This window comes from Tachyglossus aculeatus, chromosome 6 (genome assembly GCF_015852505.1).
Source record: "Tachyglossus aculeatus isolate mTacAcu1 chromosome 6, mTacAcu1.pri, whole genome shotgun sequence".
Taxonomy (NCBI): domain Eukaryota; kingdom Metazoa; phylum Chordata; class Mammalia; order Monotremata; family Tachyglossidae; genus Tachyglossus; species Tachyglossus aculeatus.
In genome coordinates, this window is record NC_052071.1 from 60449015 (window position 1) to 60521103 (window position 72089).

General features: G+C 47.0%; 1 protein-coding gene across 1 annotated transcript; it reads left to right on the forward strand.

Moving 5' to 3' along the window:
* Positions 1-18519: 18519 nt before the first annotated feature.
* Positions 18520-49228, forward strand: ITM2A (integral membrane protein 2A). Its single transcript, XM_038748287.1, has 6 exons — positions 18520-18696; positions 42105-42236; positions 42925-43128; positions 45269-45379; positions 46329-46479; positions 48251-49228. The coding sequence occupies exons 1-6, from the start codon at positions 18616-18618 to the stop codon at positions 48337-48339; spliced, it is 768 nt and encodes a 255-aa protein (XP_038604215.1). The 5' UTR covers positions 18520-18615; the 3' UTR covers positions 48340-49228.
* Positions 49229-72089: the final 22861 nt, after the last annotated feature.

Below are 72089 nucleotides of genomic sequence, written 5' to 3' on the forward strand. Positions count from 1 at the left end.
TCTCCCCCAGCACTTAACACAGGGCTTGGCATATACTAAGGGTTTAATACACACTGTTCTTCTTCTTCTTTGTATTATATTAGACTGTGAGCCCACTGTTGGGTAGGGACTGTCTCTATATGTTGCCAACTTGTACTTCCCAAGTGCTTAGTACAGTGCTCTGCACACAGTAAGCGCTCAATAAATATGATTGATTGATTGATTGATTATATTATTGCCATCAGAATTGAATTGTATCTCCCCCAGTCCTTAGTGCAGTGCTTGGCACATAGGAAGTACTTAACTAATACCATTATCACTATTAGTAATAATATGTGTATATAGCTATAATTCTATTTATTCTGATTCATTCATTCAATCATATTTATTGATTGAATAAATATGAATAAAATTGAATATTGATTCAATAAATATAATTGAATGAATGAATGAATGAATTCTGATGGTATTGACACCTGTCTACTTGTTTTGTTTCGTTGTCTGTCTCCCCCCTCTAGACTGTGAGCCTGTTGTTGGGTAGGGACCATCTCTATATGTTGCCAATTTGTACTTCCCAAGCGCTTAGTACAGCACTCTGCACACAGTAAGCGCTTGATAAATACAGTTGGATGAATGAATGAATGTTAGTAGTACTAGGAGGAGGAGGAGGAAGAGTATCAAAAACAGCCACAGCAGAAGAAATGAAGAAATGACTTTGGTCGTTCACTGTCACTGTCACAGTAGCTCACTGTCTAGAGGGGGAGACAGGCATTAATATAAATAAATAAATTATGGATATGTACATAAATGCTCTGAGGTTGAGGGAGGGGTAAAAAAGGGAGCAAGTCAGAGTGGTGCAGAAGGGAGTGAGAAAAGAGGACGCGAGGAAGGCCTCTTGGAGAAGATGGGCCTTCAACACAGCTTTGAAGGGGGGGAGTATTTGTCTGTCTGATATGAGGAGGGAGGCCAGAGGCAGGATGTGGGTGAGAGGTCGGCAGTGAGATAGACGAGATGGAGGTATAGTGAGAAGGTTAGCACTAGATGGGTGAAGTGTGTGGGCTGGGTTGTAATAGGAGAGTAGCAAGGCGAGATAGGCGGGGACAAGGTGATTGACTGCTTTAAAGCTGCTGGTAAGGAATTTCTGTTTGATGTTAAAGTGAACAGGCAACCCCTGGAGGTTCTTGAGGAGTGGGGAAACATGGACTGAACGTTTTTGTAAAAAAACAAATGATCCAGGCAGCAGAGGGAAGTGTGGTTGGGAGTCAGGAGAGACAGAAGGCAGGGAAGTCAACAAGGAGGCTGATACATTAATCAAGATGGGATAAGGATAAGTGCTTTGATTAACATGATAGCCGTTTGGATGGAGAGGAAAGGATGGATTTTAGCAGTGTCGTGAAGGTTGAATGAACAGGATTTAGTGATAGATTTAATATTTGGATTGAATGAGAGAGAAGAGTCAAGGATAACTCTGGAGTCAAGGGCTCCATCCTCCTCCGGATCCAACAGAACCTCCTTACTTTTACCTCCTTCAAGAAGCCTTCCCTGACTAAACCCCCCTTTCCTCCTCTCCCACTCCCTTCTGCATTGCCCTGATTCACTCCCTTTATTCATCTCCCCTCCCAGCCCCACAGCACTTTTGTACATATATATAATTCATTTATTTGTATTAATGACTGTATCCCCCTCCAGACTGTATGGTCTCTGTGGGCAGGGAATGTGTCTATTATACTGTTATACTGTACTGTCCCAAGTGTTTAGCATGGTGCACAATAAGAGCTCAATAAATACGACTGACTGACTGACTGACTTGAAAACATTCAATCAGCTCTTCCCCGTCTACCTCGCCTCTCTGATTTCCTACTCCAGCCCGGCCCGCACGCTTCTCTCTTCTAGCACCAGTTTGCTCACTGCCCCACTGCTGACCCCTTGCCCACATCCTCTCTCTGGCCTAAAACCCCCTTCATAGGCCGCAGACCATGACACTCCTCACCTTCCAACTCTCAATAAAATCACATCTCTTCACAGAGGCCTTCCCTGAATGAGCCCTCATTTCCCCCTCTCCCTCTCCCTTCTGCTTCGCCTATGCACTTGGATCTGTTTCCTGAAAACACTTGATAATCACTCCACCCTCAGCCCCTCAGAACTATGTACATATCTGTAATTTATTTTCATGTCTGTCTCCCCATCTAGATTTTAAGTGCCTTGAGAGAAGGGAATGTGTCTACCAACGCTGTTGTATTGTACTCTGATTCGCTACCTTTATTCCTCTCCCCTCCCAGAACTTAGAATCAGCACTTAGATCAATCAATCAATCAATCGTATTTATTGAGCACTTACTGTGAGCAGAGCACTGTACTAAGCGCTTGGGAAGTACAAGTTGGTAACATATAGAGACAGTCCCTACCCAACAGTGGGCTCGCAGTCTAAAAGGGGGAGACAGAGAACAAAACCGAACATACTAACAAAATAAAATAAATAGAATAGATATGTACAAGTAAAATAAATAAATAAATAAATAAATAGAGTAATATTAATAGTATTATATAATTATACTATTATATAATATATATAATAATATAACATTTTATATAGTATTATATATGCTATATATATTGTATAGTATATAGTATTATATATACTATATATATAGTATAGTATATAGTATTATAATACAATAGTAATAGTAATAGAACAATGCTTTGCACATAGTAAGCACTTAATAAATGCCATCATTATTATTATTGCTCTCCCAAGCACTTAATACAGTGCTCTGCACAGCGGAGATGCTCAATACCTTTGAATGATTGATCCTAAATGATCAGTACAGTGTTCTTCACACAGTAGACTGTGAGCTCCTTGAGGGCAGGGATCATGTCTACTAATATGATCTCTAACATACTCTCAAGTGTTCAGGACGGTGTTCTGCACAAACTAGACCGAAGGTTCTTTAATAATAATAATAATAACAATAATAATAATAATAATACCAACAACAAAGTGGAAGCAGTATGGCATAGTGGGTAGAGCATGGGCTTGAGAGTCAAAAGGTCATGAGGTCTAATCCTGACTTTGCCACTTGTCTGCTGTGTGACCTTGGGCAAGTCACTTCACTTCTCTGTGCCTCAGTGACCTCATCTGTAAAATGGGGATTGAGACTGTGAGCCCCAAGAAGAACAGGGGACTGTGTCCAACAGGATTTGCTTGTATCCACCCCAGCACTTAGTATAGTGCCTGGCAGATAGTAAGCGCTTAACAAATGCCATCATTATTATTATTATGTGGGAAGCAGTGTGGCGTAGTGGAAGACCATGGACTTGGGAGTCAGAGGACACGGATTCCAATTCCAGCTCCGCCACTTGTCTGTTGTATGACCTTGGGCAAGCCGCTTAACTTCTCTGTACCTCAGTTACCTCATCTGTAAAATGGGGATTAAAACTGTGAACCCCCCGTGGGACAACCTGATTACCTTGTATCTACCCCAACACTTAAAACAGTGCCTGGCACATAGTAAGTGCTTAATAAATACAATAATAATAATAATAATAATTAACTGTGGTGTTGGTTAAGTGCTTACTATGTGCCAAGTGTGCCAGGTCAGTCAGTCAGTTGGTGTCCGGCCTGCGGGGGATCGTGCGGCCATGGGAGCAGAGCAATGCCCAAATCAAAGGAACTTGTTTCTTCATGCTCATCTGGAAGTGATTCAGATAGTGAAGTTGACAAAAAGGCAAAGAGGGAAAAGCCTACTCCAGAAAAACCAGTAAAGAAACAAAAGACTGGAGAAAGTTCTAAAAGGGCAGCATCTTCCAGCACATCCGCCAAGCTAGCTCTCTTCCTCCCTTCAAAGCCCTACTGAGAGCTCACCTCTTCCAGGAGGGCTTCCCAGATTGAGCCCCCTCCTTCCTTTTCCCCTCCTCCCTCTCCCCATTCCCCCCCGCCTTACCTCCTGCCCCTCCCCACAGCACCTGTATATATGTTTGTACATATTTATTACTCTATTTTATTTGTACATATTTATTCTATTTATTTTATTTTGTTAATATGCTTTGTTTTGTTGTCTGTCTCCTGCTTCTAGACTGTGAGCCCGCTCTTGGGTAGGGACCGTCTCTATATGTTGCCAACTTGTACTTCCCAAGCGCTTAATACAGTGTTCTGCACACAGTAAGCGCTCAATAAATACGATTGAATGAATGAATGAATGAGGTGCCGTCCTAAGCACTGAGATAGATGCAACATAATCAGGTTGGACACAGTCTCTGTCCCACGTGAGGCTCCTTCCTAAATAGGAAGGGAAACAGGTATTGAATCCTCATTTTACAGATGAGGCAACTGAGGCCCAGAGAAATGAAGTGACTTGTTTAAGGTCACACAACAGTCAAGTGGTGGAGTCGGCATTAGAACCCAATCTTCTGACCCCCAGACGCAGCCTCTTTCCATTAGTCTGTGGTACTTCTGTGCCGTCTTGAGCAGAGATTTGTCTATTTACTCCAGTGTCACTCAGTACAGTGCTCAGCCCAAAGCAGACTACAAGCTCCTTGAGGGCAGGGATTGGGCCTACTTACTCCAGGGTCATCATCATCATCATCAATCATATTTATTGAGCGCTTACTATGTGCAGAGCACTGTACTAAGCGCTTGGGAAGTACAAATTGGCAACATATAGAGACAGTCCCTATCCAACAGTGGGCTCACAGTCTGAAATACATGTCTGGGTCCTCTCTCAGACATTCAGAACAAGATTGTGCACAGGTAGGTGCTCAAGAAATATGATTGAATGATTGAGTGAGGCAGCTGGGAGCCCTCTAACTCAGCACTTGAGGGTGTCCTCCAATTAACCAAGGCTGCTTTTTGGACTTTCTCTCGCTGGGTGGACAGAGGCCCAAAAAGGCTGAGTCACCCACTACTTCCTAAATCACTTGTGTCTTGGGATTTCCCAGCACCATAGCCAGACTTCAACCCCTCTTAACCCCGGAGAGAGAGAGAATTGGGACTCTCCCACGGCCTTGGGGGCTCATGGCTGCTACCAGCCCACTACCCTAGCCCTCTCTCCGCAGGACACTGAGAGAACAAAGCGCTCACAGCAAAACAGCGGCTGGGGAGTTGGAGGGGTGGGACGGGGAGGGGAAAGGGAATCCTGTACAACTAGGTCTGTTGTCAGTCTCCCCATCTCGTTAGAATGGAAGCTCCTAATGGTCGGGAAATGTGTCACTTGCTTGCACTGTACTTTCCCAGGTGCTCAGAGCAGTGCATTGCACCCAGTGGGCGTTCAGTAAATAGTAATTCTGCTACTGCTATCATGTCTGCGGGAGAGAAAGTGGAGCCCAAGAGGCGGTCGTGGGGTGGGCGGAATCTGGGGAAGGTAGGGCCAGGGTTGAGGGGGAGTGGAACCGGACGGGGGGAATTTTGTTGACTCAAGATCAAAGCAGGAACTGAAAATCTGGAATTTCTGAAGGAACCTAAAGGAGATCCCCGGAGGAGATCCCATCAAGCCCAGGCTTTTGGGAAAGAAGTCTTGTTCTGAGGGTGGGTGGGGGAGGTGGAGAAGGGGAGACAGCCAGTACTCAGGTCCAAATGAAGGATCACCCTCTCCATGATGGGCAGTGCAGCCGGGCACTGTGGACTGACACTGTGGGCCGGAGAAGCAGCAGGGGTCAGTTCTGGGAGTCAGAAGGACCTGGGTTTTAATCCCAGCTCTACCATTTGTATGCTGTGTGACCTTGGGCAAGTCACCTCACTTCTCTGGGCCTCAGGTACCTCATCTGTACAATGGGGATTAAGACTGTGAGCCCCAGATGGGACAGGGACTGCATCTAACCTGACTAGCTTGTATCTACCGAGCGCTGGCACACAGTAAGTGCTTAAGAAATACCATCATCATTATTATTATTTTAACTGAGAATGGTGTCTTGGAAGTGCTGATGACAAATCAATCCATCCATCAGCAGCATTTAATGGCCATCTACTGGGTAGAGGGCATCATACCAGTAGCTAGCTGTGTTCAGGGCACTGTACTGGCCACTGATTACTACTAATAATAATAATTGTGGAATTTGTTAAGGGCTTACTATTTGTTAAGCACGGTACTAAGCGCTGGGGTAGATACAAGATAATTAGGTCCCACACGGCGCTCATAGTCTAAGTAGGAGGGAGAATGGGTATTGAATCCCCATTTCGCAGACTGAGGCACAGAGAAATGAAGGGACTTGCCCAAAGTCACACAGCAGACAAGTAGCAGAGCCAGAATTAGAATCCAAGTCCTCTGACTCCCAGGCATGTATTCTTTCCATTAGGCCAGGATAATAATAATAATGATAATAATAACACTGAGAATTGTATTATTCGTTAAGCACTTACTGTGTGCCAAGCATCCTTCCTGTCTCACAAGCCCATAGCCTTGGTGTTATTCATGACTCCTCTCTCCCATTCAACCCACATATTCAAGGCGTAAACAAATCTTGTCGGTCCCACCTTCACGACAAGGCTAAAATCTGCCCTTTCCTCTCCACCCAAACTGCTACCACATTAATTCAATCACCCATCCTACCCCGCCTTGATTACTGAATCAACCTCCTTGCTGACCTCCCAGTATCCTGCCTTTCCCAACTCTAGTCCATACTTCACTGTCCGGATCATCTTTCTACAGAAACATTCAGGACATATCACCCCCATATCCTCAAAAATCTCCAGCGGTTGCCTGTCCACCTCTGCATCAAACAAAAACTCCTCACCGTTGGCTTTAAAGCACTCCATCACCTTGCCCCCTCCTACCTCACCTCCCTTCTCTCTTTTACAACCCAGCCTGCACTCTTTACTCCTCTGGTGCTCTCACTGTGCCTCGATCACTCCTGTCTCCCTGCCACCCCCCTGGCCCGCGTCCTGCCTCTGGACTGTATTGCCCTTCCTCCTCAAATCCACCAGACAATTACTCTCCTCCCCTTCAAAGCCTTATTGAAGGCACATCTCTTCCAAGAGGCCTTCCCAGACTAAGCTTCGCTTTTCCTCATCTCCCACTCCCTTCTGTGTTGACCACACTTGCTCCCTTTGCTCTTCCCCGCTCTCCCAGCCCCACAGGACTTATGTATATATCTGTAATTTTATTTATTTTTATTGATATCTGTTTATTTGTATCTATACCTGTCTCCCCACCTCTAGACTCTGAGCTCACCGTGGACAGGGATTGTCGCTCTTTATTGCTGTATTAGTACAGTGCTCTTCACATAGTAACCACTTAATAAATCGACTGAATGAATGAAGAGCTGAGGTAGATAAAAATTAATCAAGTTGGACACAGTCTCTGTTCCACATGGGCCTCACAGTCTAAGGGGTGGGAGCAAAATAGATATTTAATCCCTGTTTTACAGATAAGGTAAGTGAGGGACATAGAAGTTGAAAGATTTGTCCAAAGTCACCAGGCAGGCAAGTGGCACAGCTGGAATTAGAACCCAGGTCCTATGACTCCCAGCCTCTGGCTCTTTCCACTAGGCCACTCTGCTTCTGTTGGAGAAGTGAAGTGACTAGCCCAAGGTCACATAGCAGACAAGTGGAACAGCGGGGATTAGAACTCAGGTCCTCTGCCCTGGACTGTGCTCTCTCCGCTAGGCCGTGCTGCCTGGCATGGGCTCTGTTTAATTCTATTTGTTCTGATGATTTTGACACCTGTCCAGATGTTTTGTTTTGTTGTCCGTCTCCCACTTCTAGACTGTGAGCCCGTTGTTGGGTAGGGATCGTCTCTATATGTTGCCGACTTGAACTTCCCAAGAGCTTAGTCCAGTGCTCTGCACACAGTAAGTGCTCAATAAATACGATTGAATGAATGAATGAATGTTTCACTTCACAAAGAGCCGCTGCTTGGGGAGCCTGCTATTGCCCTCGCCTCTCCCGTGTTCCGTCCATCACCCTCAATCTGGATATCAATCAATCAATCAATCATATTTATTGAGCACTTACTGTTTGCAGAGCACTGTACTAAGCGCTTGGGAAGTACAAGTTGGCAACATATAGAGACAGTCCCTACCCAACAGTGGGCTCACAGTCTAGAAGGGGGAGACAGAGAACAAAACCAAACATATTAACAAAATAGAATAGATATGTACAAGTAAAATAAATAGAGTAATAAATATGTATAAACATATATACATATATACAGGTGCTGTGGGGAAGGGAAGGAGGTAAGACGGGGGGATGGAGAGGGGGACGAGGGGGAGAGGAAGGAGGGGGCTCAGTCTAGGAAGGCCTCCTGGAGGAGGTGAGCTCTCAGTAGGGCCTTGAAGGGAGGAAGAGAGCTAGCTTGGCGGATGGGCAGAGGGAGGGCATTCCAGACCAGGGGGATGATGTGGGCTGGGGGTTGACGGCTGGACAGGCGAGAACAAGGGACGGTGAGGAGATTAGCAGCAGAGGAGCTGAGGGTGCAGGCTGGGCTGGAGAAGGAGAGAAGGGAGGTGAGGTAGGAGGGGGAGAGGGGATGAGGATATGAGGGTCCTGCTGCCAAACTCGACCACATCATTCCCCATTCCCTCCCCTCTCTCCCCCCCCACCCCCCACCTTGTCTCTCGCACTACCAATCCCAATCTGGGTCTCTCCATGGACCCTGTCCAGCGCTCCTGCCCAGGTGGCTGCAGAGCACAACTCCCCAAGATCCAAAAATTGGGCTGACCTCTGCCATGTCAAGTCCCCCGGCCTGCCCAGTCTCAGCCCTGTCATCCCTCAGCTCCAGCCCTCTTCCCCCTTCACTGACTCCCTCACTTGAAGTCCCAACCGTCCCTTCCAGACCAGACACCCTTCAAAAACCCCTATCGCCACCTCCTATCCCTCTCCAATCATTCATTCATTCAATCATGTTTATTTGGTGCTTTCTGTGTGCAGAGCACTGTACTAAGTACCTGGAAAGTACAATTCAGCAACAGAGACAATCCCTAACTAACAACAGGCTTACAGTCTAGAAGGGGGAGACAGACAACAAAAAAAAACAAGTAGACGGGCATCAATAGCATCAAAAATAGATAAATAGAATTACAGATTTATACACATCATTAATAAAATAAATAGAGTAATAAATATGTACAAATATACACAAGTTCTGTGGGGCAGGGAAAGAGGTAATAATAATAATGATGGTATTTATTAAGCGCTTAATATGTGCAAAGCACTGAGCAGAGGGAGAGAGTAGGGGCGGTGGGGAGGGGAGGAGAAGCAGAGGAAAAGGGGGGACTCAGTCTGGGAAGGCCTCCTGGAAGAGGTGAGCTTTCAGTAGGGCTTTGAAGAGGGGAAGAGAGCTAGTTTGGCAGATGTGAGGAGGGAGGGCATTCCAGGCCAGAGGTAGGACATGGGCCAGGGGTCGACGGCGGGACATGTAAGAATGAGGCCTATTGAGGAGGTTAGCAGCGAAGGAGTGGGATGTGCGGGCTGGGCTGTAGGAGGAGAGAAGGGAGGTGAGGTAGGAGGGGGCGAAGGGATGGACAGCTTTGAAGCCAATAGTGAGGAGTTTTTGCTTCTTGCGAAGGTTGATAGGCAACCACTGGAGATTTTTGAGGAGGGGGGTGACATGCCCAGAGCGTTTCTTTAGAATCCCTAATCCCTGAGGGTCTCACTAATGATTCTGGGGGAAAACAAAAACAACTAAATGTGACCTTCTTCAAGATTCCCATTCCACATTCTCTTCTTTCCCAGCTCTTCCCCCTCCTCACTCCATGACCACTTCCTGACAGAATCAAGGATGGAGAGGGGAAGGTCAAGGGTGTCGGTCAAGGCCCTGCTGAGAGCTCAAGGCCCTGCTGAGAGCTCATCTCCTCCAGGAGGCCTTCCCAGACTGAGCCCCTTCCTTCCTCTCCCCCTCGTCCCCCTTTCCATCCCCCCCATCTTACCTCCTTCCCTTCCCCACAGCACCTGTATATATGTATTTATGTTTGTACATATTTTTTACCTCTATTTATTTATTTATTTATTTTATTTGTACATATCTATTCTATTTATTTTATTTTGTTAGTATGTTTGGTTTTGTTCTCTGTCTCCCCCTTTTAGACTGTGAGCCCACTGTTGGGTAGGGACTGTCTCTGTATGTTGCCAATTTGTACTTCCCAGGCGCTTAGTACAGTGCTCTGCACATAGTAAGCGCTCAATAAATACGATCGATGATGATGATGATGATGTCGGCTGGCCCATGCTGGGTCCCAGGGGGAGAGTCAGGGGTGTTGGATGGTCCATGTTGGGTCGCTGGGGGAGAGTTAGTGGTGTCAGATGGTCCATGCCTGGGTTATTTGGGGAGAGTCAAGGGTGTCGCATGGTTCATTTTGGATCCCTGGGCAAGAGTCAGGGGTGTCTGATGGTCCATACTGGGTCACTGGGGGAGAGTTAGGGATGGAGAGTTAGTGTCAGATGGTACATGTTGGGTCACTGGAGGAGAGTCAGGGGTGTCAGATGGTCCATGATGGATTACTGGCAGGTGGTGGGGAGAGTCAGAGTTGGAGAGAGAGATTCAAGGGTGCTGGTTGCTCCATCCCTAACTTGAGGAGCATGTTCAGAAGAATGACTGGCCCATGGTTCTCCCAGCATGGCGGGGCTAATTGTGTCATGGGAATGTTCCTGAACACAGCAGTTGTTCTGCAGTAGTATAGGGTGGGAATCTCCACCTTAGGAAGCTCATGAGAAAGAGGAAGCCCGGGCATCCCGAGCCCCAGCCAACTCGCCTCCAGCTCCGTGGGCCCTGCCCAGTTTTCACAATCTGCTCCACGCCACCTCCTCCCTGCACGTTTCCCCATTGATCCCAACTGGTTCCAGGAATCCAGTCAGCCCTTTGGCCCGCCGGACGGCCCCCATGCTCGCCCCCTCTCTAAACCAACACCCAATTCTTGCTGCAAGATGCAGACTTCATTCATGCATTCATTCACTCATTTGTTCAGTCATATTTACGGAGCTCTTACTGTGTTCGGAGCACTGTACTAAGTACTTGGGAGAGTATACTACAACAATAGACACATTCCCTGTCCACAATGAGCTTACAGTCTAGAGGAGAAGACAGATATTAATACAAATAAATAAAGTACTGCCCCCTCTAGATTGTAAGCTCATTGTGGACAGGGAATGTGTCTGTACATAAGTGTAGTAGGGCTGGGAGGGGTCGAGTCTGTTTTTTTTAATTGCATTTATTAAGCGCTTACTATGTGCAAAGCACTGTTCTAAGCACTGCAGAGGTTACAAGGTGATCAGGTTGTCCCATGGGGGGGCTCACAGTCTTAATCCCCATTTTACAGATGAGGGAACTGAGGCCCAGAGAAGTTAAGTTATTATTATAATGGCATTTATTAAGTGCTTACTATGTGCAAAACACTGTTCTAAGTGCTGGGGAGGTTACAAGGTGATCAGATTGTCCCTCATGGGGCTCACAGATTTAATCCCCATTTTCCAGATGAGGTAACCGAGGCACAGAGAAGTTAAGTGACTTGCCCAAAGTCACACAGCTGACAATTGGCGGAGTCGGAATTTGAACCCATGACCTCTGACTCCAAAGCCCGGGCTCTTTCCTACTGAGCCACGCTGTTTCTCTGCCCTTGCCCTAAGTCACACAGCTGACAATTGTATTGCTAGGCACACACACACACCCTGCACCATACATCTAGCCCCTGCCTGGCATTGGTGGTGGGTGAAAATAAACAGAATTAGAGGAATGCCCAAGAAGCAGCGTGGCCTAGTGGATAGAACACAGACCAGGGAATCAGAAGGGCCGGGGGTTCTAATCCTGGCACCGCCATTTGTCTGCTGTGTCACCTCGGGTAAGTCAATAAATGCAACTGACAGATTGATCGATTGAAGTCACTTCACTTCTCTAGGCTTCACTTACCCCATCTGTAAAATGGGGATTAAGACTGTAAGGCCCATGTGGGACAGGGACTCTGTCCAGTCTGATTACCTAGCATCTACCCAGCACTTAATACAGTTCCAGGCTCTTCTGCTTTGCAACAATGCCTCCCTTCCTTCGTTGACTCCCATGCCTATTGGCTTCACCGTATCATCATCATCATCATCAATCGTATTTATTGAGTGCTTACTATGTGCAGAGCACTGGACTAAGCGCTTGGGAAGTACAAATTGGCAACATATAGAGACAGTCCCTACCCAACAGTGGGCTCACAGTCTAAAAGGGGGAGACAGAGAACATATGTTCTAGACTTAAATCCTGCCTTAAACCCACAGTGCACCCAACTCCCTTCTTGTCCTGGATGGAGGCAACTGTCAGTGCTTAATACTGTACTCTGCACTTCAATCAATCAATCAATCAATCAATCAATCGTATTTATTGAGCACTTACTGTGTGCAGAGCACTGTACCAAGCGCTTGGGAAGTACAAGTTGGCAACATATAGAGACATTCCCTACCCAACAGTGGGCTCACAGTCTAAAAGGGGCTCACAGTCTACACTTCAGATGTATTTAATCAATACTAACACTCCTATCACAGAATCCAGTGATGTGGGAGCCACTGAATTGGCCCTGTCCCCATATCTTCCTCACCCAATACCCATCCACCCTCATCCTTGTGTATATATCCATAATTCTATTGATCTATTTTCATGCTATTGATGCCTGCTTACTTGTTCTGTTTTGTTTTGTTCTCTGTCTCCCCCTTCTAGACTGTGAGCCCGTTGTCGGGTAGGGATTGTCTCTATCTGTTGCCAAATTGTACTTTTCAAGAGCTTGGTACAGTGCTCCGGACAAAGTAAGCGCTCAATAAATACGACTGACAGAATGAATAATAAGCGCTTAACAAATGCCACAAAAAAACAAACAAAAAAAAGGGGCTAGGCCATCACTGGAAAAGGTGAAGCAACGTGGCTCAGTGGAAAGAGCCCGGGCTTTGGAATCAGAGGTCATGGGTTCGAATCCCAACTCCGCCACATGTCTGCTGTGTGACCTTGGGCAAGTCATGTAACTTCTCTGAGCCTCAGTTATCTCATCTGTAAAATGGGGATTAAGACTGTGAGCCCCATGTGGGACAACTTGACCACCTTGTATCCCCCCCAGTGCTTAGAACAGTGCCTAGCACGTAGTAAGTGCTTGATAAATGCCATCATTACTATTATTATTATTAACTTCTCTGAGCCATCTGTAAAATGGGGATTAAGACTGTGAGCCCCATGTGGGACAACTTGATCACCTTGTATCCCCCCAGCGCTTAGAACAGTGCCTAACACATAGTAAGTGCTGAACAAATGCCATCATTACTATTATTATTATTATTATTATTAATAAAGGTTTTTGACTGGAGAGCCACCCAGGGTGTTCCGGGGGATCATCATCATCATCAGTCGTATTTATTGAGTGCTTACCGTGTGCAGAGCACTGTACTAAGCGCTTGGGAAGTACAAAATGGCAACATATAGAGACAGTCCCTACCCAACAGTGGGCTCACCATCTAAAAGGGGGAGACAGAGAACAAAACCAAACATACTAACAAAATAAAATCAATAGAATAGATATGTACAAGTAAAATAAATAAATAAATAATTAGAGTAATAAATATGTACAAACATATATACATATATACAGGTGCTGTGAGGAAGGGAAGGAGGTAAGATGGGGGGATGGAGAGGGGGACGAGGGGGAGAGGAAGGAAGGGGCTCAGTCTGGGAAGGCCTCCTGGAGGAGGTGAGCTCTCAGTAGGGCCTTGAAGGGAGGAAGAGAGCTAGCTTGGCAGATGGGCAGAGGGAGGGCATTCCAGGCCCGGGGGATGACGTGGGCCGGGGGTCGATGGCGGGACAGGCGAGAGCGAGGTACGGTGAGGAGATCAGCGGTGGAGGAGCGGAGGGTGCGGGCTGGGCTGGAGAAGGAGAGAAGGGAGGTGAGGTAGGAGGGGGCGAGGTGATGGACAGCCTTGAAGCCCAGGGTGAGGAGTTTCTGCCTGATGTGCAGATTGATTGGTAGCCACTGGAGATTACTGAGGAGGGGAGTAATATGCCCTGAGCGCTTCTGGCCAAAGATAATCCGGGCAGCAGCATGAAGTATGGATTGAAGTGGAGAGAGACACGAGGATGGGGGATGGACAGGCCCAGCAGGAATCCTCAAAAACAGGAGGCGAATGTAGGTGGCGAAGACCTCAGCTGCTACTGAGGCCAACGCTAGCCGGATCACGGCTGTCGTCACTATGCTGCCGTCACTTTAGCCATCAATGGGTCCCGCTCATGAAAACCTCCACGGGCACCTGGTGGTGTGTTGCTCCCCAGCCCACCTTGCTTGTTGCACTCGGCATCCCAGGGGAGCCACGGGCGGCAGGGATGAGCGGGCACAAGTGGGGCTGCACCAGTCCCTGGCAGTAGAATCAACTTCCCGCACCCTCCGCTCCTCTGCCGCCACTAACTTCCTCACTGGGCCTCGTTCTCGCCTGTCCCGCCGTCGACCCCCGGCCCACGTCAATCAATCAATCAATCAATCGTATTTATTGAGCGCTTACTGTGTGCAGAGCACTGTACTAAGCGCTTGGGAAGTACAAGTTGGCAACATATAGAGACAGTACCTACCCAACAGTGGGCTCACAGTCTAAAAGGGGGAGACAGAGAACAGAACCTAAACATACTAACAAAATAAAATAAATAGAATAGATATGTACAAGTAAAATAAATAAATAAATAAATAAATAAATAAATAGAATAATAAATATGTACAAACATATATACATATATACAGGTGCTCCTGGCCCAGAATGCCCTCCCTCTGCACATCCGCCAAGCTAGCTCTCTTCCTCCCTTCAAAGCCCTACTGAAAGCTCACCTCCTCCAGGAGGCCTTCCCAGACTGAGCCCCCTTTTCCTCTCCTCCTCCCCACCCCACTCCTGCCCTACCTCCTTCCCTTCCCCACAGCACTTGTATATATTTGTCCAGATTTATTACCCTATCTTACTTGTACATATTTACTATTCTATTTATTTTGTTAATGATGTGCATATAGCTATAATTCTATTTGTTCTAACGATTTTGACACATATCTACATGCTTTGTTTTGTTGTCTGTCTCCCCCTTCTAGACTGTGAGCCTGTTGTTGGGTAGGGACCATCTCTATATGTTGCCGACTTGTCCTTCCCAAGCGCTTAGTACAGTGCTCTGCACACAGTAAGTGCTCAATAAATACGATTGAATGAATGAGTGAATGGGTGGGGTCTCTGCCCTAAAATCTTTGTGACTAGCAAAGCAGCATGGCCTAGTGGATTGAGCACAGGCCTGGGAATCAGATGACCTGGGTTCTAACCTTGGCTCCACCACTTGTCTGCTGTTTGACTTTGGGCAAGTCATTTCACTTCTCTGAGCCTCAGTTACCTCTTCTGTAAAATGGGGATTAAGACTGTGAGCCTCATGTGGCACCCTGTCCTTCCCCTGACTTTCCCGCAGCGTGGCTCAGTGCAAAGAGCACGGGCTTTGGAGTCAGAGGTCATGGGTTCAAATCCCGGCTCCGCCACATGTCTGCTGTGTGACCTTGGGCAGGTCAGTTAACTTCTCTGAGCCTCAGTTACCTCATCTGTAAAATGGGGATTAAGACTGTGAACCCCACATGGGACAACCTGATCACTTTGTATCCCCCCAGCGCTTAGAACAGTGCTTTGCACATAGTAAGCGCTTAACAAATGCCAACATTATTTATTATTATATATGTTTGTACAGATTTATTACTCTATTTTACTTGTACATATTTACCATTCTATTTATTTTATTTTGTTAATATGTTTGGTTGTCCGTCTCCCCGTTCTAGACTGCGAGCCCGTAGTTGGGTAGGTACTGTCTCTATATGTTGCCAACTTGTACTTCCAAAGCGCTTAGTACAGTGCTCTGCACACAGTAAGCGCTCAATAACTACGATTGAATGAATGTAGATGGCATTACCATCCTTCCTGTCTCCCAAGCCCGTAACTCTGGCATTATCCTTGACTCCTCTCTCTCACGCAACCACATATTCAATTTGACCTTCACAACATAGTTAAAACCTGCCCTTTCCTCTCCAGCCAAACTGCTATCACATTAGTCCAAGCATTTATCTTATTCCACCTTGCTCACTCTACCAACCTCTTCCAGCCTCCTGTCTCTCTCCACTCCAGTCCACACTCCCCTGTGCTGCCCGGATAATTTCTCTACAAAACATTCAGGCCATGTTTCTCCACTCCTCAAGAACTTCCAGTGGTTGGCCGTCCACCTCCACATCAAGCAAAAAAACTCCTTATAATTGGTTTTAAAACACTCAATCACCTTGCCCCCTCCTACTTTACCTCACTGCTCTATTACAACCCAGCCTGCACACTTTGCTCCTTTAATTATGTCCTTCTCATTGTACTTTGATCTCATCTATCTCACCGCCAACCTCCCACGCACAATCTGCCTCTGTGTTGGAACACCCTCCCTCTTCTAACTGACAGACAATTACTCTCCCCCCTTCAAAGCCTAATTGAAGGTACATCTCCAAGAAGTCTTCCCTGATTAAGCCCCCCTTTCCCCTTTTCCTACTCCCTTCTGCATTCATTCATTCATTCATTCATTCATTCATTCAATCGTATTTATTGAGAGTTTCCTGTGTGCAGAGCACTGTACTAAGCGCTTGGGAAGTACAAGTTGAGCATCACCCTCACCTACTCCCTTTATAATAATAATAATAATAATAATAATAATGGCATTTATTAAGCGCTTACTGTGTGCAGAGCACTGTACTAAGCGCTTGGGAAGTACAAGTTGAGCATCACTCTCACCTGCTCCCTTTATAATAATAATAGCATTTATTAAGTGCTTACTATGTGTAAAGCACTGTTCTAAGCACTGGGGAGGTTACAAGGTGATCATGTTGTCCCACAGGGGGCTCACAGTCTTAATCTCCATTTTCCAGATGATGTAACTGAGGCCCAGAGAAGTTAAGTGACTTGCCCAAAGTCACACAGCTGACAAGTGGCGGAGCCGGGATTTGAACCCCTGACCTCTGACTCCAAAGCCCGGGCTCTTTCCACTGAGCCACGCTGCTTTATTCATTCCCCCCTCTCAGCTCCGCACCACTTATGCGTGTATTTGTAATTTTATTTATCTATATTAATGACTATCTCCCCCTCTACACTCTAAGCTCATTGTGGGCATGGAATGGGCATGGAATGTGTCCATTATATTGTTATATTGTACCCTCCCAAACGCTTAGTACAGTGCTCTGCACATAGTAAGCGCTTAATAAATACGATTGATGATGATGATGACTGTGTTCAACTTGATTAGCTTTAATCTACCCCAGCGCTTACTACAATGCCTGGCACACAGAAAGAACTTAACAAGTACCATTATTATTATTATTATTATTATTATTATTGTTGTTGTTGTTGTTATTATGTCAAGGATAACAGACACATTCCCTGCCCACAACGAGCTTACAGTCTAGAGTTTACAGACTTGTTGCCTAGAGTTTACAGGCTCTGGCTTGGGAGCCAGAGGTCATGGTTTCTAATCCCGGCTCTGCCAATTATCAGCTGTGTGACTTTGGGCAAGTCACTTCATTTCTCTGGGCCTCAGTTAACTCATCTGTAAAATGGGGATTAAGACTGTGAGCCCCTCGGGGGACAACCTGATCACCTTGTAATCTCCCCAGTGCTTAGAACAGTGCTTTGCACATAGTAAGCGCTCAACAAATGCCATTATTATTATTATTAGTAGTAGTAGCAGTAGTAGTAGTAAGCCCTACTGAGAGCTCACCTCCTCCAAGAGGCCTTCCCAGACTGAGCCCCCTCCTTCCTCTCCCTCTCCTCCCCCTACCCCCCGCCTTACCTCCTTCCCCTCCCCACAGCACCTGTATATATGTTTGTGCATATTTATTACTCTATTTTATTTGTACATATTTATTCTATTTATTTTATTTTGTTAATATGTTTTGTTTTGTTCTCTGTCTCCCCCTTCTAGACTGTGAGCCCGCTGTTGGGTAGGGACCGTCCCTATATGTTGCCAACTTGTACTTCCCAAGCGCTTAGCACAGTGCCCTGCACACAGTAAGCGCTCAATAAATACGATAGATAGATTGATTGATTGATTGATTGCTTTGTTCTCTGTCTCCCCCTTTTAGCCTGTGAGCCCACTGTTGGGTAGGGACTGTCTCTATATGTTGCCAACTTGCACTTCCCAAGCGCTTAGTACAGTGCCCTGCACACAGTAAGCGCTCAATAAATACGATTGATTGATTGATTGATTGATTGATAATAAAAACCATCATGATTACTAGTTGGAGCGCGACAAGAGGGAAGAGAGCGCATGCGCGGCAGCTTGGGGGCTAGTGCTCGCGGGGAGGGGGTGGCGCATGCGCGGCAGCGAGGCGGCTCGTGCTCGCGGGGGCCGGGGGGGCGGTAGCGCATGCGCGGCAGCGAGGCGGCTCAGGCTCGCGGGAGCAGGGGAGGGGAAGGCGCGCCTCCGCGGAGGGGTGGGTGGCGCATGCGCGGCAGCGAAGCGGTTCGTGCTCGCGGGAGCGGGGGAGGGGAAGGCGCGCCCCCGCATGCGCGCCATCTCAGCGGGCGGGGAGAGCGCATGCGCCGGCGGGAAGGAGGGGGCGTGGCCGTCCCGGTGACGTCATAGGCGGGGAGGAGCGGAGCGCACCGCGCACAGTGTAGCGCGGCAGGGAGTAGCTCGTGTGTTTTCGGGTTCCCGTCGCCGACATGGTGAAGATCGCCTTCAACTCGCCCTTCGCGCAGAAGGAGGAGCCCAAAAAGGACGTGGAAGCCTTGGTGGCCGACAAGGTGGGCCGCAGGGGTTAATCGGGGGTGGGTAAACTGAGGCAGGGAGGGACCCTTCTGGGGGACGGCTGGAGAACAGCAATCATCATCATAATCCTCTTTGGTAGGCGCTTACTAGGTGCCCAGCACTGTTCTAAGCGCTGGGGGGATACAAGGTGATCAGGTTTTTTTAATAATGGCATTTATTAAGCGCTTACTATGTGCAAAGCACTGTTCTAAGCGCTGGGGAGGTTACAAGGTGATCAGGTTGTCCCCCGGGGGGCTCACAGTCTTCATCCCCATTTTACAGACGGGGGAACACAGAGAAGTGAAGTGACTCGCCCAAAGTCACACAGCTGACAAGTGGCGGAGCCGGGATTTGAACCCATGACCTCTGACCCCAAAGCCCATGTTCTTTCCACTGAGCCACGCTGCTTCTCTATCTAACCAGCGCTTAGAACAGTGCTTCGCACCGAGTAAGCGCTTAACAAATGCCATCATCATTATGATCATAATCCTGTTAGGCGCTTACTAGGTGCCCAGCACTGTTCTAAGCGCCGGTTAGATGATACAGGACACAACCTGATCACCTTGTATCCTCCCCCCCAGCGCTTAGAACAGTGCTTCGCACCTAGTAAGCGCTTAACAAAGTTCGTTAGGCGCTTATTAGGTGCCCAGCACTGTGCTAAGCGCCGGTTAGATGATACAAGACACAACCTGATCACCTTGTATCCTCCTCCCCAGCGCTTAGAACAGTGCTTCGCACCTAGTAAGCGCTTAACAAATGCCATCATCATTATTTTCATAATCCTGTTAGGCGCTTACTAGGTGCCCAGCACTGTTCCAAGCGCTGGTTAGATGATACAAGACACAACCTGATCACCGTGTATCCTCCCCCCCCAGCGCTTAGAACAGTGCTTTGCACCAAGTAAGCGCTTAACAAACTTTGTTAGGCGCTTATTAGGTGCCCAGCACTGTTCTAAGCGCCGGTTAGATGATACAAGACACAACCTGATCACCTTGTATCCTCCCCCAACCCCAGCGCTTAGAACAGTGCTTCGCACCTAGTAAGCGCTTAACAAATGCCATCATCATTATTTTCATAATCCTGTTAGGCGCTAACTAGGTGCCCAGCACTGTTCTAAGCGCTGGTTAGATGATACAAGACACAACCTGATCACCTTGTATCCCCCCCAGCGCTTAGAACAGTGCTAAGCACCTAGTAAGCGCTTAACAAATGCCATCATCATTATTATCATAGTCCTGTTTGTTAGGCGCTTACTATGTGCCGAGCACTGTTCTAAGCGCGGGTTAGATGATACAAGACACAACCTGATCACCTTGTATCCCCCCCCCCAGCGCTTAGAACAGTGCTTCTCACCTAGTAAGCACCTAACAAATGCCATCATTATTATTAGTATTACTACAAATGATATTAATGGTATTAAGCGTTTAACAAATGCCATCATCATCGTTATTATTATAACTACAAATAATAATGGTATTTGTTAAGCACTTACTATGTGCCGAGCACTGTTCTAAGCGCGGGTTAGATGATACAAGACACAACCTGATCACCTTGTATCCTCTCCCCCAGCGCTTAGAACAGTGCTTCGCACCTAGTAAGCGCCTAACAAATGCCATCATTATTATTATTATAACTACAAATAATATTAATGGTATTAAGCGCTTAACAAATGCCATCATCATCGTTATTATAACTACAAATAATAATGGTATTTGTTAAGCACTTACTATGTGCCGAGCACTGTTCCAAGCGCTGGTTAGAGGACACAAAACACAACCTGATCACCTTGTATCCCCCCCAGCGCTTAGAACAGTGCTTTGCACCTAGTAAGCGCTTAACAAATGCCATCATCATTACTATTAGTATTACTGCAAATAATATTAATGTTATTAAGCGTTTAACAAATGCCACCATCATCGTTATTATTATTACTACAATTAATAATGGTATTTGTTAAGTGCTTACTATGGGCCGAGCACTGTTCTAAGCGCTGGTTAGATGACACAATACACAACTTGATCACCTTGTATCCCCCCCAGTGCTTAGAACAGTGCTTTGCACCTAGTAAGCGCTTAACAAATGCCATCATCATTATTATTATTACTACAAATTATAATAGTAGTATTTAAGTGCTTACTATGTGCCGAGCACTGTTCTAAGCGCTGGGTTAGATGATACAAGATACAATCTGATCACCTTGTATTCTCCCCAGCGCTTAGAACAGTGCTTCGCACATAGTAAGCGCTCAACAAATGCCATCATTATTATTATAGTAAGCGCTTATAAATGCCATCATTATTAATTGTAATAATAATAATGATAGTATTTCTTGAGCACTTACTATGTGCAAAGCACTGTTCTAAGCGCTGGGGGGATACAAGCTGATCAGGTTGTCCCACGGGGGCTCACAGTCTTCATCCCCGTTTTACAGATGAGGTCACTGAGGCCCAGAGAAGTTAAGTGACTTGCCCAAAGTCACACAGCTGACAGGCGGCGGAGTCGGGATTAGAACCCATTACCTCCGACTCTCAGGCCTGGGTTCTTTCCACTAAGCCACGCAGGAGCGAGACGCTTAGTACAGTACCTGGCTCCTGGCATTCATTTGTTCAGTCGTATTTTTTGAGCGCTTACTGTGTGCAGAGCACTGGACTAAGGGCTTAGTAATAATAATAATAATGGCATTTATTGAGCGCTTACTATGTGCAAAGCTAGACTGTGAGCCCACTGTTGGGTAGGGACCGTCTCTATATGTTGCCAACTTGTACTTCTCAAGCGCTTAGTACAGTGCTCTGCACACAGGAAGCGCTCAATAAATACGAATGAATGAATGAAAGCACTGTTCTAAGCGCTGGGGAGGTTACAAGGTGATCAATCAATCAATCGTATTTATTGAGCGCTTACTATGTGCAGAGCACTGTACTAAGCGCTTGGTGATGAGGTGATGAGGTGGGCCCACGGGGGGGGGCTCACAGTCTTAATCCCCATTTTACAGATGAGGTCACTGAGGCCCAGAGAAGTTAAGTGACCTGCCCAAAGTCACACCAAGGGACACACCTGGCACATATGGAGAAGCGGCGTGGCTCAGTGGAAATCAATCAATCAATCGTATTTATTGAGCGCTTACTATGTGCAGAGCACTGTACTAAGCACTTGGGAAGCACAAATTGGCAACATATAGAGACAGTCCCTACCCAACAGTGGGCTCACAGTCTAAAAGGGGGAGACAGGGAACAAAACCAAACATACTAACAAAATAAAATAAATAGAATAGATATGTACAAGTAAAATAAATAAATAAATAGAGTAATAAATCTGTACAAACATATATACGTATATACAGGTGCTGTGGGGAAGGGAAGGGGGGGATGGAGAGGGGGACGAGGGGGAGAGGAAGGAAGGGGCTCAGTCTGGGAAGGCCTCTTGGAGGAGGAAAGAGCCCGGGCTTTGGAGTCAGAGGTCGTGGGTTCAAATCCCGCCTCCGCCGCTTGTCAGCTGGGTGGCTTTGGGCAAGTCACTTCCCTGGGCCTCAGTGACCTCATCTGGAAAAAGGGGATGAAGACTGTGAGCCCCACGTGGGACAACCGGATCAACTTGTACCCCCCCAGCGCTTAGAACAGTGCTTTGCACATAGTAAGCGCTTAACAAATGCCATTGTTATTGTTATTATTATTAATAATAAATGCCATCATTATTATTATTATAGGGAGCGCTTAGTAAACACCAAAAAAGGAAAGTAAACACCAAAACAGAAGAAGGGCCGGGTGGGTGCAGGGAAGGGCAGTGTCGGGAGGACAAAATGGAGTCTGAGGCGAAGCCGGTTTTCCTTCCCCCGACTCCCCCAGCCCTGGCCGAGGAGGAGGAGGAGGAAGAAGAGGGGGAGGAAGAAGAGGGGGAGGAGGAGGAGAAGGAGGGGGGGCAGCAGGGCCAGCCTCCATCTTCCATCCTGTGGGGTCGGGAATGGTTTTTCCTCAGGCCTCCCTTCCCCACGGTGGGATTTCGGAACCTCCCGTCTGGGACAGGAAGAGCTGTTGGGATCGCATTCCCAGCAAAGCAGCGGAGCTCAGTGGAAAGACTCCCGAGGTCATAATAATAATAATAGTGACGGCATTTACCAAGCGCTTAAGCACTGTTCTAAGCGCTGGGGAGGTAACAAGGTGATCAGGTTGTCCCTTGGGGGTTCACAGTCTTAATCCCCGTTTTACGGATGAGGGAACTGAGGCACAGGGAAGTTAAGGGACTTGCCCAAAGCCACACAGCTGACAGTTGGCGGAGCTGGGATTTGAACCCATGACCCCTGACTCCAAAGCCCAGGCTTTTCCCACTGAGCCACGCTGCTTCCCTCATGAGTTCTTATAGTCTTTTAGACTGTGAGCCCACTGTTGGGTAGGGACTGTCTCTATATGTTGCCAGTTTGTACTTCCCAAGCGCTTAGTACAGTGCTCTGCACACAGTAAGCGCTCAATAAATACGATTGATTGATTCTTATCCCGGCCCCTCCGCTTGTCAGCTGTGTGACTCTGGGCAAGGCACTTCACTTCTCTGGGCCTCAGTTACCTCATCTGGAAAATGGGGATTCAAAGTTCAGTTAATACCAGACTGAGCCCCTTGTTTCCTCTCCCCCTTCTCCCCCTCCCCATCCCCCTGCCTTACCTCCTGCCCCTCCCCACAGTACCTGCATATATGTATATATGTTTGTACGTATTTATTACTCTATTTTACTTGTACATATTCTATTTATTTTGTTAATATGTTTCGTTTTATTGTCTGTCTCCCCCTTCTAGACCGTGAGCCCACTGTTGGGTAGGGACCGTCTCTATATGTTGCCAACTTGTACTTCCCAAGTGCTTAGTACAGTGCTCTGCACACAGTGAGCGCTCAGTAAATACGATTGAATGAATGAATGAAAGTGTGAGCCCCATGTAGGACAGATTACTTTGTATCCCCCCCATTGCTTAGCACATTCATTCATTCAGTCGTATTTATTGAGCTGTCACTTAACTTCTCTGTGTCCCAGTTACCTCATCTGTAAAATGGGGATGAAGACTGTGAGCCCCACGTGGGACAAACTGATCACCTTGTAACCTCCCCAGCGCTTAGAACAGTGCTTTGCACATAGTAAGCGCTTAACAAATACCATTATTATTATTATTGAGTGCTTACTGTGTGCAGAGCACTGTACTAAGTGCTTGGGAAGTCCAAGTTGGCAACATATAGAGACGGTCCCTACCCAACAGCGGGCTCACAGTCTAGAAGGGGGAGACAGAGAACAAAACAAAACATATTAACGAAATAAAATAAATAGAATATGTACAAGTAAAATAAATAAATAAATAGAGTAATAAATACGTACAAACATATATACAGGTGCTGTGGGGAAGGGAAGGAGGTAAAGGGGGGATGGAGAGGGGGAGGAGGGGGAGAGGAAGGAGGGGGCTCAGTCTGCCCTTAGTAAGCCCTTAACAAATGCCATCATTATTATTATTATTATTATTATTATTATTATTATTATTATTATTATTATTATTATTATTCCCCCCCCTCCCCACCCTAGGGCACTCGCCCCCCACCAAACCCACCACCATAAATGCCACCATCACAAGTGACTCCCTGCCCCCCAAAATTTGGGGTCCCCTTCTATATTTGCTTCTGCGACTGTTGGGGCCCCACCCTGCGGTCCTCTCAGAGTCCAAGGCCCGGGAGACGTGGGGGGAAATCATCAATCGCATTTATTGAGCGCTTACTGTGTGCAGAGCACTGTACTAAGCGCTTGGGAAGTACAAATTGGCAACATATAGAGACAGTCCCTACGCAACAGTGGGCTCACAGTCTAAAAATCAGTCGGTGGGTTGTTTTGTTCCTCTGAATTCGGGAAGCTCCACTTGTTTTTCGTTTCAAGACCTTTTGTGTTCCCTGAGAAGGGCGGATTGCCCACCCTGGGGCCGGTCGCGGCTTGCCAGGGCTGCCCGGGCTTGCCTTCATTCCCCACCGAGGAGTCAGGGAAGGAAGGAAACCCCCCCGCAATGAACCCAGTGCAGAACTGGAAATGTCCCGCCCGGTGCCTTGGAGTCACCCGGAAAACGAGTGGGGATGGACATCACCGAGTGGGGACGGACATCACCGTCAGGCCCACCGTAAACCTCAGCGGAGTGGGAGCTGGCAGGGAACATAGCATCTTCTCTTCTGCAGCGTTTGAGGTCCAGACCCCCCCGCCCCTGCCGCAGGGCCTGTGCAGTCCATCAGTGGTATTGAGCATTTACTGTGTGCATGATACCCAATAATAATAATAATATTGATGATGGTATTTAAGCATTTACTTTGTGCCAAGCACTATTCTAAACACCGGAGCAGGTACAAGTTTATCAGGTTGTCCCACGTGGGGCTCACGGTCTTAATCTTCATTCGACAGATGAGGTAACTGAGGCATAGAGAAGTTAAGTGGCTTGCCCAAAGTCACACAGCAGACAAGTGGCAGAGCCAGGATTCGAACCCACGTCCTCCGGCTCCCAAGCCCGTGTGTGACTTTGGGCAAGTCATCATCATCATCATCAATCGTATTTATTGAGCACTTACTGTGTGCAGAGCACTGTACTAAGCGCTTGGGAAGCACAAATTGGCAACATATAGAGACAGTCCCTACCCAACAGTGGGCTCACAGTCTAAAAGGGGGAGACAGAGAACAAAACCAAACATACTGACAAAATAAAGTAAATAGAATAGATATGTACAAGTAAAATAAATAAATAAATAAATAGAGTAATAAATATGTACAAACATATATACATATATACAAGTCACTTAACTTCTGTGGGCCTCAGTTCCCTCATCTGTAAAATGGGGATTACCTAGACTGTAATCTTTTAGATCAAGATTTTTAGACTGTGAGCCCACTGTTGGGTAGGGACTGTCTCTATATGTTGCCAACTTGTACTTCCCAAGCGCTTAGTACAGTGCTCTGCACACAGTAAGTGCTCAATAAATGCGATTGATTAAGATTGTGAGCCCCACGTGGGACAACCTGATCCCCTTGTATCCCCCCAGCGCTTAGAACAGTACTTTGCAGCTCTTAACAAATACCATTATTATTATTATTATTTTTCCATTAAGCCACGCTGCTTCTCTATAAGCGCTTGAGAGGGTACAGTAGAGTATTAGTAACAATAATAATGGTGGTGTCTGTTAAGCACTTACTATGTGCCAGGCACTGTTCTAAGCACTGGGGTAGATATGTGATAATCAGGTTTGTCCCACTTGGGGCTCACAGTCTTAATCCTCATTTTACAGATGAGGTAACTGAGGCCCAGTGAAGTGACTTGCCCAAAGTCACACAGCTGACAAGTGGCGGAGCTGGGATTAGAACCCACGACCTCTGACTCTCAAGCCCGGGCTCTTGCCACTAAGCCAGGCTGCTTCCCTTAGGCCTGATTCTGCCCAGGCACCCGACACTGTGTTCTTGCCTCCTTCCCTTCCCCACAGCACCTGTATATATGTTTGTACGTATTTATTACTCTATTTATTTATTTATTTTACTTGTACCTATCTATTCTATTTTATTTTGTTAATATGTTTGCTTTTGTTCCCTGTCTCCCCCTTCTAGATTGTGAGCCCACTGTTGGATAGGGACTGTCTCTATATGTTGCCAGCTTGTACTTCCCAAGCGCTTAGTACAGTGCTCTGCACACAGTAAGCACTCAATAAATACGATTGATTGATTGATTCTTGCAGCTGTAGCTGCTTCCAGTTGGAACGAAGCCTGTTGGGTCACATGAGAGGCAGAGTAATAATCAAATAATTGTGCAATTTGTTAAGCTCTTACAATGTGCTAAGTACTAAGATAGGTAGGAGGCAAGATTATCAGGAAGGACAAAGCCCCTGTCCTGTACGGTGCTCACAATTTAAAAGGGAGTGAGTACAGGCATTTAATCCCCATTTTACCAATGAGCCAACTGAGGCCCGGTGGCACTGTTTGTCCAGAGTCATACAGTCAGTCCAGACTTGTGTTCTTTTTACCTCTGCACACAGTAAGCGCTCAATAAATACGATTGATTGATTGATTGATTTACCTGCCCGTGCTGCTTCTTTACAAGGAACTTTTTGGTTGAGCCTCCCATCTGGCCTTCATTTTTCCTTGCCAGGGAGAAATTGTTTACTTCTAATGCGTTCAGCTGAATGTGCCCACACTTCCTCCAGGAGGGAGTTGAGAAAACAAGCAAAAGTGACCCTTTGAACCCTGATGGTATTTGTGTCAGGTGTGCCGTAATCTCCCAAAGGTATCGGACAGCCACTCTGGGATACTGACTTAATACCTGGCAACTTTTCCAGTGAGTGATGTGCTGAAGAGCTGTTTGGAGGTTGAAATCTCTGGGGCGCACTTTAAAATCAGTCAACAGAATTGGAGTCCCTACTACGTGCAGACCACTGTACTAAGTACTTGGGAGAGAGCAGTTGTCAGAAGTTGAGTTGGTGATGATGGCATTTATTAAGTGCTTACTATGTGCAAAGCACTGTTCTAAGCGCTGGGGAGGTTACAAGGTGATCAGGTTGTCCCACGGGGGGCTCGCAGTCTTAATCCTCATTTTACAGATGAGGGAACTGAGGCCCAGTGAAGTGAAGTGACTTGCCCAATCTCAAGGGCATAGAATCTAGTTGAGGCCCAGAGAAGTGAAGTGACTTGCCCACAGTCACACAGCTGACAATTGGCAGAACTGGGGTTTGAACCCATGACCTCTGACTCCAAAGTCCGTGCTCTTTCCACTGAGCCACGCTGCTTCACATGGGGCTCACAGCCCTAAATGCCCAGTTTACAGATGAGGCAAGTGAGTCACAGAGAAGTGAAGTGATTTGCTCAAGGTCATTATTTTGTTAATGATGTGCATAATGCAATAATTCTATTTGTTCTGATGATTTTGACACCTGTCCAGAGATTTTGTTTTGTTGTTTGTCTCCCCCTTCTAGACTGCGAGCCCGTTGTTGGGTAGGGACCATCTCTATATGTTGCCAACTTGTACTTCCCAAGCGCTTAGTACAGTGCTCTGCACATAGTAAGTGCTCAATAAATACGATTGAATGAATGAATAGTTTCAGGCTCTGAAATGGCTCAGAAGGTAGTAGTTTCGAAGGTAGTCGACCTGCTACCCTGGGGCATATGAGAGCCAATACCTCCTCCCTCCCCCCACCCATAAATTAAGAAAGAGGAAAAGCATTTATTTTTAGGTTGCAGAGGCTTGTTGCAAGAAAGGAAGCTGAGGTGTTGCCCCTCCAGACTGTAGTCGCACTGTGGGCAGGGAAGGTGTCTGCTAAGTTTGTTGTTTTGTACTCTCCCAAGTGCTTAGTACGGTGCTGTGCACACAGCAAGCGCTTAGTACGGTGCTGTGCACACAGCAAGCACTTAGTACGGTGCTCTGCACACAGCAAGGGCTTAGTACAGTGCTCTACACAAAATAAGTGCTTATTATAGTGTTCTGCACACAGTAAGTGGAGAAGCAGCATGGCCTAGTGGATAGGTCCCGGGAGTCAGGAGGTCATGGGTTCTAATCCCAGCTCTGTCACTTGTCTGCTGTGTGACCTCGGGCAAGTCACGTCACTTCTCTGTGCCTTAGTTACCTCATCTGTAAAATGGGGATTGAGACTGTGAGCCTCACAAGGACTGTGGCCAACCTGATTTCCTTCTGTCTACTCCAGCGCTTAGTACAGTGTCCGGCGCATAGTAAGCACTTAACAAATGCCATAATAATAATACTAACTAATAAGTGTTCCAAAAAGACCGCTGGTTGATTTGTGGATCTTCCTGAATTGTTAGATGGTTAATTGAATGTGCTAATTAAGTAAAATCTGCTCTTGAGTTTATCTGTCCACTGAGACAAATATAGGTCCCTTCAAGAGGAGTGGGTCCCATCAGTCCACGGTATTTACTGAGCACTTACTGCCTGCAGAACACTGTACTAAGCATTGGTAGGCACGTTCCCTACCCACAAGGAGCTTACCATCTACACGGGGAGACTGACAGTGCAATCAATTATGGAAATGTACATAAGTGCCGTGGGGCTGAAGGTGGGGTGAATTCTTGGAATTTGGGGAAAGCAGCGGTCTGTTGTACGTGGACGGGAAGGGAATTCAAGGCCAGAGGGAGGACGTGAGCAAGGAGTCGGGAGCGAGAGAGATGAGACCAAGGCACAGTGACTGTGTTGGCATTTAGAGGAGTGAAGTGTGTAGGCTGGTGAGGTGAGGTAGGAGGAGCCAGCTGATGGTTTTAAAGCCGATCATAAGGAGTTTGCTTATCACGGAAGTGGTTGGGCAACCAGTGGAGGTTTGTGGGGAGATGGGGACTGAACTGGTTTTATTTTAGAAAAATCACTCGAGCTGCAAAGTCCCAGTGTTGTCTTACTGCATTGTTGGCCCGTCACCATTAAGCGTCCTCTCTTGAACTAAGAAAATTACTGTGGGAAGGAGCAGCAGCTCTTGGCAGAAGTCTAAAAGGCAATCTTGAAAGTAAAATGTGTGTTATTTTATTTTTTATTCCAAGTGTACATGTCCCAAAGGTTGTGGGTTGAGTTTTTTTAAAGAAACCCGAGTCTTTTGAGAAAACTCTTCAGGCCGGCCATGTCCTCTCCACTGCTTTGTAACCAAATGTTCTCTTTGGAAGAACCCACAAGTGTGGCCATTTGGGCCGAAGGAGAGATGGTGGGTGGGTGATTTTTGCGTTTTCTGTTGATTTTTGAGAGTTTGAGGGGGCGATGCAAGGAGTGACCAGTGGTCAGATGGCCTGACTTCATTCTTCTGTTCTGGGGTCACAGTGATGCCATGAACTCACTGTGACCTAGTGAATGTGCCGAGTAATGTAACGCTTAGGGGGGCCGGGGCCCTTCCTTTCTCGGAAGTCTCAGGGCACAGGAGGAGGCCCTTGGCCGAGAGCGACCTCGAGGGTCTTTTCTGGGTCAGGTCCGCTTTTCGGTCCACGGGGCCGAACGCGGGGTAGATCCCTGTCCCTGTATCAGCCGCGGCTCCCAATCTCCCGTCACCCCCTTTTACAGGCGAAGCCCAGGGAAGTGGGACAGCTTTCCGAGGTCCCACAGCTCACTAGGGGCCTGGCTGGGATCCGGGCCTGTGCCCTTCCCACTAGGATACGGCTGCCTCTGAAGTTGGTATCCATAGAGAGCCCGGATTTCGTTTTCACTTTGTTCAATTGGCACTGGAATCTCTAAAGAGCGTGGAGAAATTGGGAGGCAGGGCGGAGAGTGAGGACTGGAGCGGAACTGGTCTCTGGAGCTGTCTTAATGTTTTATTGGGTCATTACTCCTCACTGTGAGCAGGGATTGTATCTACCGACTCTGTTCTTTTGGACTCTCCCAAGCACTTAGTACCACGCTCTGCATAGAGTGCTCCATAAATACCGTTGATTGACTGCTGGCATTTAAGTGCTCAGCATGAGCCAAGCACTGTGCTAAGACTGGGAGAGCTACCGGGGTTCACCCTAGAAGCAGGAGGGAGAACATGCATCTTAGCCCCATTTCACAGGTGTAAAAGCTGAGGCACGGGGAAGTGATGTGACTTGCCCGTGGTCAAAGAAAAGGCAAGCGGAGGAGCCAGGGGCCCAACCTGGGTGTCCCGCCTGCCAGCCGTGTTGCTTTTTCCACCAGGCTGTGCTGCTCTCTGCCCCTCGAGCCCGCGGGGTCCGTCAGTCAGTCGGTCATTCCAGTGACCCAGACTCTTAGTAGTTTGATTTTTAAGAAAAGCACTTTTTTTTAATGGCATTTATTAAGCGCTTACTATGTGCAGAGCACTGTTCAAAGCGCTGGGGGGGATACAAGGTGATCAAGCTGTCCCACGTGGGGCTCACAGTCTTAATCCCTATTTTACAGATGAGGTAACTGAGGCTCAGAGAAGTTAACTGACTTGCCCAAGGTCACACAGCAGACATGTGGTGGAGTCGGGATTCGAACCCATGACCGCTGACTCCAAAGCCCGGGCTCTTTCCACTGAGCCACGCTGCTTCCCGAAGAGAATAAGAGCATAAGAAAAGCACTTATTTTAATCGAGTCATACCACCTGATCCACAGTCAACTAAACTTGGAAAGAATGCTTGCCTCGAAGCTACCCAGTATATACCCACATGTCAGAAATGGGAATGACCAGCGCCAATTTGGGCCCATAATAAGAAGCAGCGTGGCCTAGTGGAAATATATATATATAAATATATATATAATGGCATTTATTAAGCGCTTACTATGTGCAAACACTGTTCTAAGCGCTGGGGAGGTTGCAAGGTAATCAGGGTGTCCCACGGGGGGCTCACAGTCTTCCCCCTTTCAGACTGTGAGCCAGCTGTTGGATAGGGACTGTATATGTTGCCAACTTGTACTTCCCAAGCGCTTAGTACAGTGCTCTGCACACAGTAAGCGCTCAATAAATACAATTGATTGATTGATTCATCCCCATTTTACAGCTGAGGTAACTGAGGCACAGAGAATTTAAGTGACTTGCCCAGAGTCACACAGCCGACAAGTGGTGGAGCCGGGATTTGAACCCATGACCTCTGACTCCAAAGCCCAGGCTTTTTCCACTGAGCCACGCTGCTTCTGTAGCACAGGCCCGGAAGTCAGAGCGTCTTGGATCTAATCCCGGCTCTACCGCTTGTCTGCCATGTGGCCTTGGCACTTCACTCCTGTGTGCCTTAGTTACCTCATCTGTAAAACGGGGATTAAGACCATGAGCCCCATGCGGGATGTGGACGGTGTCCAACCTGATTAGCTTGGATCTATCCCGGTGCTTAGTACAGTGCCTCGCATGTAGCAATCGCTTAACAAATTCCATTAAAAAAAAATACCTGGAGCGAAGTACCCTGCATTTTTAGCCCTATGATTTGTCCTGGAGCACTTTCCCGTTCCTTCATTTGGTCCCCAACTTCTCCCAAGCGCTTAGTACAGTGCTCTGCACACAGTAAGTGCTCAATAAATACGATTGATGATGATGATGAGTTCGTTCATTCATTCAGTCGTATTTCTTGAGCGCTTACTGTGTGCAGAGCACTGTACTAAGTGCTTGGGAAGTACAACTGGCAACATATAGAGATGGTCCCTACCCAACAGTGGGCTCACAATCTAGAACGGGGAGACAGAGAACAAAACAAAACATATTAACAAAATAAAATAAATAGAATAAATATGTACAAATAAAATAAATAGAGTAATAAATACATACAAACACATATACGTATATACAGGTGCTGTGGGGAGGGGAAGGAGGTAAGGCGGGGGGGATGGAGAGGGGAAGGAGGGGGCTCAGTCTGGGAAGGCCTCCTGGAGGAGGTGAGCTCTCAGTAGGGCCTTGAAGGGAGGAAGAGAGCTAGCTTGGCGGATATGTGGAGGGAAGGCATTCCATTCATTCATTCAATCGTATTGAGTGCTTACTGTGTGCAGAGTACTGTACTAAGCACTTATGTTATGAGTGTTATTGCCACTTTTCAAATGAGAATATCGAGGCCCAGAGAGGTGCTTTGTTCAGTGCCCTGTACCCAGTAAATCTCAATAAATTCCATTTATTGATTGTGGAGTGACATGCCGGAGGTCACCTAGCAGGTGAGGGGCTGAGTTGGGGCTAGATCCCAGGCCCCTGCCCTTACCACTAGACCCCTCGACCAGACTACCTCTCGTCATCCAAGAGAAGCTAGGGGCTACAGTCACTTTTCTGGCTCCCTGCAAAAGACAGTAGAGGTGTTTGGTCCCCGTGGTGTCACCTCATCATGGCAGCGCCATCTCAGTCGCTCAACTCCGGGGCTGGGATTCAGCCCACATAGTGTGCCAGGTGCCCTGCGGTGGCAAGGGGTCCCTGATCCCTTGCTTGAATCATAGGGGCTTCTCACTGAATCAGGCTGGAAAAAGGCACACCCTGGTCCCACGCTGCCATTGGAGTGGCCCAGTGAGCCAGACGTGTGACCTTCACCTGGCATTCAATTGTATTGAACACTTATTGTGTGCAGAGCTGAGAGCTGAGCTGAACTGAGAGCTCACCTCCTCCAGGAGGCCTTCCCAGACTGAGGCCCTTCCTTCCTCTCCCCCTCATCCCCCCTCCATCCCCCCCCATCTTACCTCCTTCCCTTCCCCACAGCACCTGTATATATGTATATATGTTTGTACATATTTATTACTCTATTTATTTATTTATTTTACTTGTACATATCCTATTTATTTTATTTTGTTAGTATGTTTGGTTTTGTTCTCTGTCTCCCCCTTTTAGACTGTGAGCCCACTGTTGGGTAGGGACTGCCTCTATATGTTGCCAACTTGGACTTCCCAAGCGCTTAGTACAGTGCTCTGCACACAGTAAGTGCTCAATAAATAAGATTGATTGCAGAGCACTGTGCTGAGCGCTTGGGAGAGTACAATATAACAACAAATACATGCCCAAAATTAGGTTAGAGTCTAGAGGCCCCATGGGCCCATGCAGAACCTGGTTCTACTGCTCCGGTCCCAGGGGACAGGACCTCTACCCACCCTGGAACAGAGACGTGACAGGCAAGAAGCGTGGATGGAGCCATGGGCCTGGGACTCACCAGGACCCGGGTTCTAATCCCAGCTCCGCCACTTGTCTCCTGGGTGACCATGGGCAAGTCAATTCACTTCTCTGTGCTTGTTACCTCCTCCGTAAAATGTACTGTGTACCCCGCGTGGGCCAGGGACTGTGTCTGACCCAATTTGCTTGAGTATACCCCAGTGCTTGACAAATGTCACAGTTATTATTGTTATTTACAGAACTCTGCTAGGGCTAGCACTTGGGGAATCCACTTCAGCTCTCCCTCACTGCCCCCTGAAGTCAGCGGGCAGACGAATTGGGGGTAGGGGAGACAGTGGACTTGTACATATCTATCCTATTTATTTTATTTTGTTAGTATGTTTGGTTTTGTTCTCTGTCTCCCCCTTTTAGACTGTGAGCCCACTGTTGGGTAGGGACTGTCTCTATATGTTGCCAATTTGTACTTCCCAAGCACTTAGTACAGTGCTCTGCACATAGTAAGCGCTCAATAAATACGCTTGATGATGATGACATAGCACAGTGACTGAGCCCCTTCCTTCCTCTCCCCCTCGTGCTTCTCTCCATCCCCCTCATCTTACCTCCTTCCCTTCCCCACAGCACCTGTATATATGTATATATGTTTGTACATATTTTTGTACACATTTGTTACTCTATTTATTTTACTTGTACATATCTATTCTCTTTATTTTATTTTGTTAGTACGTTTGGTTTTGTTTTCTGTCTCCCCCTTTTAGACTGTGAGCCCACTGTTGGGTAGGGACTGTCTCCATATGTTGCCAACTTGTACTTCCCAAGCGCTTAGTACAGTGCTCTGCACCCAGTAAGCGCTCAATAAATACGATTGATGATGATGACTAGGAAGCCCACTAGGCTCCTTGATGGTAGGGGTGATGTCTCCCAACTGTATTGTAATCGACCATGCATTTAATACACTGCCGTGCACACAGCGCTCAATAGTTGTTTGCCGCAAATGCCTGGTGGTTTAGGGCGAACACCATCAGTTCCCTGGGGGCTACTTGGCAGTCAGCGAGCAGTCAGCAGGAATAAGCCTGCATGCAAAGCGGTTCTTGGACTGCAGCCAGGCCCCGGGCCGCCCCCAGGCCTCTGCCCAGCTCCACCAAGGCTGGGACTGGATGGACCAAACCGGGTCAGGTTGCGCTGGGGATTTTCGGTCTGCACAGGTTTTTGGCTTGCGCCGCCACCCTGCCCTTGAACTTCTGGTTCTCCCACTCTCCCGGCTCAAGAAGGCACGGATGGGGACCCACCCTCCATTCCTCTGGCGGACCCGACTCCTCTGTGTGATATCAATCAGTCGGTCAATTAATTAACCGTATGTATCGAGCGCTTCCTCTGTTGAGAGCACCCTATTAAGTGCTTGGGAGAGTATGGTACAACAGAAGACGCGTTCCCTGTCCACAGTGAGCTTGTCGCAACCGCCGTGACCCAGCTTCTTAGAGACACGTGACTGGTGAACCCAAAAAGACACGGGACTGTCGCAACTCTTAGGAGTTGTGACATTAAGGAATGAAAGCATGACTTAGTAGAACTAGGTCTTCTAGACTGTGAGCCCACTGTTGGGTAGGGACCGTCTCTATATGTTGCCAACTTGTACTTCCCAAGCGCTTAGTACAGTGCTCTGCACACAGTAAGCGCTCAATAAATACGATTGATTGATTGGAACAAGCGCAGGGCTGGGAGTCAGAGGATCTGAGGTGTAATCCCGGCTCCATCAGTTGTTTGTTGCGTGATCTTGGGCAAGTCACTTAACTTCTCTGTGCCTTTATTTCCTCCGCTGTAAAATGGGGATTCAGTACCTGGTTCTCACTTCTACTATGAGCCCCACGTAGTACAGGGACTTGTATGTACCCTAGTGCTTAGAACAGTGCTTGACACATAGTAAGCACCTAATAAATGCTATAATCATAGCAATAGTTTACTATTCTGTAACCTGAGGAACAGGTGGACTGTTAACAGCCATTTAAACCCAGTACCTGCATTTAAAATACAAGATCGACTACCCTAGTATCAATCAGTAGTGTTCATTGAGCCTTTATTAAATAATAAATAATGGTGGCATTTATTAAGCGCTTACTATGTGCAAAGCACTGTTCTAAGCCTTGGTGATCAGGTTGTCTTAATCCCCATTTTACAGATGAAATAACTGAGGCACAGAGACGTTAAGTGATTTGCCCAAAGTCACACAGCTGGCAGTTCGCGGAGCTGGGATTTGAACCCATGACCTCTGACTCCAAAGCCCGGGCTCTTTCGACTGAGCCACAGTGCTTCACCTTACTGTGTGCAGAGACTTGATTAGGTGTTTGGGGGAGCACAGCAAACATAAAATACACAGTCCTCTCCACTGCAGGCTGATGGTGGGCAGGGAATGTGCCGTCTACCAACTCTGGTGTATTGTACCCTCCCAAGCGCTTAGTACAGTGCTCCACATACAGTCAGTTCTCAATAAATACCATTGATTGACCAGACCCTAGAAGCCGCACCCAAAAAGATACACAAATGACTGGTAACAGCTTCACCACAACAGCCAAGCATTAGCTGAGTCAAAACGAAACTGGGAGTCCCATGGGGGACTGTCTCCAACACAATTAGCTTATACTTTACCTACTCCAGCGATTAGTACAGTGCCTGGCATACAGTAAGTGCTTAATAAATGTCATTAAAAAAGAAACAGCAAAACCGAGGTGATGTATCAGCCTGAATTCAGGAAGACATACATAAGACTGTCTCCTCCACTCTAGACTATAAGCTCGTTGTGGGCAGGGAATGTGTGTGTTAATTGTATTGTACTCTCCCAAGCACTTAGTACGGTACACTGCCCACTGTAAGTGCTCAATAAATATGACTGAATGAATGAATGAACAAAAATTTATACTGGTGACACAGCTAAACGCTGTCTTGGAATTCCGTTACATAAGCAGCATTCTGATTACATAATAATAATGATGGCATTTGTTAAGCGCTTACTATGTGTGAGGCACTGTTCTAAGCGCTGGGGGGATACAGGGTGATCAGGTTGTCCCACGTGGGGCTCACAGTCTTAATCCCCATTTTACAGATGAGGGAGCTGAGGCTCAGAGAAGTTACGTGACTTGCCCAAAGTCACACAGCTGACAAGTGGCGGAGTCGGGATTAGAACCTACGACCTCTGACTCCCAAGCCCGGGCTCTTTCCACCGAGCCATGCTGCTTCTCGACTAATCATACAACCATGGATGAGAAAGTAGAAAAATAATAATAATAATAATAATAATAATAATGGCATTTATTAAGTACTTAGTATGTGTAATGCACTGTTCTAAGCACTGGGGAGGTTACAAGGTGATGAGGTTGTCCCATGGGAGGCTCACGGTCTTAATCCCCATTTTACAGATGAGGGAACTGAGGCACAGAGAAGTTAAGTGACTTGCCCAAAGTCACACAGCTGACAGTTGGCAGAGCCGGCATTTGAACCCATGACCTCTGACTCCAAAGCCCGGACTCTTTCCACTGAGCCACGCTGCGTCTCTGAATCAAAAATGAATCAAGAAGGCCAGCCCCTCATTTGAGAGATGGTCACACAGAGTTTGGTGGTTGTGTGCTATCAGACTCCAGACCAAACTAAATCAGTCAATCGTATTTATTGAGCACTTACTGTGTGCAGAGCACTGTACTAAGCGCTTGGGAAGTACAAGTTGGCAACATATAGAGACAGTCCCTACCCAACAGTGGGCTCACAGTCTAAAAGGGGGAAACTAAAGGTCTGCAGCCCTGTAGTGTTGTCCAACCTCCTCCTTCCCTTCCCCACAGCACCTGTATATATGTATATATGTTTGTACATATTTATTACTCTATTTATTTTACTTATACATATCTATTCTATTTTATTTGGTTAATATGTTTTGTTTTGTTCTCTGTCTCCCCCTTCTAGACTGTGAGCCCACTGTTGGGTAGGGACTATCTCTATATGTTGCCAACTTGTACTTCCCAAGCGCTTAGTACAGTGCTCTGCACACAGTAAGCGCTCAATAAATACGATTGATTGATTGATTCTCTATCAGTCAGTTAATCAGTGGTACTTAGTGAGAGCTTACCATGTGCAGAGCTTGGGAGAGTACAGTACAACAGAGTGGGTAGACACATCCTCTGGCCACCAAGAGCTTACAGTCTAGAAGTGGAGAGAGGCATTAAATACATAAATTAGGGAAATGTACGTAAATGCCATGGGGCTGAGGGTGAGTGGAATATCAACTGCCCAAAGGGGACAGATCCAAGTGCACAGAAGATGCCGAAGCTGGAAAGGGTTGGGGAGAAGAGGGCCTCGGCGGGGAAGGGCTTAGTACAGTGCTTTGCACACAGTAAGCGCTCAATAAATACGATTGATTGATTGAAGGCCTCTTAGAGGAAATGTGACCTTAGTAAGACTTTGAATTTGGTGGTCTGCTGTGTAGAGAAGCAGCGTGGCTCAGTGGAAAGAGCCCGGGCTTTGGAGTCAGAGATCAAGGGTTCAAATCCCGGCTCTGCCACTTGTCAGCTGTGTGACTTTGGGCAAGTCACTTCACTTCTCTGTGCCTCAGTTACCTCATTTATAAAATGGGGATTAAGACCGTGGGACAACCTAATCACCTTGTAACCTCCCCAGTGTTTGGCACATAGTAAGCGCTTAATAAATGCCGTCATTATTATTATAGTTATGAAGGGGGAAAGAATTACAGGTCAGAGAGAGGACGTGGGCAAGGGTTCAGCAGCGAGATCGAGGTACAGCGAGTAAGTTGGCATTGGAAGAGCGATTACTGGGTTGTAGTAGAAGTGTGAGGTGATTGAGTAAATTGTTGGCCACGATTAAAGTTCAGGGTTCTGGCTTGTGATCCTCTCGGACTCCCCTGACCCCCACAGGAGTCAAAGTCTGCATGGCCTTGTGGAGTAGTTCTGTTACGTGGACCTCTGCCTCTCCGTACCCAGGTTTTTCCAATCAATCCCGCGGTGTGGATATTTTGTGACCTACGTGTTGAACTTTACCAAGATGCACACTTTCCTCCCCCTTTAACAAATGACTAGTTAGCGAGAAGGACGAGAAGCAGCTAGTGGAAAGAGCACAGGCCTGGTCGGTGGACCTAGGTTCTGACCCCAGCTCCGTCACTAGTCTGCTGTGTGACCTTGGGAAAGTCACTTCTTGGTGCCTCAGTTACCTCTCTGTAAAATGGGAATTAAGATTGCGAGCCCCGTTTAGGACAGGGCCTGTGGCAAACCTGATTATCTTGTATCTTCCCCAGCACTTAGTACAGTGCCTGGCACATAGTAAGCATTTAATGAATATATATATATATATATATATATATATACACGCTCATATATATGCACTCATATATGTACACTCATATGTACACTCATATATATATATACACATATATACACTCATATATATATACACTCATATATATATTCTATATATATATATAAAAATATATATATCCCTTCTTCTAGGAGCCTTAAAGAGATCTGGCTGCTCCACAGAGAGAGATCTTCATAAATTCATATCTATCTATCTATCTATCTATCTATATATGCACTCATATATATATGCACTCATATATACACTCATATATATATATATACACTCATATATATATACACTCATATATATATATATATATATATATATACACACTCATATATATACACTCATATATGTACACTCATATATATATATACACTCATATATATATTCAATATATATATATATCCCTTCTTCTAGGAGTCTTAAAGAGATCTGGCTGCTCCACAGAGAGAGATCTTCATAAATTCATAATGATAATAATATTCTCATTATTTTTATGGCCTTTAAGCAGGTTATTGTGTACTAAGTACTGGGGTAGATCCAAGGCCGTGAGATCAGATACAAACTGTTCCTGTCCCACACAGGACTCACTATCTAATAACTGTGGTATTTGTTCAACGCTTACTATGTGCTAGGCACTGTACTAAGCTCTGGGGTAGATACAAGCAAATCGGGTTGGACTCAGTCCCTGTGCCCTGTGGAGCTCACAGTCTTCATCCCCATTTTACAGATGTGGTGACTGAGAACCAGAGAAGTGAAGTGACTGGCCCAAGGTCACACCGCAGACGAGTGGCAGAGCTGGGACTAAAGGCCGGGTCCTTCCGATTCCCAGGCCCCCTGCCTGTCCACTGTGCCATGCTGTCTCTCATCCCCATTGTGCAGAAGAGGACACTGAGGCCCAGAAGGGCTCAGTGACTTGCCTGAATTGACACAGCAGGCCAGCTGCAGATCCGGGGCTAGTCTCCTTTACACTGGGCCACACTGCCAAAACAGCACGGGCTTTGGAGACAGAGGGCATGGGTTCGAATCCCGGCTCTGCCAGTTGTCACCTGTTTGACTTTGGGCAAGTCACTTAACTTCTCTGTGCTTCAGTTCCCTCATCTGTCAAATGGTGATTAAGACCGTGAGCCCCCTTTGGGACAACGTGATGATCTTGTAACCTCCCCAGTGCTTAGAACAGTGCTTTGCGCATAGTAAGTGCTTAATAAATGCCATTATCATTATTAATCAATCAATCAATCGTATTTATTGAGCACTTACTTTGTGCAGAGCACTGTACTAAGCGCTTGGGAAGTACAAGTTGGCAACATATAGAGACAGTCCCTACCCAACAGTGGGCTCACAGTCTAAAAGGAGGAGACAGAGAACAAAACCAAAGATACTAACAAAATAAAATAAATAGAATAGAAATGTACAAGTAAAATAAATAAATAACTAGAGTAATAAATATGTACAAACATATATACATATATACAGGTGCTGTGGGGAAGGGAAGGAGGTAAGATGGGGGGATGGAGAGGGGGACGAGGGGGAGAAGATTATTATTATTATTATTATTGTTACTGTTATTATTTCCACTGTCCTTCAGTCCCGTTGCCTGTTTGAGGTTCATGCAGCTTGTTTTCTTGTGATGCTAGAGCTTCTCCTGATTAAATGGAGTGTCGGTCACTCCGGCCTCCTTGTGTGGGGCAGCATGGCAGTGTTTCCTTTTAATCCCAGCACATTTAGGTTGGCCATCACCTCATAGCTCAGTCTCATGTGCTCCCTCTTGGCAGTGTGATCCCCTCAGTATGACTGAGACACCCTTACATTCATGCATTTATTCAGTTGCATTTATCGAGTGCTTACTGTGTGCAGAGTACTGTACTACCTGCTTGAGAGAGTACAATATAATAATAAGCAGAGACACCCTTACATTCATGCATTTATTCAGTTGTATTTATCGAGTGCTTACTGTGTGCAGAGTACTGTACTACCTGCTTGAGAGAGTACAATATAATAATAAGCAGATACATTCCCTGCCCACACAATCTTATAGTGTAGAAGGGGAGACAAGCATTAAAGTACAGATATATACATAAGTGCTTTGGGGCTGGGAGGGGGGCTGAATAAAGGGAGCGAGTCAGGGCAACACAGAAGGAAGTGGGAGAAGAGGAAAGGAAGGCCTAGGAAAGGCCTCTTGGAGGAGATGTGCCTTCAGTAAGGCTTTGAAGAGGAGAGAGTAACTATGTGTCAGATTTGAGAAGGGAGGGCGTGGGTGAGGTGTCGGCAGTGAGATGGATGAGAACGAGGAACAGTGAGGTTAGCATTAGCGGAACCAAGTGTGCCGCTAGATTTGCAGTAGGAGAGTAGTGAGGTGAGGTAGAAAGGGGCAAGGTAATTGAGTGCCCTGAAGCTACTGGTGAGGAGTTTTTGTTTGATGTGGAGGTGGATGGGCAGCCACTGGAGGTTCCTGAGCGGGGAAACGTCCTAAATTGTATGTAGAAAAATGATCCTGGCAGCACTGTGAAGTATGGAATGCAGTGGGAAGAGACAGGAGGCCGGGGGGTCAGCAAGCAGGCTGATACAATAATTGAGGCAGAATAGGTTAAGTGATTGTAGTGAAGTGGTGGCAGTTTGGATGGAGAGGAAAGGGCAAATTTTAGTGATGTTGTGAAGGTGAAAGGTGAAAGGACTTTCTTCAGTCAGTGGTGTTTATTGAGTGTTTACTATTTGCCAGGCACTGTACTAAAGCACTTGGGAGATTACAGTACAACACTATTCTATTTATTTTATTTTGTTAATATGTTTTGTTTTGTTGTCTGTCTTCCCCTTCTAGACTGTGAGCCCGCTGTTGGGTAGGGACCATCTCTATATGTTGCCAACTTGTACTTCCCAAGTACAGTGCTCTGCGCACAGTAAGCACTTAATAAATACGATTGAATGAGTGAATGAATAATAATATTTTGGTATTTGTTAAGCACTTACTATGTGCCAAGCATTGTTCTAAGCGCTGGGGGAGGTACAAGGTAATCAGGTTGTCCCACATGGGACTCACAGTCTTAATCCCCATTTTCCAGATGAGGTAACTGAGGCACAGGGAAGTTAAGTGACTTGCCCAAAGTCACACAGCTGATAAGTGGCGGAGCTGGGATTAGAACCCGTGACCCCTGATTCCTAAGCCCGGGCTCTTTCCTGTGAGCCACGCTGCTGATAGGCATGTTCCCTTGCCTTTAAGGGGCTTAGAGCCAAGAGGACTTTCTTCCCTGCTAGCCCTGGATAGACAACATTTGAAGACTTGCAGGGAAGAAAGTCCTCTAGACTGTAAGCCCCTTGTGGGCAGGGAACAAATATTACCCATCCAGAAATGGCCCCTGGCCCAGAGTTACTTCACAGCAGTGTTCTATGCCTTCTCATTGAGTCTGTGTGTTGCCGACTTGTACTTCCCAAGCACTTAGTACAGTGCTCTGCACACAGTTAAGTGCTCAATAAATACGATTGATTGATTGATTCTCATCTAAGAGAAGTCTTTCGCCAGACCTCAAGCCTTGAATGTTTGATTTTTCAGGATCCAGAAATTGTAACCCATGGAAGTGAAAATTCTTCGGGGAGGTGCTTGCTGACCCTGTTGGGCCTCGCGTTCATCCTAGCCGGGGTGGTCGTCGGTGGCGCCTGCATCTATAAGTACTTCATGCCCAGGGTAAGTGAGAGGGGGCAGGGCTGGCATTGCTTGCTTTTATTTTTAAGAATTTTATTTAGATTGACTAATGACCAGGGCCCCCAGGGAAAAACTCACTGGGGGATTGTTACAGTCATCCCTGACCTTCCATCAGCAGATTCGGCACCCAGCCACCTTCGGCGGGTGACGTTCTGAGTTCCAATCCTCCCCCCCCACCCCCTCCATTTAGCTTTACAAGACCTCAGTTCCCATTTTTCAACTATCAACTTCTCTCTGTCTTCCTCCCCGTCACCCAACCCCGTTGGCTGCAGCATGGTGGGGAGGAAGCTGGGGAGAAGTTGAACTGGTGCCCAGGCCGGGTCATCACTTCCACCCTGGTCCCAATCAGCTGCCCAGTCGGCTGACAGAAGTGTCTGGCAGGAATTCCTTTATTTATTCTATAGACTCAATTCCTTTATTGAGTCTATGGTTCTGAGGACTTGGGGGCAAGGAAGGTATCAGGAACTGATCTCCCACCGGGAAAACTGCATGCGGGGAAAAATTGCTTCCTGCTGACCATGTCTCAACCCCGGGAGGTGCTTTCAGGAAGTATCTAGGGCGGCCCGCATTAGCGCGTCACCTCCCGATCGCTTGTTGGGATGCTTGGGGGACTTAGTGGGAGGAGGAAGCCCCCTGACAGTTGGCACCCCGTGCCCGCCTTCCATTTTAGCACAAGGTGCTCCGTGGGGAGATGTGCTACGTTGAGAACGAGGGTCGGGACCAGGCTGTGGACCATGCTGCAGCGGAGCCGTACTTCCTGCCGATTGCGGAAGAGGCCGATATTCGGGAAGATGACAACATAGCCATCATCGATGTTCCTGTTCCGAAATTCTCCGACAGTGACCCCGCCGCTATCGTCCACGACTTTGATAGGGTGAGTTCTGTGCTGTGCGTTTCTTAGAACTGCAGCCCCTTGGCCAGATGATCTCGTCTTCATTCAGGCCCCTCCACCTCTTGGTGTTTGAGGAAGCTTCCTTTGGTGACTTTGAGAGGTCATGTGGCTCCTTCTCAGAGTTACATTTGGGCTTTGAGCCCCCCGGACCCTCCTAGGTGACCAGAGGGGCCCCAGCCGCCCTGCTGCTTCAGGTCTCGAAGCTGGATGGTTGCACGGGGAAAGCAGAGAAGCAGCGGGACCTACTGGCTGGGAGTTACTAAAACATGAGTTCTTATCTCAGCTCCACCACTTGTTGTGGTTCAAATCCCGGCTCTGCCAATTGTCAGCTGGGTGACTTTGGGCAAGTCACTTAACTTCTCGGTGCCTCAGTTACCTCATCTGTAAAATGGGGATTAAGACTATGAGCCCCCTGTGGGACAACCTGATTACCTTGTAACCTCCCTAGCGCTTAGAACAGTGCTTTGCACCTAGTAAGCGCTTAATAAATGCTATTATTATTATTATTATTATGTGACCTTGAGGAAGTCACTGCACTTCGGTGTGCCTCAGCTACCTTATCTGCAAAGTGGGGATTAATAATAATAATAATAATAATTACTATTATTCTAATTATGGTACTTGTTAAGGGCTTACTATGCGGCAGGCACTGTACTAAGCACTGGTGTGGATTCGGGCAGATCACATTCATTCATTCAGTTGTATTTATTGAGCGCTTACTGTGTGCAGAGCACTGTACTAAGCGCTTGGGAAGTACAAGTTGGCAACATGTAGAGACAGTCCCTACCCAACAGTGGGCTCACAGTCTTGGAACACAGTCCCTGTCCCGCATTCGGCTCACAGTCTTAATCCTCATTCTACAGATGAGGTAACTGAGGCACAGAGAAGTGAAGTGACTTGCCCGAGGCCACGGAGCAGACAAGTCGGGGAGGTGGGATTTGAACCCATGACCTTCTGACTCCGAGGCCGGTGCTCTATCCACTATGCCATGCTGCTTTTCAAAGCAGCATAAAGACTGTGATTAAAATTAAGACAGTGAGTCCCACATGGGACGGTGATTGTGTCTAACCCAATTTGCTTGTATCCACTCCAGTGCATAGTACAGTACCTGGCATGTAGTAAGGGCTTAATAAATACCACCACCGTTAGAATTATTATTGTTAGGGGACTGCCCTGGTCCATGCCACCGTGTGGTCTGCCTTCTTCACTGAGTGGAGCTGTTGATGAGGGCCCCCTTGTCACAGCACTGCGGGGCCGCCCCAGTCCTCGCCGGGCCTTCCATCCCGTGCTGTAGCAGAAAACCAGCTCAGGACTCAGTCCTGCGTGCGTCGTGGTTAACATGAAGGCATTGTATTCTCCTTCACGGGGCTCGTTGTAGCCCAAAGCCACGTGACCTAGAAGGGAGGAAGGATCCGGAAGGATGTCTTCTTCCAGAGGCCACACACGTACCACGCTCCGGGGACTGACCCAGTTGGGACGGGACTCACACTGGAAACTGGCTAGCCCTAAATGTCCACCCCGAGCTCGGCTGGGTCCCGGGTCGGCCGCCCTGATGCCTGGAGGGCAGCTAGCTGAGGCGCCATGACCCTCCCTAGGGTTTGGGATTGCACAGCGGAGAGTGAATCTCCTGGGCAGCCAACTCCTCGTACCGCCCACCATCTGGCTGAGGGTTGGGCATCGACTGCTTCAAGGTTTTCTTTACGTCTCCAGAGCAAGATTCACGTGCATATGGTAGATGTCTCTCCAGAGAACTGGTTCTGATCCTGAGGAGGGCCGGTCTTTCTCTTGGATGAGGCGGCGGCACTAGGGAGCGTGGTCATCATCATCATCATCAGCAATCATATTTATTGAGCACTTACTGTGTGCAGAGCACTGTACTAAGCGCTTGGGAAGTACAAATTGGCAACATATAGAGACAGTCCCTACCCAACAGTGGGCTCACAGTCTAAAAGGTCCGGTTTGGCAATGTGATCTTGTCATTCGGTTTCCCAGAAATGGAAGTGTGTCGCCTGGTTCTGGTATGCCTAGAAATTTGGCGAGGGAGTGGTCGTGCGTGTGAAGGGCATTGAGAAACGCTGACTTAACAAAATGTCCAACACTCCTCTGTCCTTTCTTCCCACAGCTCCTGACCGCCTATCTAGACTTGCAGCTGGGCAACTGTTATGTGATCCCTCTGAATACGTCCATTGTCATGCCCCCGAGGAATCTGATGGACCTTTTTGCCAAGCTGGCGGTAGGTGCCGGGGATCTGCCGTGGTGGTGTCTGTGCACTAGGTTTTGGGTTGCCGGGTTGAAGCGTGTGGCAGACTTAGGTCCGTGTGGAGCCTGGTTGTCCCCCGCAAGTAAGGCTGCTACTCCCTGGATCGTAATCACGATCATATAGTAATGGTGTTTGTTGAGCGCTTACTATGAGCCAGGCACTGTACTAAGTGCCAGGGTGGATCAAAGCAAATCGGATGTGTACCTGATACTCTGGTGGGGCGGTTACTAGGGGCCTGGGCCGGGCATCCTGCTCCCGCTGTGGCTGCAGCTCACTGACCGATTACCTAATGGTGTGAAAGAGTTAATATTCCACCACTCCAAGTGTCTCAAGAATTTCCGGGAATTAACTGGAGAGACTGGGGAGGTTGGGTGCTTAGGGAAATAAGCCCCAGTCCCATTCCTAGGTTGGAATATTCCGCCCTGATCGTTCACCTCGTCCCTGGCGACCTTCCTTTCTGATTCCAGGAATCTTTTCCCCCCCGCACCCGAGGGCAGGGAGGAGGGTGGGAGCAATCTTGGTTCGGCCCCTCCTCCTAGAGCCTCTGTTGAAAGCCAACTGTAAGGCATGGCCAGGGGATGTTCCCACCATCATTATAAATGCCATTATTGTTCGGTGGCCTCTGATGGCAGTGACCGTCATTGAACAATAACAACCCTCGTGCTGTGGGCTTGGTCCAGGTTTCTGTGGTGTGCTTCCTTGACTATAGCCCAATTGTTTCTAAGGGAGCATCCTTCTGTACTGGTTTGTTTTTTGAACGAAGCACTGTAGTGTATTCTTGTCTGTCAGTGAAAATTGTGCCCTAAAAAGTTTGTGTGCAGTGTAGCTAAACCACCCATCATTTAGGAGCCAATTTCCATCATGGTTGAGGGTCAAGTGGTGCCTCTGAAGAACTGAGTATTTTAAAACACTTTTCTCCCAGACCGGCTCCTATTTACCTCAGACATACCTGGTCCGAGAAGAAATGGTGGTCACCGAAGAGATCGAAAGAGTCTCTGATCTCGGCATCTTCATTTACCAGCTCTGTGTGGGGAAAGAGACCTTCAGACTGCAGCGCAAAGATCAAATCCTGGGTAAGTTTTGTTGGGGTGCTGCAGGAGGGCCACGTAGTACCAACTGCCCCCTCGACCCGCCACGACAGAAAAGCCAAAGTGTGGTAAGTCGAAGCCAAACCAGTTCCCTGCGCCGGAAGGTGGCCATTGCTGGCCTGGCATGGGAAGGTGCCCCCAGTTCTCGAGCCTCACCTCCCCTGCCCCCTCTTCCTCTCACGGAGAGAGGGATCGGTGAGTTCCTTGTTGGTGGACAAGTGCCTGACCCATTGAGTAGCCATCGAGGACGTCCAGCTGCCCAGGCAGAATGAGCGGTGCCGAGCTCAACCCTGATAGTAGCCGCTGTTATTCTCAGGACACCTTCAGGCGTTGTCAGGGGGCTCTGTCCTCTGCCAGAACAAGGATGCCAGAGCGTTGCTCCTTGGGAGGACTTTGACTGCTGCTGGCATTGACAGGGTCACATTAGCGGCAGCGCGGGTATGACCCCGTGACTCCAAAGCACAGGTGACGTCCTCGGCAGTGCCGCTCGTCAATGTCGTTACCGCACCACCAGCCAGAACGGTGGCAGAGGTAGAAGCGAGCTAAGGGCAGCCTCTGCTGCTGTGGAGGTTCTGACTTCCCTTTTTTTTGAATGGCATTTGTTAAGCACTTATTATGTGCCAGACACTGTACTAAGCGTTGGGGTAGATACAAGTTAGTCGGGTTGGACACAGACCACATCTCACATGGGGCTCAGAGTCTTAAACCTTATATGTTGCCAACTTGTACTTCCCAAGCGCTTAGTGCAGTGCTCTGCACAAAGTAAGCGCTCAATAAATACGATTGATTGATTAAACCCCATTTTACAGATGAGCTCAATGAGGCAGCAAAGCCGGATCCCAGTTGTCCCTAGAGTGAGGGGTAGTGTGCATTCATTCATTCATTCAATCGTATTTATTGAGTGCTTACTGTGTGCAGAGCCCTGTACTAAGCGCTTGGGAAGTACAAGCTGGCAACATATAGAGACCGTCCCAACCCAGCAATGGGCTCACAGTCTAGAAGGGGGAGACAGACAACAAAACAAAACATCCGGACAGGTGTCAAGTCATCAGAATAAATAGATATAAAGCTAGATGCACATCATTAACAAAATAAATAGAATAGTAAATATGTACAAGTAAAATAGAGTAATAAATCTGTTCAAACATATATACAGGTGCTTTGGGGAGGGGAAGGAGGTAGGATGGGGGATGGGGAGGAGGAGAGGGAAAAGGGGGCTCAGTCTGGGAAGACCTCCTGGAGGAGGTGAGCTCTCAGTAGGGCTTTGAAGGGAGGAAGAGAGCTAGCTTGGCGGATGTGTGGAGGGGGAAGGCATTCCAGGCCAGGGGGAGGACGTGGGCCAGGGGTCGACGGCGGGACAGGCGAGAACTGGAAACGCCTCCTCCCACCCCCGCTGCAAGGCAGAAACAGACATTCAGGTCATCGGAACTGGCCGGTGATCAGGGCGGTCGAAGAAGACATTCAGATAATGAGCAAGATGGGTTGAAGGCCGAATGGAGAAAGCCAGACGAGAACTTGGAAGTTGGTATCTTTGTTGTCTGCCGTCTCGCCCTCGAGACAAACTTCTCCCGCGTCCATCCGGGTGACAGACTCGGTCGGGAAGATGGGAACTCACAGCCTCCGTGGGGGGACTGGTTCCGTGCCCTTCTCGGAGAAGTTGCAGGGGAGTGGGGTGGGGGAGTGGGGGTTGTTTCCTTGGCACAGATGTGAACTTGGGTAAAACTTGAGTAAGGACGACCGTTTCCCTTGCTTGCAGGTCTCCAGAAGCGGTCTGCTGAAAACTGTCGAAAGATCAGGCATTTTTCAAACGAGTTTGTTCTCGAAACAAAAATCTGTCAACAGTGAAAGGCACCGAATGAGAAGTGACCACTCTGACTCACGTATTTTAGGAAGTCTGGGCTATACGATTGGACTTCAAAATTAAAAAGTGCAGCGATAATCAAAAGCCTTATTCATTCTGCATTTTCTGTGTTGCTTGTATTCCAACAAATTCACCACTGCAAGCTTTTGCTGATCTTTTGGTATGACTGCCGTCTCTAATTTTTTAAAACTGAGATTGGAGAGAGCATTGAAAAGCCGAACTTATCCATTAAATTTGTAGAATTTAGACTTTTTTTTTCTTTTCAAATAATAGTGTTACCGTTAGCTAGCTTGGCAAGGATAAATTCAAGCCGGAACCAGTTTGTGTAGCTCCGATTTACCCATGTAATAGAATTCTCAAAGTTCTTCAGTCAGTCTTGTGGTGGAAAATGCCTAGTTTTAAGACAGATGGAAAGTTGGTTTCGAGCTCCATGTCTGAGGCGTGTAAAATCTCTCAGTAACACCGCTTGTTATCATTTTGTGCAATTACTGTATTGAACTTATATGTATATTTGGTAACTTCCCTGGTTAGGATTTGAGTCTTTATTTCTGTTAAGTTTTTGTGCTCATTAGATACCTTTAAGCAGTTTGTGTCCCGTATATTGGGTTACAAATGAGTTTCTCATCCTAACTACTTGTTTAGCAGACACTCGTTCTTGTTTGGCCCGTTTTGTGACTGCGCTTGTCTCCATAAAGCTTCAGCTCTTCAGGCCTAGATGCAAACTTTTTAGATTGATGGAAGTTTTTATGGGCAAGCTGAGGAATCAATCCTACCTGATGGAGAGCCGAAGCGTCTGGCGTGTCCGGCACGCTGGTGAGGATTTTGTATCGGATGCCGAGGTGTTCGGCCTTACAATAAAGGTTTCTCTAGAAGCGGTGCTGTTCTTCTTGTCTGGCCCAGGCTACGGAGGTGGGTGGGCCACAGTGAGAAGGCTTCCCGCTGGGCCGGTGGCCCCTCACTGCATCTCGGGCCCGGGTTCTGTTCGTCAGGAGGCAGGGAGCGAGGAGCCAAGAAGGCCTTTAGTTTCCCCTGTTACCCAGACCCTCGCTGGATGATTTGGCCGAGTCTGGGTTTAGAGAAGGAAAGCCTTTCACCATCGTCAGTGATGCCGACCCTGAGCTGTGGCTCAGAACTCAGAGATGCGGTGAGCGTGTTTTGCCGTCCTTCCCTCCCCGACAGCTGCCAGAGCAGGGGGGCGTGGAGATGATGGGATGGACTTCCCGGCCGGCCTCTCCCTGTGGGCTTCGACAGCTTCCCAGGGCTTGTCGGCTGCTCTCTGGAGAACTTAAGCCCCCGAGTCCCCGCTCCTGGGCTCAGACCATCTCCAGGCACTAGCGCTCGATTACTTCTCAGTCTCTTCTCTCCCACTCCCCCACAGAGGCCCTCGGATGTCTGACCCCAAAATCCAAGGAGGCTTAGCCCCCTGGCTTTGTTGACCGAGTCCTCGTCCCTGTCCCCCCTCCATCCCCCCCCTTACCTCCTTCCCTTCCCCACAGCACCTGTATATATGTTTGTACATATTTATTACTGTATTTATTTTACTTGTACATATCTATTCTATTTTATTTTGTTAATATGTTTGGTTTTGTTCTCTGTCTCTCCCTTCTAGACTGTGAGTCCACTGTTGGGTAGGGACTGTCTCTCTATGTTGCCAACTTGTACTTCCCAAGCGCTTAGTACAGTGCTCTGCACACAGTAAGCGCTCAATAAATACGATTGATTGGTCTAGGCCACTGCCTGCAGGCCAGAGCGGTACAGAGACACTTCTCCCCGGTTGGCTCCAGCTGGGCTCGACGCTGGAGGGAGGTGGTGATGACGCGGTCCCCGGCAGAGGAAGCGAAAGGATTTCCCTATGGTTGCGGTTGCGCAGTGGGGCTATATTTTAAGGCGTAGGGTTGAGGGACCCCCACGCCCACCCCACTCCAGTTTTCTTGTCCCAGGTCCTTGGCCAGGTCATTGCTGTCAGAGTGCAGGTGGCCTGGGCTCTAGGGGCAGCAGGCCCCAGTGGGAGGGATGATGGAGTCCTGGGGCTGCTACGTCAGCGTGCATCTAGTGTTTTCCCTGGAGAATCAGGTCCCCGGTGTGGCAATCTGCTCCTTCCTCCTCTCCCCACCCCTTCAAACTGGCAGGGGGAGGGGTGGTTTTCCGTCTGGTTTCACAACCCTCGAGGTGGCCCAATTAAAGCTTCCCGGAGTCGCAGTCATCAGTGGTCCTCGCTCCACAAAAGGCCTCCCCGAGCTGTGAACCAAGTCCTTAACTATGTGTCAAGTCCACCCAGGCAGCCCCCAGCCCATGTCCGTGCCCCCTCTGAGGGCAATGGGCGAGGAGCTGTTGTCCTCACTGCAGCCTGACATTAGGAGAGAAATCCTGCATCCTAATCTCGGCTCCGCCAGTTGCCTGCCATAATAATAATAATGATGGTATTTGTTAAGCGCTTACTGTATGCCAAACATTGTTCTAAGCACTGGGGTAGATACAAGGTAAAAAGGTTGTCCCACGTGGGGGTCACAGTCTTGCATGGCTCAGTGGGAAAAGCACGGGCTTTGGAGCCAGGACTTGAACCCAAGACCTCTGACTTGGTCTTGGGTTCTTGGTCTGGCTTTGGAGTCAGAGGTCTTGGAGTCAGGACTTGAACCCACCATATGTCTACGGAGAGCTCACCTCCTCCAGGAGGCCTTCCCAGACTGAGCCCCCCTCTTCCCCCACAACCCCCTCACCTTACCTCCATCCCTTCCCCAAAGCACCTGTGTATATGTTTGTACAGATTTATTACTCTATTTTACTTGTACATATTTACTATTCTATTTATTTTATTTTGTTAATATGTTTTGTTATCTGTCTCCCCCTTCTAGACTGTGAGCCCGCTGATGGGTAGGGACCGTCTCTATATGTTGCCAACTTGGGCTTCCCAAGCGCTTAGTACAGTGCACACAGTAAGCACTCAATAAATACGATTGAATGAATGAATGTCTGCTGTGGGACTTTGGGCAAGGCACTTAACTTCTCTGTGCCTCAGTTGCCTCATCTGGAAAATGGGGATTAAGACTGTGAGCCCCCCGTGGGACAACCTGATCACCTTGTAACCTCCCCAGCACTTAGAACAGTGCTTTGCACATAGTAAGTGCTTAAGAAATGCCATCATCATTATTAACCCCCATTTGACAGGTGAGGTAACTGAGGCACAGAGAAGTTAAGTGACTTGCCCAGGATCACACAGCAGACAAGTGGCGCATCCTGGATTAGAACCCACGACCTCTGACTCCCAAGCCCGGGCTCTTGCCACTAAGCCACGCTGCTTCTCTGTGCTGGGTGACCTTGAGCCAAGTCACTTCTCTGTGCCTCAGTTTCCTCAGCTATAAAAGGGGAATTCAACACCGGCTCTCCCTCTGCTTGGACCGTGAGCCCCATGAGAGATGAGGAGTGTGTCTGACCTGATTATCTTGTACCTCCCCCAGTGTTTAGAATAGTGCTTGGCGCAGAGTGGCTTAGAGAAGTGGCATGGATAAAGCACGGGCCCGGGACTCAGAAGGATCTGGCTCTGAATTCCGGCTCTGCCACTTGTCTGCTGTGACCTTGGGTAAGTCATTTCACTTTTCTGTGCCTGTTCTCCCATCCGGAAAATGAGGATTAAGACTGTGACCTCCATGTGGGACACGGAATAGCTTGTATCCAACCCAGCGCTTAGTACAGCGCCTGTCACATAGTGAGTGCTTAATAAATGCCACACTTTACAAATACCTTAAAAAAAAAATCTACAGCACAGGATGGTATGGATGGAATGGAATAGGAAGGATGACCGTCTCTATATATTGCCAACTTGTACTTCCCAAGTGCTTAGTATAGTGTTCTGCATCCAGTAAGTGCTCAATAAACATGAATGAATGAAATAATAATAATAATGATGGCTTTAAGTGCCTACTATGTGCAAAGCACTGTTCTAAGCGCTGGGAAGGTTACAAGGTGATCAGGATGCAGTCTCGCAGGAAAATGGGGGTGTGGGCAACAAGGCTCGTCCCTCGACGCTGAGGCCTGGACTTTGTACTGCACTGAAATTTCAGCGTTACCATACCGTGACCCGACGGGCCCAGGCTGAGGCAGTGTGCATTCATTCATTCATTCAATTGTATTTATTGAGCGCTTACTGTGTGCAGAGCACTGTACTAAGCACTTGGGAAGTACAAGTTGGCAACATATAGAGACGGTCCCTACCCAACAACGGGCTCACAGTCTAGAAGGGGGAGACAGAGAACAAAACAAAACATGTAGACAGGTGTCAAAATCATCAGAACAAATAGAATTAAAGCTAGATGCATATCATTAACAAAATAAATGGAATAGTAAATATGTACAAGTAAAATAGAGTAATCTATACAAATATATACAAGTGCTGTGGGGAGGGGAAGAAGGTAAGGTGGGGGGGAAGGGGGCTCAGTCTGAGAAGGCCTCCTGGAGGAGGTGAGCTCTCAGTAGGGCTTTGAAGGGAGGAAGAGAGCTAGCTTGGCGGATGTGTGGAGGGAGGGCATTCCAGGCTAGGGGGAGGACGTGGGCCGGGGGTCGACGGTGGGACAGGCGAGAATAAGGCACAGTGAGGAGGTTACTGGCAGAGGGTGAGGGCTGGGCTGGAGAAGGAGAGAAGGGAGGTGAGGTAGGACGGGGCGAGGTGATGGACAGCCTTGAAGCTGAGAGTGAGGAGTTTTTGCTTGATTCGTCGGTTGACAGGCAGCCACTGGAGATTTTTGAGGAGGGGAGTGACATGCCCAGAGCGTTTCTGCACAAAGATAATCCAGACAGCAGAGTGAAGTATAGATTGAAGCAGGGAGAGACAGAAGAATGGGAGGTCTGAGAGGAGGCTGATGCAGTAATCCAGTCGGGAGAGGATGACAGATTGAACGAGCAGGGTAGCAGTTTGGATGGAGAGGAAAGGGCAGCTCTTGGCGATGTTGTGGAGGTGAGACCAGCAGGTTTTGGTGACGGATTGGATGTGAGGGGTGATCGAGAGAGCGGTTGAGGATGACACCAAGGTTGTGGGTTTGTGAGACGGGAAGGATGGTAGTGCCATCTACAGTGACGGGAAAGTCAGGGAGAGGGCAGGGTTTGGGAGGGAAGATAAGGAGTTCAGTCTTGGACATTGAGTTTTAGATGACGGGCAGACAACCAGATGGAGATGTCCTGAAGTCAGGGCGTGTTTTCACGTGATTCTAGGTCTGTGTGAATTACAGCAGCTGCTAGAGGGACTTGGCCCTCCTAGGGCCTGAGAGCTCCGCTCTGTGGGAAGGAAGGAGGCATGGGGTTCATTGGAGGACTCTCCATTGAGGAGTCTAACAATAATTGTGGTATTGAAGTACTTATGCTTACCATGTGCCAAGCTCTCTACTGAACTTTACAAGCAAAGACTCCTCACTATTGGCTTCAAAGCTCTCCATCCTCTCCTAGCTCACCTCCCTTCTCTCCTTCTCCAGCCCAGCCTGCACCCTCCGCTCCTTTGCCGCTGCTAACCTCCTCACTGGGCCTCGTTCTCGCCTGGCCCACGTCCTGTCTCTGGCCTGGAATGCCCCCCCCCTCTTCAAATCCGCCACTCACACTTCCCCCCTTCAAAGCCCTACTGAATGCTCACCTCCTCTAGGAGCCCTTCCCAAACTAAGCCCCCTTTTCCTCTGCTCCCTTTGCTCTACCCCCCCTCAGACCCACAGCACTTGTGTATGTATGTACATATTTATAATTATAATTCGTTTTATATTAATGATGTGTATATATCTATAATTCTATTTATATCAAGGCTAACGATGCCTGCTTACTTGTTTTGATATCTTTCATTCATTCAATCGCATTTATTGAGCGCTTACTGTGTGCAGAGCACTGTACTAAGTGCTAGGAAAGTACAATTCGGCAACAGATAGAGACAATCCCTACCCAACAATGGGCTCACAGTCTAGAAGGGGGAGATGGGCAACAGAACAAAACAAGTAGACAGGCATCTCTAGCATCAAAATGGTCAGTCAGAGATGAGAAGTTCAGCATATCTGTCTCCCTGCTTTCTAGACTGTGAGCTTGTTGTGGGCAGGGATTGTCTCTGTTGCTGAATTGTACTTCCCAAGCACTTAGTACAGTGCTCCATGAACAGTAAATGCTCAATAAATACGATCGAATGAATGAATGCAGGGGTAAATACAAGATAATTAAGTCCCCCAAGGGGCTCACAGTCTAAGTAGGGAGAGAACTGGTACTGAATCCCCATTTTGCAGATGAGGGAATTGAGGCATAGATGTTGAGTGACTTACCCAAGGTCACTCAGCAGGTAAGTGGCGGGGCGGGATTAGAACCAAGATGATCTGACTCTGAGACCCATGCTCTCTCCATTAGGCCAGCTGCTACTCAAGCTGGACCCAGTCCCTGTATTTCAGTTATTTAAGATAACTGAAATTCTTTAAGTTAGTTATTTAAGATAAACTGGAAAGCTAAGTTAAAAGTTCAATGAATAGCCCTGTCATTCTCCAGTCTGTGATCATTTTAACCTTGACACAGCAGTAGCAATGATGTTTGAGTACCTGAGTGCAACACACTGAGGTAAGCACTTGGGAGATAAAACAGATGCACAAGACTCTTTTCCTGCCCTCAGGGAGCTAATGCTCTAGTGGGGGAGACCAGTATGGAAATACAGAATCACGTGTGCACAGCCTTATATTGAGCATTTAGGAAAGATCAAGGAGACAGTAACCCTGACCTCAAGGAATCTACTACCAGCTTGCATCTACACAGAGATTGCAAGTGGCCATATATAAATCCCTTCATGGAAGTAAATTTATTGAGGTTATATGGAATCATTTTAGAATTTATTTTTCCTTTTCATGGCATTTAAACATTCATTCATTCAATCAATCGTATTTATTGATTACTTATCAATAAATCCACAGAGATTGAGAGTGGCCATATATAAATCTCTTCATGGAAGTAAATTTATTGAGGTTGTGTGGAATCGTTTTAGACTTTATTTTTCCTTTTCATGGCATTTAATCATTCATTCATTCAATCAATCGTATTTATTGAGCGCTTTCTGTGTGCAGAGCACTGTACTAAGCACTTGGAAAGTACAATTCAACAACAGATAGAGACAATCCCTACCCAACAACGGGCTCACAGTGTAGAAGGGGGAGACAGGCAGCAAACAGAACAAATAGACAGGTGTCAATACCTGTCGAGAAGCGGGGTAGCTCCGTGGAAAGAGGACGGGCTTTGGAGTCGGAGGTCATGGGTTCAAATCCCAGCTCTGCCAATTGTCCGCTGTGTGACTCTGGGCAAGTCACTTAACTTCTCTGGGGCTCAGTTACCTCATTTGTAAAATGGGGATTAAGACTGTGAGCCCCCTGTGGGACAACCTGATCACCTTGTAACCTCCCCAGCGCTTAGAACAGTGCTTTGCACATAGTAAGCGCTTAATAAATGCTATTATTATTATTATTATTATTATTAATACCAGCAAAATAGAATTATAGATATATACACATCGTTAATAAAATAGAGTAATAAATATGTACAAATATATGCAAGTGCTATGGGGAGGGGAAGGGGCCAGGGCATAGGGAGGGAGTGGGGGCAATGGGGAGGGGAGGAGGAGCAGAGGTTAAGGGAGGGACTCAGTCTGGGAAGGCCTCCTGGAGGAGGTGAGCTCTCAGTAGGGCTTTGAAGGGAGGAAGAGAGCTAGTTTGGCGGATGTGCGGAGGGAGGGCATTCCAGGCCTGGGGAAGGACATGGGCCGGGAGTCGACGGCGGGACAGGTGAGAAAGAGGCCCAGTGAGGAGGTTAGCGGCGGCAGAGGAGCGGAGGGTGCGGGCTGGGCTGCAGAAGGACAGAAGGGAGGTGAGGTAGGAGGGGGTGAGGGGATGGACAGCTTTGAAGCCAATAGTGAGGAGTTTTTGCTTCAAGCGAAGGTTTATAGGCAACCACTGGAGATTTTTGAGGAGTGGAGTGACATGCCCAGAGAGTTTTTGTAGAAAGATAATCCGAGCAGCAAAGTGAAGTACAGACTGAAGCCGGGAGAAACAGGAGGTTGGGAGATCAGAGGGGAGGCTGATGCAGTAATCCAGTCGGGATAGGATGAGAGATTGTACCAGCAAGGTAGTGGTTTGGTTTGGATTTAAGCACCTACCCTGTGTAAAGCAGTGTTCTAAGTGCTGGGGCAAACACAAGTTGGGTCAGACAAAGGCCTTGTCTCACAAGAGGTGCACAGAAGGAGGGAGAACAGGTATTAAATTCCTATTTTACAGATGAGGAAACTGAGGTACGACTTGCCCCGGGTCACATCATCATCATCAGTCGTATTTATTGAGCGCTTACTGTGTGCAGAGCACTGTACTAAGCGCTTGGGAAGTACAAGTTGGCAACATATAGAGACAGTCCCTACCCAACAGTGGGCTCACAGTCTAAAAGGGGGAGACAGAGAACAAAACCAAACATACTAACAAAATAAAATAAATAGAATAGATATGTACAAGTAAAATAAATAAATAACATAGCAGACTGATGGCAGACCCAGGTTTCCAACCCAGGCCCTCTGGCTCCCAGGCCCGTCCTTTATCCACTAGGCCAAGCTGCTTGGAGTAGAAACATTTCTTGTTTGTTTTCCCTAAGCGTATTCAGGTCAACTTGTGGATACAAAAACAGTCATGTTGTCTCAGGCCCTGAGGCAGAAGTTTGGGCACAGGAAAGCGGGGTGGGGGTGGCTATTGAGCCTTTTATTGGCCTGCTTCTCCAAGGCCGGGAAATTTCCAGCTTGGGCCTTCGGCCGAGCTTTCCTAGAGCAAGCAGCATGGCGAAGTGGAGTCAGAAGGTCATGGGTTCTAATCCTGCCTCTGCCACTCGCCTGCTATGTAATAATAATAATAATAATGGCATTTATTAAGCGCTTACTATATGCAAAGCACTGTTCTGAGCTCCAGGAAGGATACAAGGTGATCAGGTTGTCCCATGGGGGGGCTCACAGTCTTCATCCCCATTTTACAGATGAGGGAACTGAGGCACCGAGAAGTTAGGTGGACTTGCCCAAAGCCACACAGCTGACAAGTGGCGGAGCTGGGATTTGAACCCACGACCTCTGACTCCAAAGCCCGGGCTCTTTCCACTGAGCCACGCTGCTTCCCTGTGTGACCTTGGCCAAGTCACATCTCTGTAAAATGGGGATTGAGACTGTGAGCCCCTCGCGGGGCAGGGACTGAGTCCAACCCTATTTGCTTGTATCCACCCCAGCGCTTAGTACAGTGTCTGGCACATAGTAAGTGTTTAATACCACAGTTATTACTATTATTATCACCACATTTTCCCAGGTGCAGAGAGCACTGGTCCGCCTCCCTGCCCACTGGGACCAGTCCAGGCCGCTACTGCGGGGCAAGTGTAAGCGCTTAGTACAGTGTTCTGCTCACAGTAAACGCTCAGTAAATACGATTGAATGAATGAAAATGTGGAAATCCGTGACGCCTAGTGGTCGGACTGGGGCTCTGTCACCCAAATTACCTGAATCCTATTCCTCGATTTCATCATCACTGAGCAACCAATCAATCATATTTATCGAGCACTTATTTTCATCACCATCATCAATCGTATTTATTGAGCGCTTACTATGTGCAGAGCACTGTACTAAGCGCTTGGGAAGTACAAATTGGCAACATATAGAGACAGTCCCTACCCAACTATTTATTTATTTATTTATTTATTTTACTTGTACATTTCTATCCTATTTATTTTATCTTGTTGGTATGTTTGGTTCTGTTCTCTGTCTCCCCCTTTTAGACTGTGAGCCCACTGTTGGGTAGGGACTGTCTCTATGTGTTGCCAATTTGTACTTCCCAAGCGCTTAGTACAGTGCTCTGCACATAGTAAGCGCTCAATAAATACGATTGATTGATTGATTGATTGGAAGAGGTCACTACCACCGAGTTGATAGTCACCTCCCCTGTCCACAACGACTCTTAATGTACTGAACATCTTACCTCCTTCCCTTCCCCGCAGCACCCGTATATATGTATATATGTTTGGAGCCCACTGTTGGGTAGGGACCGTCTCTATAGGTTGCCAAGTTGGACTTCCCAAGCGCTTAGTCCAGTGCTCTGCACACAGTAAGCACTCAATAAATACGATTGAATGAATGAATGAATTTATTTGTACATCTTTATTCTATTTATTTTATTTTGTCAATATGTTTTGTTTTGTTCTCTGTCTTCCCCTTCTAGGCTGTGAGCCCGCTGTTGGGTAGGGACCGTCTCTATATGTTGCCAAGTTGGACTTCCCAAGCGCTTAGTACAGTGCTCTGCACATAGTAAGCGCTCAATAAATACGATTGAATGAATGAATGAATATTTATTACTCTATTTATTTATTTATTTTACTTGTACATATCTATTCTATTTATTTTGTTTTGTTAGTATGTTTGGTTTTGTTCTCTGTCTCCCCCTTTTAGACTGTGAGCCCACTGTTGGGTAGGGACTGTCTCTATATGTTGCCAACTTGTACTTCCCAAGTGCTTAGTACAGTGCTCTGCACACAGTAAGCGCTCAATAAATACGATTGATGATGATGATGATACTCCCAGACTGAGCCCCCTCCTCCCTCTCCCCTCCCCATCCCTCCACCTTACCTCCTTCCCCTCCCCGCAGCACCTGTATATATGTTTGTACAGATTTATTACTCTATTTATTTATTTTACTTGTACATATTTATTCTATTTATTTTATTTTGTTAATATATTTTGTTTTGTTCTCTGTCTCCCCCTTCTAATCAATCAATCGTATTTATTGAGCGCTTACTGTGTGCAGAGCACTGTACTAAGCGCTTGGGAAGTCCAACTTGGCAACATCTAGAGACGGTCCCTACCCAACAGTGGGCTCACAGTCTAGAAGGGGGAGACAGAGAACAAAACAAAACATATTAACAAAATAAAATGAATAGAATAGATATGTACAAGTAAAATAAATAAATAGAGTAATAAATATGTACAAACATATATACATATATACAGGTGTTGTTGGGTAGGGACTGTGTATGTTGCCAACTTGTACTTCCCAAGGGCTTAGTACAGTGCTCTGCACAGAGTAAGCGCTCAATAAATACGATTGAATGAATGAGTGAATGAATAATAATGATGGCATTTATTAAGCACTTACTATGTGAGAAGCAGCGTGGCTCAGTGGAAAGAGCACGGGCTTTGGAGTCAGAGTTCATGGGTTCAAATCCCAGCTCTGCCAATTGTCAGCTGTGTGACTTTGCGCAAGTCACTTCACTTCTCTGTGCCTCAGTTCCCTCATCTGGAAAATGGGGATTAAAACTGTGAGCCCCCTGTGGGACAACCTGATCACCTTGTAACCTCCCCAGCACTTAGAACAGTTCTTTGCACATAGTAAGCGCTTAATAAATGCCATCATTATTATTATTATTATGTGCAAAGCACTGTTCTAAGTGCTGGGGAGGTTACAAGGTGATCAGGTTGTCCCATGGGGGGCTCACCGTCTTAATCCCCATTTTACAGATGAGGTAATTGAGGCACCGAGAAGTTATTGAATGCTGTGTGCTCAACTAAGGGCTTGGGAGAGTACAATACACCCACTGAAGATATTTATTAAGCACCTGTGTGCCAATAATAATGTTGGCATTTGTTAAGCGCTTATTATGTGCCAAGCACTATTCTAAGCACTGGGATAGATACAAGGTTATTAGGTTGTCCCTAGGGCTCACAGTCTTGATCCCCATTCATTCATTCATTCATTTATTCATTCAATCGTATTTATTGAGCGCTTACTGTGTGCAGAGCACTGTACTAAGTGCTTCGGAAGTACAAGATGGAAATATATAGAGATGGTTCCTACCCAACAGTGGGCTCACAGTCTAGAAGGGGGAGACAGAGAACAAAACAAAACATATTAACAAAATAAAATAAATAGAATAAACATGTACAAATAAAATAAATAAAAAAATAGAGTAATAAATACGTACAAACATATATACATATATACAGGTTCTGTGGGGAGGGGAAGGAGGTGGAGAGGAAGGATGGGGCTCAGTCTGGGAAGGCATATTACAGATGAGGTAACTGAGGCACAGAGAAGTTAAGTGACTTGCCCAAAATCACACAGCTGACAAGTGGCGGAGACGGGATTGGAACCCACAACCTCTGACTCCCAAGTCTGGGCTCTTTCCACTAGATCACGCTGCTTCTATAAGAGCACTGTTCTAAGAGCTTGGGAGAGTGTAATCGCCCCATGAGTGAAATGTTGTAGGTGATTTTATATTGGGAAAATTGTCTTCAAAACCAGCCCAGCTCTAATCTGTGTTCTTACTTCATTCAATGGTATTTTTTGAGCACTTACTGTACTAAGCGCTTAGGGAAGCACAATATAACGGTAAACGGTGACATTCCCTTGGGGGTGGGGTGGAGACAGACATCAATACAAATGAATAAAATTACAGATTTAGTACATAAGCATATGTAGCATTAGTAGACTCTAACCCCCCTAGACTATGAGCGCGTTGCGGGTGGGGATTGTTTCTCTTTATTGCTGTGTTGTACTTTCCCAAGTGCTTAGTACAGTGCTCTGCACATAGTAGGCATTCAACAGATACAACTGAATGAATGAATGAGCAGTGGATAGAGCACGGGCCTGGGATGCAGAAGGTCATGGATTTTAATCTGGCTCTGTGGCCAGTCTGCTGTGTGATCTTGGGTAAGTCACTTAACTTCTCTGTGCCTCAGTTACCTCATCCGTAAAATGGGGATTGAGACTGTGAGCCCCACGTGGGACAGGGGACTGTGTCCAACCCGATTTGCTCGTCGTATCCATCCCAGAGCTTAGTACAGTGCTTGGCACAGAGTAAGCGCTTAACAAATACCATAATAATTATTGTTATAAATGATATAAATGTTATAAATTCCCCCGGGCCTGGAATGCCCTCCCTCTGCCCATCCGCCAAGCTAGCTCTCTTCCTCCCTTCAAGGCCCTACTGAGAGCTCACCTCCTCCAGGAGGCCTTCCCACACTGAGCCCCTTCCTTCCTCCCCGCCTCGTCCCCCTCTCCATCCCCCCACCTTACCTCCTTCCCTTCCCCACAGCACCTGTATATATGTATATATGTTTGTACATATTTATTACTCTATTTATTTATTTATTATTTATTTCACTTGTACATATCTACTCTATTTTATTTTGTTAGTATGTTTGGTTTTGTCTCCCCCTTTTAGACTGTGAGCCCACTGTTGGATAGGGACTGTCTCTATATGTTGCCAATTTGTACTTCCCAAGTGCTTAGTACAATGCTCTGCACACAGTAAGTGCTCAATAAATATGATTGATTGATTGATATGTACATAAATGTAAGTTCTTACATTTTCAAAATGATAAACTACTGGGAAGGTTGTCAAATTGGTAACTGGTGTTGTTGGTTCAATGGTGACTCTCCCCTCTACCCCTGCTAAACCCCCCAACTTTGTTTGGGTGGAGGGAGAGTTCAAAGGGTGTGCTGAAGGAGGGAGTGGCCAGAATCAGTGGTATTGATTTAGCGCTTACTATGTGCTAAACTAAGCGCTTGGGAGAGTAAGATACAATGGTGTTGGTAGACACGTTTCCTTTCCATGATCAATCAGTGGTATTTCAATTAATCAGTGGTATTTGCTGAGTGCTTACTGTGTGCAGAGCACTCTACTAAACGCTCAGGCAAGTACAATACAACAGAGTTGGTAGACATGGCTTTGTGGATAGAGCACGGGAGTCAGAAGGTCACGGGTTCTAATCTTGAATCCGCCACATGTCTAGTGTGTGATCTTGGGCAAGTCACTTCACTTCTCTGAGCCTCAGTTACCTCATCTGTAAAATGGGGATTAAGACTGTGAACCCCATATGGGACAACCTGATCACTTTGTATCCCCCCAGCGCTTAGAACAGTGCTTTGCACATAGTAAGCGCTTAACAAATGCCAACATTATTATTCTCTGGGCCTCAGTTATCCCGGCTCCGCCACTTGTCAGCTGTGTGACTTCGGGCAAGTCACTTAACTTCTCTGGGCCTCAGTTACCTCATCTGCAAAATGGGGACTGTGAGCCCCCCGTGGGACAACCTGATCACCTTGTAACCTCCCCAGTGCTTAGAACAGTGCTTTGCACATAGTAAGCGCTTAACAAATGCCATCATTATTATTATTATTATCTGTAAAATGGGGATTGAGACTATGAGCCCCACGTGGGACGGGGACTGTGTCCAACCTGATTTACTTATATCAACCCCAGCGCTTATAGGAAGCACTTAACAAATACCACAATTATTATTGCGTTCTCAGCTCACAAAGTGCCTACAGTCTAGAGAGAGGTGACAGATATTAATATAAACAAATCATTTTTTAATATGTGCATAAGTATTGTGGGGTGACTATCAAGTGCTCAAAGGGTACATAGCCAAATGCAAAGGAGACACAGAAGGGAGAGGGAGTCAGGAAAACAGGGTTTAATTTAGGAAGACCTTTTGGAGGAGGTGTGACCTTAATAAGGCTTAGAAGGTGGGGAGAGGGGTGGTCTTGCTTACATGCCAGGGGAGGAATTTCCATGCCAGAGGGAGGACGTGGGCAAGGGATTGGTGGTGAGACAGACGAGATCGAGGTACAGTGGGTAGGTTGGTTTAAGAGGAGGGAATAATAATAATGGTATTTGTAAGCGCTTACTATGTGCCAAGCACTGTTCTAAGCTCTGGCGTAGATACAAGATAATCAGGTTGTCCTACGTGGGGCTCACAGTCTTAATCCCCATTTTACAGATGAGGTCACTGAGGCGCAGAGAAGTTAAGTGACTTGCCCAAAGTCACACAGCTGATGTGACAGAGCCAGGATTAGAACCCATGACCTCTGACTCCCAAGCCCGGGCTCTTTCGACTGAGCCACGCTCCTTCTCTTAGTAATAATGGTATTTGTTCAGTTTTTACTATGTACCAAGCACTGTTCTAAGCACTGGGGGGGGATGCAAGGTAATCAGGTTGTCCCACTTGGGGCTCACAGTCTTAATCCCCATTTTACAGGTGAGGGAACTGATGCACAGAGAAGTGATGTGACTTGCCCAACGTCACACAGGTGACGATGACAGGTGACTGAGCCCCCCTTTTCCTCTGCTCCTCCTCCCATCCCCATCACTCCGACTCCTTCCCTCTGCTCTAACCCCCTCCCTGCCCCATAGCACTTGTGTGGATATGTACATATTGTTGCATTTTATTAATGATGTGTATATATCTACAATTCTATTTATTTATATTGATGCCTGTCTACTTGTTTTGTTATTTGTCTCCCCTCTTCTTGACTGTGAGCCCGTTGTTGGATAGGGATTGTCTCTATTTGATGCCGAATAGTACTTTTCAGGCACTTAGTACAGTGCTCTGCACACAGTAAGCACTCAATAAATATGATTGAATGAATGAATGAATGAATCCCGGCTCCGCCACTTGTCCGCTGTGTGACTTTGGGCAAGTCACTTCACTTCTCTGGGCCTCAGTTCCCTCATCTGTAAAATGGGGATGAAGACTGTGAGCCCACATGGGACAACCTGATCATCTTGTATTCCCCCCCCCCCAGCGCTTAGAACAGTGCTGCGCACATAGTAAGTGCTTAATAAATTCCATTATTATTATTATTATTATTATTATTATTATTATTATTAAGGATGGATTTCAACCACAAGGTGGCACTGCAAGCAATGATATTAATAATAATAATAATAATAATTAGCCTGGTATTTGTTAAGCTCTTAGTAAGTGCCAAACACTGTACTAAGCACTGGGATATATGTCAGATAATCAGATCAGACACAGCCCCTGCTCCTCCCGGGGCTCGCTGTCCAGTTCAGAGCAGGAATCTCCAATCAGTGCTGGGAGGGCCCACTAATAATAATAATAATGATAATAATGATCTAGACTGTGAGCCTACTCATTCATTCATTCATTCAATCATATTTATTGAGCGCTTACTGTGTGCAGAGCACTATACTAAGCGCTTGGGAAGTACAAGTTGGCAACATATGTAGACAGTCCCTACCCAACAGTGGGCTCACAGTCTGAAAGGGGGAGACGGAGAACAAAACAAAACGTATTAACAAAATAAAATAAATAGAATAAACATGTACAAATAAAATAAATAAATAGAGTAATAAATCCGTACAAACATATATACATATATACAGGTGCTATGGGGAGGGGAAGGAGGTAAGGGGAGGGGGGAGAGGAAGGAGGTAACTGAGGCTCCGAGAAGTGAAGTCACTTGCCCAAGTTCACACAGCAGACGTGGGGGAGTCAGGATTAGAACCCATGACCTCTGACTCCCGAACCTGTTCTTTTTCCACTGAGCCACGCTGCTTCTCATGTTGGACATGGATGCTGTTCAACTTGATTACCTTTTATCTGCCCCAGCACTTTGATCAGTGCCTAGCTCATAGTAAGTACTTAACAAATACCATAAAAAATTAGGGCCTCTGGGAGGAGTTGGCCCAGTTTGGCTAAGGAAGGGGAAGGGCATGTGTTTGTTCGCTTGTTTCTGGATTGATTTTCCCAACCAAGGGCTACAGGCTGTTAGATTTACTCTGCCGGTGGTGGTGGCGGCTTGGGAGAGCCCTATCCTAAGTTTCCTGGAATGCGCCTAAGGATTAATGGAGAAGCAGCGTGGCTCAGTGGAAAGAGCCCGGGCTTTGGAGTCGGAGATCATGGGTTCAAATCCCGGCTCCACCAATTGTCAGCTGTGTGACTTTGGGCAAGTCACTCAGCTTCTCCGGGCCTCAGTTCCCTCATCTGGAAAATGGGGATTAAGACTGTGAGCCCCCCGTGGGACAACCTGATCATCATCATCATCAATCGTATTTATTGAGCGCTTACTATGTGCAGAGCACTGTACTGAGCGCTTGGGAAGTACAAATTGGCAACATATAGAGACAGTCCCTACCCAACAGTGGGCTCACAGTCTAAAAGATCTGACCTAATCACCTTGTAACTTCCCCAATGCTTAGAACAGTGCTTTGCACATAGTAAGCGCTTAATAAATGCCATTATTATTATTATTATTATTATTATTATTATTATTTGACCTGCTCGTGGGGGCCAGGGTCTCTCCAGAGAGACACTCACAGAAACAGGGAGGTAGAAACGCCTGGAGGCCCTGCTGTTTGCTAAGAACAATAATGATGGTATTTGTTAAGCACTTACTATGTGCCAGGCACTGTTTTAAGTGCTGGGGTAGATACAAACTAATCAGGTTTTCACAGTCCCTGTCCCACATGGGGCTCACAGTTTTAATTCCCATTTTACAGATGAGGTAACGGAGGCCCAAGATCGCCCAACAGACAAGTGGCTGGGCCAGGATTAGAACCCAGGTCCTTCTGACATCCATGCCCGGGATCTAGCCGTTAGGCCAAGCTGCTTCCTAAGGTTGAGACTTCAGCTTTAAGGCACTCAGTAAGCAGCGTGGCTCACTGGAAAGAGCCCGGGCTTTGGAGTCAGAGGTCATGGGTTCAAATTCTGGCTCTCCCAACTGTCAGCTGTGTGACTTTGGGCAAGTCACTTAACTTCTCTGGGCCTCAGTTACCTCATCTGTAAAATGGGGATTAAGACTGTGAGCCCCCTGTGGGACAACCTGATCACCTTGTAACCTCCCCAGTGCTTAGAACAGTGCTTTGCACATAGTAAGTGCTTAATAAATACTATTATTATTATTATTATTATTATTATTATTATTCTCTGTGCCTCAGTTACCTCTTCTGTAAAATGGGAATTAAGACTGTGAGCTCCACGTGGGACAACCTGATGACCTTGTATCTACCCCAGTGCTTAGAACAGTGGTTGGCACATAGTAAGTGCTTAACAAAAACCATTATTATTATTACCATTATTATTATTAAACTCCCTCCCAGTGCTTAACAAAAACCATTATTATTATTACCATTATTATTATTAAACTCCCTCCCAGAGCACTGGGGTGGATACAAGCAAATTGGGTTGGACACAGTCCCTGTCCGAAGTGGAGCTCCCAGTCTCAATCCCCATTTTACAGATGAGGGAACTGAGGCCCAAAGAAGTGATTTGCCTAAGGTCACACAGCAGAGACGTGACAGAGCCGGGATTAGAACCCATGACCTTCTGATTCCCAGGCCGGTGCTTAGTGCTCAATAAATATCACTGATTGATTAATTAATCCAATTCATTAAATTGAAGCAGCGTGGTTTTATGGGTAGAGCGTAGGTTTGGGAGTCAGAAGGTCATGGGTTCTAATCCTGGCTCTGCCATTTGTCTGTTGTGTGACCTTAGACAAGTCACTTCGCTTCTCTGTGCCTCAGTTACTTCATCTGTAAAATGGGGATTAAGACTGTGAGCCCTATGCGGGACAGGGACTGTGTCCAATTCGATTTGCTTTTGTCCAACCCAGCGCTTAGTACAGTGGCTGGCATATAGTAAATGCTAAACAGATAACATTATTATTGTTATTATTATCACTTAACTTCTCTGGGCCTCAGTTACCTCATCTGTAAAATGGGGATTAAGACTGTGAGCCCTCCATGGGACCACCTCATCACCTTGTAACCTCCCCAGCGCTTAGAACAGTGCTTTGCACATAGTAAGTGCCTAAAAAATGCCATTATTATTATTATTATTATTACTATCTACCCCAGGGCTTAGTATGGTGTCTAGCATATAGTAAGTGCTTAACAAATACCATTAAAAAATGGGTTGATGATGATGCTCAGGGGAACCTGGTGCCCTTCTGGACTGTGTAAGTCAGGTTTTAATAATCATAATAATAATGATAGCATTTATTAAGCGCTTACTGTGTGCAAAGCACTGCTCCAAGCACTGGGGAGGTTACAAGGTGATCAGGTTGTCCCACGGGGGGCTCGCAGTCTTCATCCCCATTTTACAGATGAGGGAACTGAGGTCCAGAGAAGTGAAGTGACTTGCCCAAAGTCACACAGCTGGCAATTGGCAGAGCCAAGATATGAACCCATGACTTTGGACTCCAAAACCCGTGCTCTTTCCACTGAGCCATGCTGTTTCTCTTAGAAAAGGCATTTATTAAGCGCTTACTATGTTCCAAGCACTGGGGAGGTTACATAGGCGATCAGGTTGTCCCATGGGGGGCTCACAGTCTTAATCCCCATTTTACAGATGAGGTAACTGAGGCCCAGAGAAGTTAAATGGCCTGCCCAAAGTCACACAAGCTGACAATTGGCAGAGCCGGGATTTGAACCCATGCCCTCTGACTCCAAAGCCTGTGCTCTTTCCACTGAGCCACGCTGCTTCTCTACATCACTACATCACTAGGTGTCCAGCAGGGCTGCACCTTTGCAAAAACCCCAAGACTGACACTTCCGCTGCGCCCTACGGGGTCTGAGAAAAGCTGTTTTTTTTGGTTCTATTTTTAATGGTATTTATTAAGCTCTTAATATAATAACAATAATAATAATAATGACATTTATTAAGCGCTTACTATGGGCAAAGCACTGTTCTAAGCGCTGGGGAGGTTACAAAGTGATCAGGTTGTCCCACGGGGGGCTCACAGTCTTAATCCCCATTTTACAGATAAGGGAACTGAGGCCCAGAGAAGTTAAGTGACTTGCCCAAAGTCACACAAGCTGACAGTTGGCAGAGCCGGAATTTGAACCCATGCCCTCTGACTCCAGAGCCTGTGCTCTTTCCACTGAGCCACACTGCTTCTCTACATCACTAGGTGTCCAGCAGGGCTGCAACTTTGCAAAAACCCCAAGGCTGACACTTCCGCTGTGCCCTATGGGGTCTGAGAAAAGCTGTTTTTTTTTGGTTCTATTTTTAATGGTATTTATTAAGCTCTTAATATAATAACAATAATAATAATAATGGCATTTATTAAGCGCTTACTATGGGCAAAGCACTGTTCTAAGCGCTGGGGAGGTTACAAAGTGATCAGGTTGTCCCACGGGGGGCTCACAGTCTTAATCCCCATTTTACAGATGAGGGAACTGAGGCCCAGAGAAGTGAAGTGACTTGCCCAAAGTCACACAAGCTGACAGTTGGCAGAGCCGGGATTTGAACCCATGCCCTCTGACTCCAGAGCCTGTGCTCTTTCCACCGAGCCACACTGCTTCTCTACATCACTACATCCAGCAGGGCTGCACCTTTGCAAAAACCCCAAGGCTGACACTTCCGCTGCGCCCTACGGGGTCTGAGAAAAGCTGTTTTTTTTGGTTCTATTTTTAATGATATTTATTAAGCTCCTAATATGAGTCAAACGCTCCTGTTGGCAGGGTGTGGCAACTGGTGGCCTCATTTAAGAGGGGAGGGGAGAGCGAGGTAACCCACCGACCGCCGCCTATTCTCCATCAGCTTTTCTGCCATCCCCGTTTCCTCCCTCATTAGCTAACGCCAACCACAAGCGCTGTAGGCCCAGTTCAGAGGAAGCCAGCTCAAACAGCATTCACACTTTTCTCCTCCGCTTGCCCACGTTCCCCTCCGAATCGTCCTTGTTGCCAATATGTTGCCAATTTGTACTTCCCAAGCGCTTAGTACAGTGCTCTGCACTGATGATGATGATGATGATCCTCCAAGTAACCTGATCTCCGTCTGGGGGTCCCAGGAAGGCGCCTTCCCCAGCGCCCTCCCCCAGCCACCTTTCGTACTCTTTTAATAATCAATCAATCAATCAATCGTATTTATTGAGCGCTTACTATGTGCAGAGCACTGTACTAAGCGCTTGGGAAGTACAAATTGGCAATACATAGAGACAGTCCCTACCCAACAGTGGGCTCACAGTCTAAAAGAATAATAATGATGATGGTATTTGTTAAGCGCTTACTCTGCGCAAAGCGCTGGGGGGATGAGGGACTGTCTCTATGTGTTGCCAACTTGTACTTCCCAAGCGCTTAGTACACACAGTAAGCGCTCAATAAATATAATTGATGATGATGATTAGGTTGTCCCACGTGGGGCTCACAGTCTTCATCCCCATTTTCCAGATGAGGGAACTGAGGCCCAGAGAAGTGAAGTGACTGGCCCAAGGTCACCCAGCTGACAAGTGGCGGAGCCGGGATTTGAACCCATGACCTCTGACTCCAAAGCCCGGGCTCTTTCCACTGAGCCACGCCGCTTCTCTGCTTTTCCCACATGGCTCAGCGAAAGAGGAGGGAGATGGAGAGGGTGACCGTAGTAGAGAGGCCTTGCTGGAGTTCTGTACTCCTACTCTTTTAGACTGTGAGCCCACTGTTGGGTATTGACTGTCTCTATATGTTGCCAACTTGTACTTCCCAAGCGCTTAGTACAGTGCTCTGCACACAGTCAGCGCTCCATAAATACGATTGATAAATACGATTGATGATGACCACATTGGGATTCTGTCCAGATCCTCGGTTGGTTGCCAATCAATCCATCATCATCATCATCAATCATATTTATTGAGCGCTTACTGTGTGCAGAGCACTGTACTAAGCGCTTGGGAAGTACAAATTGGCAACATATAGAGACAGTCCCTACCCAACAGTGGGCTCACAGTGGGCTCGCAGTGCTTTATGGGCGTATACCGTGGGCGCAGAACTAGCTGGTGTGCCCGCTTTCATTCAATTTATATTTATGGAGCGCTTCCTGTGTGCAGAGCATTGTACTACGCACTTGGAAGAGTACAATAGGACAATAAACATATTCCCTGCCCACAACGAGCTTACAGTCTAGAGGGGAAGACATAATAATAATAATAATAATGGCATTTATTAAGCACTTACTATGTGCAAAGCACTGTTCTAAGCGCTGGGGAGGTTACAAGGCGATCAGGTTGTCCCACAGGGGGCTCACAGTCTTAATCCCCATTTTACAGATGAGGTAACTGAGGCCCAGAGAAGTTAAGTGACTTGCCCAAAGTCACACAGCTGACACTTGGCAGAGCCGGGATTCGAACCCATGACCTCTGACTCCAAAGACGAGGCTCTTTCCATTGAGCCACGCTGCTTATTTATAGAAATAAATAAATGATAGATCTGGACATAAGTGCTGTGGGGCTGGGAGGGGGGATGAATAAAGGGAGAAAGTCAGGGAGGTGCAGAAGGGAGTGTACTGAGCCCATTGTTGGGTAGGGACCGTCTCTGTATGTTGCCGACGTGTACTTCCCAAGCGCTTAATACAGTGCTCTACACACAGTAAGCACTTAGTAAATACGATTGAATGAATGAATGAATGATTATAGTTTGAGGGTTGCTGTCTTAGGCGTCTGTGGAGTATAGGGTGTTGTGCTAGGTGTCTCTTGTGTGCAGAGTGCTGTCCTGGGCACTTCTTGAGTGCAGAGCACTGTACTGAGTACCTATTGTTTACTGGGTGTCTACTGAGTGCAGAGCACTGTACTGGATACCTATTCAGCCCTTAGAACAGTGCTTTGCATATAGTAAGCGCTTAATAAATGCCATTATTATTATTATTATTACTAATGATAATAATTTTCACATTTGTTCAGTGCTTACTGTGTGCCAAGCAATGTGCTAAACACTGGGAAAGATATAAACCAATCAGGTTGGACATAATCCCTGTACCGTGGCTCAGTGGAAAGAGCACGGGCTTTGGAGTCAGAGGTCATGGGTTTGAATCCCAGCTCTGCCAATTGTCAGCTGTGTGACTTTGGGCAAGTCACTTAACTTCTCTGGGCCTCAGTTCCCTCATCTGTTAAATGGGGATTAAGACTGTGAGCCCCCTGTGGGACAACCTGATCACCTTGTAACCTCCCCAGCGCTTAGAACAGTGCTTTGCAAATAGTAAGTGCTTAATAAATGCTATTATTATTATTATTATTACCACGTGGAGCTCAGAGTCTAAGTAGAAGGGACAATGGGAATTGAATCCCTATTTCACAGATGAGGAAACCGAGGCACAGAAAAGTTAAGTGACTTACCCAGGATCACACGGCAGGCAGGAGGTGGAGCCCGGAATCGAATCCAGGTCTCTGACACCTAGACCCATGCTCTTTCCATACTTCTCCTATTATGTTTAGATCGCCATACTTGGTGTCTACTGTATACTGAGCATCTGCTGGGTGTCCCGTGCTGTACTAAGCACTTGGGAGAGTACATTGGTTACAGACAGAACTAATAGATAAGAAGCTGTATGGCCTAGTGGAAAGAGCACAAATCTCAATAATAATAATAATAATAATAATAATAATAATAATAATAATGATGACATTCGTTAACGCTTACTATGTGCAGGGCACTGTTCTAAGCGCTGGGGGGGGATACAAGGTGATCAGGTTGTCCCATAATAATAATAATAATAATAATGATGGCATTTGTTAAGCGCTTACTATGTGCAGGGCACTGTTCTAAGCGCTGGGGGGGGGATACAAGGTGATCAGGTTGTCCCACGAGGGGCTCACAGTCTTCATCCCCATTTTACAGATGAGGTAACTGAGGCTCAGGGGAGTTAAGTGACTTGCCCAAGGTCACAAAGCAGACATGTGGCGGACCCGGGATTCGAACCCATGACCTCTGACTCCAAAACCCATGCTCTTCCCACTGAGCCACGTTGCTTCCCTGACGTTAAGAGGTCTGGCTTCTTAAGGGAAGCCACTTAAACTTTTCTGTGCCTCAGTTTCCTCTTCTATAAAATCAAAGTTAAATACCTGTTTTCCTTCTCCCTTAGACTAGAAGAAAGACTATTTTGGATCTGCTTTTCTGCTTATCTGATCTGCTTATCCAATCTAGACCGTAAGCTCCTTGTGGGCAGGGAATTGTACTCTGT

What these genes read in the sequence shown, in the direction of transcription:
- ITM2A (XM_038748287.1), top strand. Translation starts at nt 18,616, where the DNA reads ATGGTGAAGATCGCCTTCAACTCGCCCTTCGCGCAGAAGGAGGAGCCC. An exon ending in AAGCCTTGGTGGCCGACAAG is followed by an intron (nt 18,697 to 42,104) that starts GTGGGCCGCAGG and finishes TTGATTTTTCAG; the next exon opens with GATCCAGAAATTGTAACCCA. An exon ending in ACCTTTTTGCCAAGCTGGCG is followed by an intron (nt 45,380 to 46,328) that starts GTAGGTGCCGGG and finishes CTTTTCTCCCAG; the next exon opens with ACCGGCTCCTATTTACCTCA.